We start from the raw sequence: 63,951 nt of genomic DNA on the forward strand, positions 1-63,951 counted from the left end.
GTATGGATTTTGAGGAGAAGCATGATGTATGGGTTATTGGGTTACAATTTGGGTTTTGGTTGTGATCAATATGAGATTTTGGGTTGTTGTAGTGGTTATGTGTCGCCATGGCTATGGTGAGTTGTTTGTGTTGTTGTTGGTGGGTCTCTTTCTTCATTCAAACCCCAAACCCCTAGACCCTTTGTCTAATCTACTGCTCACCCACGAGCATTGGTGGTTCAATGAGTTGTAGGTTCTAGTTATGGTTGTGGTGATGATGATGGAAGTCTTGGGAGTTGGTGGTGGTGGTGCAAGTTAGCAAATCAGATGAGAGAGGGGTGGGCCATGGTGGTACTAGGATTGGGTTTTGGGTTTGATTCAAGATCTATGATGTAGGCTACTGTTATGGGAATTTGAAAGCTGGAATGAGGGGTGGAGTCATAATGATGCTTAGAGTTTTTGTAGGTTATTAGTTTGACTTTGAAATCTGATCCTATCACCAAATGCTAAGTTTTATTATGGGTTTTTTTGTTTAATTTAGTTGCATTCTTGTAATTGTTGCTGGGAGTTTTGAACATGGGGTTCCAAATATTAATTTTTACAAATACCTTAATTTTTTTATCTTGTTTTCTCTTGTTTTTGTTTGTGTTTTTTATTTTAGGAGAGAGACATAAAAGGAAAGTGAAAATACATATTTACCCTCACTTTTAATAAAAGTGAGTTATGAGAGACATACCAAGCAAACCTTAGATGAGCAAAGTGACACTTTTCAAATCACAGGCAGACAGTGCGAATTCGAGCTTAACAATAGATGAATTTACTAAAATTATCTCTTCAATTTAATAATATGGTGAGTTACTGACTAGGACCAAACAATAGAAAAGCTGAAGCCCATTTGAAGCCATGCACTAGTTGAGCATAACACACAAACTTAAGTAATTATTGTTGTGAGTTTTTAACTCCTTATCTCATCCCATTAAAGTTTAGAGGCCATTGGAACTCCATCTAGCAATCTTACCATAAAGGCTTTTAGAGTTTTCGCATCAACCCTTGCAAAATTTTTGTTAATTTTAATATAAGAACCTACTTTTTTTTTTTTACCTAACCATTTTCAAAACACCCACATTTGATTATTTATTGTATACTCTATTTCATTAAATATCAAATTTCTTGATTTTTTTAAATTATTTTTTTCTTCTCTAAAAAAAATAAATTATTTTTTTCTCTTTACGCACAAGAGTTACCATCTACTCTTTTTCTTCGTTATCGAGAAATGTAAAGAAACAAAAGAAAAAGTTTTACTTAAACTACAATATTCACTTGTATATTTGCACAACTAAATATTTGTACTTTTAACTTCTTATTAACATCAAAATCTGTCATTTGACAGTTTCTCCCATTAGTTGCTCAATTCTAAGTAAGCATATAGTGTTTAAATAGTTAGTGACTTATGTTTTGTTTGTTTTGTAATAATGTTTTCTAGAAAATGAAAAATATTTTCTATAAAACTATCTCATTTTCCTATGTTTGGTAGCAATCTTAAATGAGTTGAAAAATAATTTTCTAACTTCCTTTATTTAGCTTGCTGTGTGATAAAGTTGTTTTAAAAAAAAATAAAAAATACAGAAAAATAATCTCTAAAAATAAGCAATACTTTTTATGTTAACCAAAAATAATTTTCTTTTAATTCATTTTTTTCTGATGTTACCAAACACTGAAAAACACGGAAAACAATTTTTACACAAGATTTTCCTTCAAACAAACAGAGTATATGAATTTTCTTGAGCAATTCAATGGCCATACATTATTGTCTTGGTCAAAGGTTTTAATACATGGACATTATAATAGCCATGCCTTTTTTACAACTCATCTAATTAAGTTTTGAAATTCATTTTTGATATCTAGAATCAAATGGAAAGGCTACTATGGAGGGTAAAAGTTCTTAAACAAACATTTGGGCCTTAGGCTTTATTGACGGGTGCTAGTTCGTTTTTGACTAAAGGCCTCTAGGCCCACAAGTCAGCCCACACTGCGAAGGTCCGAGGAGTTATCCGATGATGAATGTCTCCTCGGACAGGCCCGGCGGTGACCTCGGAACTTGCCAAGAAGATTAAAGGCAAATTTCTGGAGAAACAATTGGGTAAGAGGGGGATCCAAGTACCCTCTAGATGCAGCGGTGTAAGAGAAATATCTCAGAAAAAGGCTGCTACCTCCACATTAAAAACCCTGCACCTACCTCCCTGGCCGCATTAATGGAGAAATGACCCCTGAACAGTAGAATTCAACCTTCCTGCTATTATTTAAAGACTTCAAGAAGGTGGTGGAAGGAGGAGGTACCAAAGGATATGATTTGTATGACACATGGATGAAATAGGGAAGAAGAAGAATATTTAAGAAGAGAAGGGAGGAAAGAAAAGGGGGGATCTGTCAGTTAGCTAAAAAAGAACGAAGAACTGTAATTTTTGGCATAGAAAGAGAAGCAATATACAAATCGTCCTCGGCTTACGTCCGAGAAGGTTCCCTTGTCATATTTATTTATCATTTGCAAAGGTTGTAGCATTCTAGCCTGCTTATCAAGCTTCCGACCTCCCTAACCTAGATTTCAAATCCACACTATACAAATCTTGTTGTTTAAGGCTCATTGGGCCTGAGCCCACGTTTGTCTTTGGGTCCGGGTACAATTGTGCACTTACAGCTACCATGAGCTCTATTTACATCCATGGTGTAAACATTGTGATCACAACTATTTTTTGGAGAATGAACATTGTGATTAGAACTGATTCTTTTATCAATAGCCTTCTACACTTTTGAAAGTCAATTCTTATCTTCCATGTAAGTATTACTATATTTTCATACACTAATAACTTACTATTTGAGAGTTTCTCGTCTTACAAGTGGTGTAGACTTGTAACGATATACAGTTTAGGATTGTTGTATCATAAGGGCGGTATGCAAAATTGTTAGTCTATTACACTGAAAATCTCTTTAGGTAGTGTGTATCATCTCAAAAAAAGAGCAACCTGCTTCGCACCTCAATTTCGCCATCTCAACTCATGAAATTGAAGGTAATTTGTTTATCATGTTATGAGATGTTTTTGAAGCAACAACGAGGTAACATCTAATAAATTATTTTGTAATTTTATGGTGAAATACAAACTTAGTGAAATATGATTATACAAATAATTATGTTATAAATTATGAGATACAATTTATACATTAATTTATGTTAGTAGGAACATCATTTCGAGGCATTGATTCTTTACCAGATATAGAGCTATTATAATCAAACCAAGATAGAATAAACATTATTTATTTTTCCCCTTAATCCAGGGTAGGATTGAGATCCGGTCCTCCAATAATTTATACAAAAAATTAAAATCATCCTGTTAAAAATTGTAATAATCTCCTAACTAGTTAGAATTTAATTCTGTTACCCAAACATTATGGGAATGAAAGTACTAAATGAATTCTATCTTTGATCTCAAAAAAAAAAAAAAAAAAAAAGAGTACTAAATGAAAAAAGAAAAAGAAAAAAAGAAACTGCCATTCGCTGTGTAACATTTTATTGATTTCCATGAATTCTATAAATAATGTAATAATTAATCACCAAAGAATTGTGTTAAATTCGTTTTTTTAGATAAAATTTGTGCAGAATTCTTAATCAAGGATTCTTGCTAGAATTTGAAGGATAGGGACCTTCGAAACGAATGTAGTCATACATGAGTCCCTGGAAAGGGCTATTACTTGGGTGTGCTTGTGTTAGAAAAATTGTATTATTTCCCTTCGCTACCTGAGTTCCTGGTACCTCTACTTCAAACAGCCAGTAGAGCCCATGAATTCCATGCCTCGCGATTGTGTTGTCCTTCCCAATAACTCCACTTGAAAACAGAGGATTTGCTGCTGGATCATTAATTCGAACCTTTTTAAGAAAGAAAAATTGCACCATTAGTTAAGTCAAAAAAAAAAAAAAAAAAAACTTATCTTTAGAAAATGTTAATATCGAAACTGCAACAACACAGTCACAACAATATCTTTTTTTATTTTTCTTTTTTTTAAAGAGTTTTAACTTATGACGTCCACTTCTGATGATAGTTTTTTATTATCAGACCAAAACATCAATTGGTTTTTTGTGTAAGCGGGAATCGAACCCCAAATCTCTTATTCAACCATCAGAGATTTTACTAGTGGAGCTAATTGAATTCACCTCACAACAATATCTTTGAGTTTGGGAATTGAGTATAAAATGATTTTTTTTTTTTTTTTTTTTTTTGCTTATTTTACATACCATTTGCTAGTCTCACACTACTTTTTATCTCAACTTTATTTGAAAATTTTAATTTCAGTTTTTTGAAAATAAGTTACTGAAAATAAGAAATTCTCAAATGGAAAAAAAAAAATGAATTAACCGTTAAAAGAAAAAAAGAGTGTAAGTTGAATTATGAAGATCCATACTTGCAAATCAGAATTATGTGCAGTTGCAAGCGCTACTCGTAATTTATAGGATGCACTCTCATCAACATTGTCAAGATTGAACTTAATTTGCCATGTAGTTCCTTCATATGTGTTATTATCTGTCTTCCTGCATTGCAAAAACAGCACAGAACTGAAATCACTATTTTAAAAAAAATGCTATTCACAAAAGGCCCATAGTAACATGTTCTCTCTTTTGGTAACTTTTAAAAGATTACCATCAAAACAGATACAACAGAGGAAATCACAGCCAACTTTAGAATGGGCCTCTGGCCCTTTAATGGCCCCCCATAAAACTTTAAAAAATTATTACATATTTCAAGAGTAGAAAGACTAATTCCCTCCTCTCACATTATTGTACTCCCAAAAAACCTAATAATTACTTCGAAAATTTCTATTGATGTGCTCGTGCATATCAAATAGTCTCATCTAACAAAATAAATGTATCACCATCCAGATTCGCAACACATTAATTAGGTCTTGAAATGAGGAGGGTTAATTATAACCCTTTGGTGTTATAGAATTAAAATAGGGTTTGATCATATATATATACTCTCTTATTTATAACATTGCACTACATATATTAATTCAATTTTTCTCTCTTCTTTCATGATATCAAAGCTATATCTCTCGAACCATCATAAAAGCAAGTGTGTTTTAACTTTCCTACAATCACAAGGTCTTTATCTATCTCCACCAGTTGTGCCAATTGTCAATCCCTACCAAACCATCCATGTTGCCAACAAAGATATGTTCACACAAATAGAATAAAAATTTGTTTTCTCTCGTTAGTTGTTCACGTTCTCTCACATAAATCAACGCCACATTCATTTATTGTGATAATCAAAGTGCTATTCACATTGCTTACAATGATTTCTTCCATGAATGAACAAAGCATATTGAGATTGACTATCGTTTCATTTGTCACCATCTTCTCCAACTTAAATCTGTCTCTCCAAGGAACTATTTGCATACATTTTTATGAAGTCCCTTTCAAAAGTCAAGCATGTCCTAAATTTGCCAACTTGAGTTTGATGGAGATGTTAGATATATTAGGGCCCTTGGGCCTTGGACGTAAACATGTCATGAACCCCCAATTATAACTAATGTACTTATAGGTCAAGTAAACCTATACTTGCAAGACAAGTTTCCTAGCCCTACTATAGGGTTAGAACTTCTATAAATGTTATCTTATGTATAACATTGCACAATAAATATTAATTTAGTTTTGTTCTTTTCTTTTATTTGAGGACAACGACATGATGCTTGTTCATAAAGAATTAGTGCCTCCAACTACCTCAAAGAACTGGTGTTATCGATGAGATTGAGGTCATGTTATGACTCAATTCACTCAAGCGAATATTGTAGGCCATATTCACGTTTATATCCTCACATATTGTTTTTTTTTTTTTTTTTAATAGGAGTTACAATGATTACACTCAGGTATAGTAATCAAGGTAACCCCTTCACCATTTTTATTCAATTTAAAAATGCAAAAAAACAAAAGAATCGAATCGTAAACAAATGAACAAGGCAATATTGGAGATTTTTTTTTTTTGAAGGGCAATATTGTAGAAATTCGAACCTAGTAACTTGAGCAAAGAACCAATCTTCACTATAGTCACTACCATCAATCATGTAAACCAAGTCTCCATCAGGATATAGTTCTGCATATCTCTCCCACAATCCATATTGCCTAAATCTGCCACATAAGAAAAACAAAATCAAATTCTTATTTCCATTCATAATATTAATTTCAAAAGAACAAAAAATACATCTAAAATATTGGAATTGGATACATGGCACTAATACATTAGCTAGAGAGAAGATTTTAATTAAATGATATCAGAACCCACCCCCCCCCTCCCCCTCCCCCTCCCCCTCCCCCCAACAAAAAAAAAAGCATTTAGGTCCTAATTTTAATTGATTTCTCTTGCATGAACCATACTAATTTCATATATATGTTACAAAAAATTCACAATTAAAGGGCACTAACCTATCAGGATGGTTGAGATAAAGTTTGTTAATATACAAATGGTTAGGATCTGGAACATAGAATTCTGCAGCAGTGCGATCTGGGATGCCTATTTCCCACAATGTTGGGCCATCTCTTGGAGGCTCATAAACAAGATCGCCAACATCAATGCTAAGTCCTGCTTCAGATGATATTCAATTTCAAATCGCTATAAAATAATAACTTAATAACTCATTTGGATTGGATATATATATATATATATATATATATATATATATATATATATATATATATATATATATATATATGAATATAAAAAGCTTCATAACAAATTGAAAACAAGACCTGGAGTTATGGGAAGGACAACATTGTATTTGTAATCACCGATGACACCAGGGACCCATGCATACAAATTGTAGTCGCCAGTACGTACATTGTCAATACTGAAACGGCCATTCTCATCAGTGATGGTCCAGAATTGGTAACCCTGATAAAAATTTATAAAATAAAATAAAAAAGAACATGTAACTTTAAGTAATTGTTTTACTTTTTTTTTTTTAATGAAAAGTAATTGTTTTACTTTAACATGAAAGAAGTGCCAACGAGTCATACTAGCTTCTTGTTTGGCATTAGCTTCAGTTTTTTGTTGTTATGTACAACTTTTTAAAATTTTACTTTTTTTTTTCTTTCACATTTTCTCATTTTTTTAAAATTTTTTAAAATACAAATATACTTTAGTATACTTTCAACAAAAAGTTAGATAAGTTGTTCCCAAATGGACACATAATATGTACCTTTCATGTAGAATGGAATGAAAAACTTAATATTACCTTGCATTCTCTTTGCCAAGATCCAACTTCCCCTGGGAGTGCCAATCCAACATAAGAACCATTTCCAGGCATAGCATTCTCATTAAGATACCTAGACAAAGCTCGAAGTTTAAACTTCAGTTAAATTTAACATGAGTTTAAACTTCAATTTAAGTCCCCATTAAAAATTCAATTGGTAGTAGTTAGGTAAATTGTCCTCTAGTTAAAATCGCTGTTAAACTTAAGTAGGAAAAGTTTAACTTTCCCAACCACTGTATCTTTCGCTAAAAACAAGTGTAGCCAAAAATGTCAATTTTACCACCAAATTATTATAAATAAAAAAGTGGGAAAAAAAAAAAAAAAAAAAAACTAGCGAGTGGGGCTGTAAAAATGAGCCATATAAGCAGGGTATTAAAATTTAAAATTTAAAAATTCAAGATTCTTTATTTTACTTTATTTCAAAACAAGCTGGGTTCAAGCTCATCGTTCACCAAATGGCTAATGTTATATATTGTGTGTGTTTGGTATTGGCTAAAAAACCAGCTTTTTTTACTATACAATTTATTTTTGTTACTATTCATGGATCTTATTACATTTTTTGGTACTATTTAAGGATTTTATTATTCTATTTCAGTTACCTTTTAACTTTATTTACAATATTTTTAGCAAAAAATTTTCAATTTCAGCTAAATAAGCTATTTCCAAACAGACATGTAATTAGTGTGATCGATAGTTTCTTAATGTTGTATATGCATGCTCACTTTTTTATATAATTTTTTTTTGTAACATTACAAATTAATGAAATTATAACTTCTAACTTAATTAGACCAATTCGGCAATTCTCAATCCATTCTTTTAAGTTTCATTTTTTTTTTTACTTTTTGGTCTTTTACCGTTTCCAATATAGCAATTCTGTCCACTTTTATCTAATGTGTATCGTCAAGTCCACCAAACAAAATTGTTTTAAAAAATGAATATACTAAAACTGTCAAGGAGATTGGATTGTAAGTAGGTGGAAACACTGAATTGAGAAATGTCTGTTAAATCTTAGGAAGTATCAATTAGTTGAACTACAAGGTTTTTGGTAAAAACATATTAGGTTAAAGAATATAATTAGACATTTCTAATTGGATTTTGTTAGCCGATATCTTAAGGATGTTTGTTTAGGAAATACTTGTAGAAATGAAAAAGGAAAAAACAACTAATTTTTTTCTTTTATCCTTTTTTTTTTATATATTTCATAAAAATTTTGTTAAAATTTTCTTAAATAGTCCATTAATAAATTCTCTCTAAAAGCGTCAGTTAAACGAACTCTTTATAATTTATTTTTATTTTTAAAAAACCACTGAGGATTGAATGGTGCAGAGGGCGAAACAGACATTGTGGGTTGAACATATCTAAAAGTTTTAAGTTGATCATAAATTTGTAATTGTCAGGAACAGAGAACAAAGTACAATAATAATAAACCCGATAATCTACATTGAGAGAGAGAGAGAGAGAGATGTACCTATCAAGGACTAGTAATCGACCACTGACAGTACCCCGTTGATCTGATGATGGGAAGTCCACTGAAGCTGGAAAATCATAGGGCCAGGCTTTAACTTCTTTGATCGTCTGAAAAAAAAAATCGTTTGTTTTATTAATTGTTCGCCATCAAAGTTGTACTACAATCTAATTTTTAACAAATAAAACTGCTTTTTCAACATGTATATATTGATGTGAAACCTGATTTTTAGCATCCTCCCAGAGCAAATCTTGGCCACCCTCATTAGTCAAAGAATTAAGATAAATAAAAACGGGGCCGAAAACTTTCTTCCATTCCTCATTAGGTCCAAATTTCATTACCAATTCATCTCCTGAATAGTGTACGCTATGAAAGACCTGAGATTGTTTATGCCATTTAGAGAAAGTTAAAGCTGTTAAAGATACTATATAAATATCAAACACTTTCATTTTATAGTTCATAATAATGTACATGCATTTGATCTACAATGAAGAATTTGAAACTATTTTTCACTTACAGAAAGGGAGGTTGGGCCGACGTGGGAGGTAAGGAATTGTTTGGGAGGTCCAGCAGATCGGAACTCATTGCTGGGTGTGATTTGCCAGAACCCCATGGGTGGGTCGCTGCTTATCCACCCATGTACTCCGATATCCTTGGCATCGCAAGAGTATTGGTACTTGTCATCCACCTACACAATAACCTGATAAACTCACCTAACATGCTTATCAAACACCAATATAAGTACATTTTCAATTAAAAACTAAGGCTGAAGTACAATAACAGATGGATAAGGAGAAGTTTATTGTTAGCAACATTACTCTTAAAGAAAATTACGTAAAAAGTTTCATAATTTATATCGTATTTTAGGTTAAGTCTCAAACTTATGAAATCGTTTCAATTTGAAACTTCCTTCCATAATCATTATTCTGGAAAAATATAGAAAACTGTCACACTCCGAATTTTACCTAAGACTTAGTTTATAAATCAATTTGACAAACATTGAATTAATTAAGAAGTGAAATCTTATATGCCAAAAAATCAAAGCTAGTCACCTATGTTAGATCTATAGTTGTTTATAGTGTTAACAAACCATGAATAAAATGTAAATCTTGTGTGTTATAGAGTAGTATTTCAAGTCCAAGATAAATACCTAAGATCAATTCAAGAGAAAGGAAGTGTCTAGAATCTTGACACGCAATCGATCAATCGAGCTTTGCCTTGAAAAACCATTAATAGAGCCTCGATTGATCAAGAATTGCAAATCCTGAATTTTGATTAGGCCTATTAAGTTGGTTCATGACTTGGAATTCGAGCCTACTTGTTAAAGTATAAAATAGATCATTAGAGTTGACTAAAAAGCATGAAGAAATGCCTCCAGTCATGTATCTACGATTTCTATATCGATTCCCTCTCAATTTACCAACATATTAGAGACAAAATAGTGTATCTAAGGATCAGTGTTGCTGCTGTTTGGTGATGAAGCTAAAGTCACAATACATCAACATAATCAAGTTGCTATGAAATCTTTGAGACAGTCCTTGAAGTTGTGAGTGGAAAGTTCATGCTTGCGAAATCCATGATAGGAGAGTCCAATAAGCTAAAAGTTATTTTCCTTCGGGGTTGGTGACTAAACCCTCATAGTGTTTTTTTTCCTTTAATGTTGTTCATTGGTTGTCAACAAATCGTTATGTTATTTATATTTTGCACTTATATTATATTGTGATATGTTGCTATGCTACTAACTCTGTATTGAATTTATACTTATATTGGTTATTTAATCATTTGGCTTAATTTCGCACAATTAATCAACTAGGTTTAAATTTGAACCCTTCGAGCTAAGTGAAACGCAAAATTTTATTTAGGATTTTCTATTTGTTTATGCTCCATTATAATTAATGTCCAAGATAATGGAGATAGACAGAGGCTAAATTGAAATAGTTTCATAAGTTTAAAATTTGATATCGACTAAAAAATGTACGACTTTAATTGAAACCGATTATATATTTTGAGCATTTTTATTTAATTCTCATTTTATTGTAAGTGTTTTTTTTAGGGGACTCTTTATTATAAGCTAAGAGATAAAAGTTTATGTAACAAGTCAAGACCTTTTGTCACAGTGAAAATATCAAAATAAAAAAAGAACTTGCCCTTCAATATAAGTGTTTTTTTTTTTTAAAATCTTTTTTGTACCTTTGACCAGTTATAAAGAATTTTTATTGATATCATAGAGGAGAAGAGTCGAAAATATACCTCTCCTTTGAACTCTGGCTCCATAGGATCGACAAGTTGTACTGCTTCTGGGTAGGCCAGGACTTTGCCTCTTCCTGGTAACCGGTCATCAGGTAAGGGCATGAATCTTTGCCTGTTGTCTGCTATAGCCATAAAATGAAACCTACGAGTTTAAAAAACCTCCACGGTGAAATTGTGTAATCTTTTCCTTTGAATATCTCAATATGACCATTTTTTTGTGGGAATTAAAAGGAAATTTTAACATTCTTCAAGACAAAGAATCTAAACCTTAATAAAGAAGACATACATGGGTTTTAGATAGTTCAATTAATAAAGTCTTTTATTATTAAATAAGATATATAGAATTCGAACCCCACCTATACAAAAAATCGATTAGTGTCTTTACCTAATGATAAAAAATAATCATCATGGAGTGGATACTATATGTTGAAATTCTATGGTATCTATAAAAAATAAATAAATAAATAAAGAAGAAAGATCAAATTTATTTACTTGTCTTTTCTAAGCTTCAATACAAGCCTAGTATTTTCCACGTTGAAAGCAGGCCATTCTTTTAAGCGTTCATAAATGGCATAGGAGTAGAATCCCGAGGAACCACGAAGCATCACGAACCTGAAAATAAATGTATAGTTAAACATAACATTTGTCGTTCTAAAAATTTTTTTGTCATTGATTCAAATCTTGATATAATAAGATGTGCTCTCGTGAACAAGTACCTTTTGTCTATATTCAATGGAACAACTTTGCCCTTAAGTGAGGGATCCCACATTCTAGTGAATGATAGCTCTACTTGGTCTTCATTTTCCACAACTACCTTTAAATTTGTCCCTTCGAGCCTGTAAAGCAATTATCAGCTCACGGATTGCATACCAGCTTCAGTTTTAAAATGCAAAAGTTTTAATACTACCTTTTTTGGTTTTTTTTAACGAGTGTTTAGATACTACCTTAATGACATGTAATCATTCAACAAAAGCTAAATATAATCCTTTTGTAATCGAAGAGTAGTTGAAAAGAAGTTAAAAAGAACAAAGTTCTAGTGCTAATAATTGGAAGTTAAAAGTTGGAACTTGGAACAGCTTCAAATTAACATGAAATTGAATGTTGCAAAGCAAGGAAGATTTGATATACGTCATGAATCACAAGTAAAATATGCATTTCAAATATTCTCTTTTTTCTAAATTTTCTCTATATTTTGTGAATATATATATATATATATATATGCATCTTAATGTCACCATTTAAATATTTAGGTTGCAGGTATGTAAGGATCAAGTAAAGGTACTAACAAGTAAGTAACAAGTACTCATGTTAGAATAATCTAAGCTCAGGAAATTTAATGTTAGAATATGCATAAATAGTGAGGGCTGGGAAAACATACCTATCAATATCACCCTTTGTTCCCGTACTTCCGGAAATGTTCCATACCAAATCCCAGTAGCTACATGGTTCAAAGAAATGAGAAAGTCAATTTCAGTAAGTTCATTAGGAAATTGCATCCTTGAGTGGCAACTGATGCATCCTTTTTAAATATACAATCTACTAAAACAGGATAGAAATCCTCTCATTTCTTGTGTTCCACTTTATATTTGCCTATATTTTTTCTTCTCTGTTTTAAACTTTGGTTATCTTAAATGGAATACAAAAGTGGGAAAGTGAATTTTTATTGTTAAAATACTAAAAATTTTGTTCCTGTTTCCTACCAGTACACCCTTAATCTGGTTTGATTAATTTATCATCTTATAAGATCATTAAAAAAATTAATGCCGCCAGTGGAATTAACTAATAACTTTCACATATTCTCAATCACTGTTTTTAAATGTGTAGTCTTAGGATTTGTATAACCCAACAAGTATCACAGTCGTGTTCTTCAACAAATAAGAGAGGTCAGAGACGTTGCTGGGATTTTTTTTTTTGAACAGCTTACCCTCTACCAGTTTCCTCGTTAACAACTTCGAGCAGATTGTCAATGCCATTATATTGTATTCCAGTGACCATTCCTCCTGGATTTGATAGGTTGACTTGTACTATGCCATTATCCATAACCACCTACAAAAATTATGTTTCTCATTAATACACCCCCTGCACTTATTGAATTATTGGAATAAAATCTATGGTATAATTGTAGAAAAAGAGGTACCATATTAAAAGAAGATTAAAAAAAATTTACTTGAGGGCCTTACAAAATGATCTTTAATTTGTAGTTGGACACTTGGATATGACATATCGGAACTGCCCTTTGCTATCTCCCGCAACTGCATTGGGACCATATATGGATCTATCAATCTGGTATTGGGTGTTTGAGTAAAATGTAAAGCATAAACTGACTGTAAGCTAAATTCAAATATGATTATTCTGAGAACGAGAGACAGTTCATCCCTAACCTTTTCACAATCCAACCAGAAAATGTACATGTGAATGTTAAGACTTCAAATTTTTCTGGCCTACTTTGCTTGAACTGAACTAGAGGAAAAAAAAAAGGAGCAATATTTTTCTTTGTCGCAACCACTGTTTTGTGTCAATGGTGCATTAAATGGTGCTACTCACGGGTTGGTAATGGTTATGTTAGAAATCTAAACTAGGAATCATGAAATTATGGTAAAGTTTGTTGAAGGAAAGATGCCTATACCATTAAGATCATATAGTCAAAGTTCTACCAGATTTTTTTTATATTTTTGGGACAACCAGAATTGGGTTATAGCATACTGTTTTCACTTTCATTTCATGTAAAGAGTGTCACGGGAGGAAGGGTGGGTGGCAACGTTAGAATACCATTATGTATTATGGGTTTCTAGTTGCCATTTCTAACGAGAGTAATGCATTTTTAAGAAATTTTTTTAAAGCGTATTGGTTATGTTTAATAGTTTAAGTCGCATCTATCAGTGTTTCTAATGGAGATATCTAGAGTTCAATGTAATTAAGTTGAGATTTTTAATCTATTTAAAAATTTTAGAAGAATGAGATAAGAACAAAATAAATTATTTAATTAAAACCCAAAATAAAAAAGATATTGAAATGTATGAAATTTTGCACCTAATTAACAAAATTTTTTAAAATGTCTGAAATTTTGCTACGCAATATAATCAGATAATTATCACCACGGCAAACCCCAAAAGCATTTTAAAATTGTTCACATGGATTACAGACGTACACAAGAAGAAACCCACGTGGGTTAAACAATGTGTTTTTTTATCTATGATTTCTTTCAGACAATGCACTAAAACATGCAAATCTAAATAATTAGACATCAAAACAAAGCCTTTTTTTTTTTGTGATGATGAATAGAGATAGAGATCAAGGTGAATTTACCTGATTGGCACATCCGATACCAAAACTAAGAAGCAATTGACCAACAATAATAATCCAAATCCTTTGAGCAAAGCCATTGTTAGATGCACCAACACAAAAATGTCTTCCACCCCTAGGCATTGTAGTATGCTTACCAAAAAGTCGGATCACTATTGCTGCAAAAAATGGATGCCACCAAAGCAGCAAGAAGGAAACAGCTTCAATGTCTAGCTATCAAAAAAAAAAAAAAAAAAACAAGCAAATGTCTGGCTATCAAATTTGCGGCATTGATCATTATAAGGTTTTAATGGATGACTTTTTTTGTAAACAGCGGGAAAGAACTCTTTTGAGAAAGAACCCATGGATGTAACCTATATATAACATCAATATACCAAAAACTTATTTTAGGCAACTCAACTAATACTTAGAAAAATAAATCAAAAATTTATGTCTCCCACTTTTATTCATTTACTAGCCAAAAACCCGCAATTTGCATGGTATATATATATATATATATATATATATATATATATATATATATATATATATATATATATATATATATTTTAAATGTTGGTTAATTGTTTTAATATATTTTAGAAACCATTTAAATATTCATTATTTATTATTGCAACTATTTTTTTAAGTATAAAAATCAAAAGAAAAAAAAGCAAAAAATTTTGTGAAAAAAAAAAAAAAACACTATCTATAAAAGGGCTTTTGTTAAAATAAATAAATAAGCCATAGTGGGAGAGATTTAGTTGGGTATCAAATTATGATTACAAACTTTTTTTTGAGAAGATAATTAAATATATTTAAGAATGTCTTAATTGGAAAATAATCTTGCTTCTTTATAACAATAATGATTTATCATGAATCGTTATCATGGGTTATATACACTTTTCCTTACAATTAAATAGTTGCATAGAAATTATGGTGCTATTTGATTAATCTTAATACCCATGCTTTTTTTTTTTTGAGAACCAATACCCTTACTTAATTGAAGAAATGAATTAAATAGAATTAAAAATGACCATACATATGTAGGCTTCTACCCAGTCACTGATGAGTGATTTACGATAAAATATTTTTGAATTCAAAATGAAATTTTATATTTGATATTTATAATTTTCTTTCTAAATTAAGTTACTTTTCTTTAAATCTAATTGAAAGAGGAAAATCCTCTTTTATATATATGTGTGTGTGTGTGTGTAAAATGCCAAAACCTAAAAAAGAAAAAGAAATCATTAGGGGTTTTTTCCTGGGAAAACCCCCAAAGAAAATGAATTAATATTTCACCTAAAATAATATGGAAATTAAATCACGATGGATATAGAAATAGTGGTGGCTTAGTTGTTATTTAGTGCTCTCTGTTTGAAGTATTCTTTAACGTTATTGCTCTTATATGTCCTCTAAAATCAATGCCCACCATTTGAAATTATCAAACTTGGAAATTTTCACAATGCGAGCAGCACGAGCAAAAATGCTAGTTTTAATAAATGAAAAGTCTTACCGTACAAATGGAAATTATATGCTACATTTAGAAGGGTCATCACCAAATTGAGGTCCAACTTGCTGGCTTGCTCATAATTTTAGGGATTTGATTGGAGAAATTACACTAAAGCTCACAAAATAACATTCAAACTTAGCATAATTAGGTGGCTGACACATCATTTTAGAAGGTAGTATTTTTTTTTTTTTTTAGTAATGCTATAGACATAAACTATTTTATAACATTTTTACAAAATGTTGATGTGGCTAATGTCTTATTAGTTTTCATCTAGGCCACCAATAATTTTTTTTTCAATATAGATATGGTATTAAGTGGCAGATCCATAATTTTAGCAAATTGTTTTTCTTTTAATAGGAATCTAAGACTCCAATTATTCTGTCTTGAAATACCGTTAAACTTTACTTGGTGTTTTTTATATATATTTTAGTAATGCCTCTATATTTTTATTGTCATTACACATATATTAGTCAATTAATGCATTTTTAACCAAATACTTTTTTAAAAATCATTTTTAACCAAAAAAATAGGCAAATGACAGATTAAGAATTAATGGTCAGTGGAAGAGAAATGGTTCGGAAAATTAATACACAAATGACAAATTATAAATTAATGGTTATAAATAAAAATAAAAATAAAAATGTGAACATAAATACCTTACTAAAAAAAACATTTTCTTTATTTGAAATTTTAAAATTATATGCCAGTTGTTTCTCAAAAAAAAAATTATATGCCAGTCTACCAGATGTTGAGTATTATGGCAAAAATTCTATCCTGTATAGATAATTTTTTGACTCGTTTTTTATCCATATAGTACTAATTAAATGTAAGACGATGCCACATATTATTGTAGTATGATTTGAAAAGTACATGTCATTGTAGTATCAAGTATGCATTTGCTCATTTTGGGATCCAACTAATAAAAAGGAAACCCCAATTAAAGTTGTGTGTGTGTGTGTGAGAGAGAGAGAGAGAGAGAGAGATCTCAATATGACTTTTGGAATTTTTTTTTTTTTTTTAAGTTTTGGAGTTCAATCTCCGCCTACACCAAAAACCGATTGATGTCTTAATCTGATGATAATGAGCAAGATCATCAAAAGCGAACGTCATAAATTAAAATTCTCTTCTACCTTTTTTAGAAGAAGCAAAAAAAATTAAAACTCTATAAAAAAATAAAATACCCAATACATTAACTCGAATTCAAGGGGGAAGAAAAACAAACATTTATGGGAGATTTGACACCTTCGATATTCATTGTCAATTATTTTCTTAACCTTAGATATATGTATGGGTCTAGTTAATTATTAACAGGACATCTTCTTTGCTTTTAACAAACGACTGAAATTAAAAGTACAACCACGTCATTTTTCTTTTGGGCAAATTAACGCCTGGCAAGATTTCTCAAGTAAAAAAAACATATTGACATAAGGGTAATGCAAATTGCAGAAAGCTTGGACTACATGAGGTGAAGATTTCATTTTTTGCAAGTTAATAGGCAAATGGAAGGGTAATGGGGTCGGGAATGGTTAGGAAAATGAATGGGCAAAAGGATTCATCGAGACCCTTTTTTTTTTTTTGTTGACAATTACCCTTAAACATGTTATTGAGACTTTGCCAATATATATGTTTGCTTGGTTTTTTTTCCCCATTCGACATAGAGATAACTCTCTAGCTATTTGGGCGTACTAGCCGATATCACATGCAATGCTCGATTACATTACAAGTTTATAAGAAAATATTTGTAAAAAAATTATTTTTATTTAAGTATAATACTTACTAGGTACATTCTTTTTTTTTAGAAAGAGGACAATAGTATTTGAATATTATTTATATTGCCTGTCATTAAAAAGAAAGGAAGTGTCATTTTTTTTTAATTCAATAGTTACAACGAGGGAGGGGAAATTTAAATACTGGATGTTATGGACATGCCAATAAATGTGAATTAATATATGTATGAAATTTCCTCCTGGAGACTTGAATCCCAACTTTTACCCCCCACACCCCCACATAATATATGTATGAAATTAATATACTTGTGAAGTGACTATCGCACCAAGGGTATGCGATGGTTGATTGATATAATTCAATATACAAACTTATTGTTGGAATAAACTTATCATGACTAACATAACCGCATAATTATTTTCTATATATTTTTATTGCATTTATTATTTAATTTGCTTTTGTGTTTCGTTGGATTTTGTTCCATTTGCTACTAAAAAGAACTAAACTTGAGTAGGAACATCATATTCCAATAACCATATAAATTCCTTTGAGTCTTACTGGCATTGCTTAAAAGAACCCAAATTTACTCCTCCATTCTCATTTTACTAGGGGAAAAAACCATATAAATTCCCTTTTATATTAGTATTTACTAGGGTGTGAAAAAAAATTGCATGACCCGCCAACCTGCACCAACTCCGCGCAACCCATATAGGTCCATTAAATGAGGCAGGTTGGGTCAAGTAGATTAGATAAATAATTTAGTGGGTCAGGTTGAATAGTAGGTTGAGATATTTCTAACCCGCCCCAACCCGATCTGCCCGAACACACACATACATTTTATCATGTTGCAAAACTCTATCTCAAATCCACACCGTCTTAAATCATTTCTCTCATCTCTTTCTCTTTCTCTTTCTTTTTATTTTTATTTTTTCATTTTCAAATTTCTCTTTCCTAATGAACTCCAGCTGCTCTCTCTAAGATTTTGCTATTATTCTTACTCTATGTACACGTCTAATTTCAAATTATAAGATGTTTTTCTTTTTAATTTTCAATGTTATAAAATTTCAGTCATTCTAATAAAAAAGAAAATAGTATTTGTAATTATTTTTTATAAAAATTCCATTTTTCCTTTCCTTTTTTATTTGAGGAATCAAAAAAAAAATTCAATTTAATTGAAATAATTTCATTTAGTCAATTGGATTTGCCAACCCACCTAGCTTGCTCAACCCGCCGACTTGAAACTGTTAAAATTTTCAACTAATTCATTGGATTTATAAAATGGTGGATTGGAATTTTCTCAACTCACCATTGGCATGTTTTTTAAAAATATAGTCCTCCACTCGCCCAATTCGATCTGTGCACACCCCTAGTATTTACTGCATCACCTACAAAAAATAATACTTAGACATGATTGCATGTAATTTGTTGAACAAATGACAATAAAAATGCTATTGTATTTATTTCTCAAAATAAAATGCTATTATTTTTTTCTGAATAAAAAAGAATGAAAAATAATTATACAAATGATTAAAATTTTTGTTGAATTGGAAGGTTATGTGAAGGGTGTTCTATTTTCTTCTCATGAAATGTGACACATATAAAGACCTTCAGTTATTTTAATTTAGAATAAGACGTGTGGAACAAAATTATTAGTTGTTTTTTTTTTTTTTTTGCTGAAAACAAAATTATTAGTTGAGATTTTTTTTTTCCTTAGAGAATTGGGATTACATATATTAGACACCTTTTATTTTAAAGCTTTATCAACCAACACGTTAGTTTACATACTTGGCATTTATATGTTGATAACCATTTCCTTCTTAAAAAAAAATACATTCATACATACATACATACATACATATATATATATATATATATATATATATATATATATATATATATATATATATATATATATATAAAGGCTGCACAAAAGTTTTATTAAACTTTAATTACTAAGAAAATAAAATTATTTATTGATGAATACAACTAAATAGTAAAAATTAGATAATTTATTAAAAAAATTACTTAGGTGGAAGGTTAAATAAATAGTACATATTTGTCTTTAAAAAAAAAAAAAAGGAGTGACACATGGCACTAATTAAAACATGAGATGAAAATTTAAATGAAAGAATTATCAAAATATGTGTCACATGACAGGACCTTATTTATCAAATTCAAATATTGAACAAGCTCGCTGTTGACCTATTGGATTGGACTCTATCGGACTGCTGAATAGAACCTAAACCATTGACCAAACCATTGACTACACTAAGAAAGTCGATCACATTTAAGGCTCCTAAGTCACTTAAACTGCCTCATCTCTTATTATGGGTTCATCATATACTCAAAATTCACCAATTCTCTCACACATAATGCAACATGACATGATTATTTGCCCCTGCTCGCATTAGTATTGTCAATCCAAAAAAAAAGAAAGCACTAGTATTGGTGGAGGCAAGTAGGTTAAATCTTAAATTTAGGAACTAAATATAATAAAATGTGTTGCATCAATGGAGCAAAAGCCATATTTTTTTACTGTTGAGCTCAACAATGCATAGCCAAAGATGGTTGTGCATTGTAACTAAGATGGTAAAAAAAACAATATTTTTATTATAAAATATATTATTTTATTGCGTTGACAGTGGTTGTTGTTGTTGTTAATTGTAGTAGATATATTATTTTATTGTGTTGTTTATATTATTTATTGTGTTGATTGTTGAATGCTAAAATAAAACTACTAATGTTAGTGTTTTGTAAAATGATGTGATAAAATAGCTTTTGTAGTGCCAACTTGCTAAAATTTTGGCACCACCAATGTTGATACCATTTTTTGGCCATAACAGCCTCTTGTCAGTCACTGATGCTGCCATTTCTCGAGTCTTTACAACCATCTTACAGCATTTTTCTAGCATTGTCATCCCAATCTACATAATTTCCTTGGCCAAACCACACAATTCTCTTGTGTTGCTTTTCTTTTTTTTCTTTTTTGAGAAATCCTTCTCTCTTTTTATAGCTTTCTCTCTCCCTACATAATTCTCTACAACATTTTCTTGTTAATTACAACAAAATGCACATTATCCTAACTACTTAACCATATTCTAACATTAAGCAACTTAGAGCTTTCACATTGGGTTCTTTGAAATAAAGTTTTTTCTAAAGTGGTCATTACCATAGCCAAAATTCAAAAAAAAAAAAAATTGCATCTAAAAAGGTCATAGCTTCTTTTCTTTTTTTTTTTTTAAATTCACCATTCTAAAGAAACCATTTAAAAAAAATAGAGATTATCCTCTGAAAACGGAGGAGCATTGTAGCTCTTCTGTATCATTGAAAGCATTTTTTACTCTCTCTCTCTCTCTCTCTCTCTGTGGGAGAGAGAGAGAGAGTGTGAAACATATTTACACAAAGTCAAAAAGTAAAAACAAAAACCCGCCGTTTCAGCAAGTTGAATATGAGTTAACTCTTTTTTTATGAGTTCCAAAATCTCTACAAGTTCAATTTTATTAAGTTTACGCATCAAGGGCCCTAAATTCAACAATGTTCCCTAATTCTCTAAATTTTTTTTTTTGTATAATTACAAATTACAATCAGTTTATTTGTTTATTGTACACTAATAAATTGCCAAAAAACTTGGTTGCATATCTTATCATTAGTATACAAAATTATTATTATCAGTAGTTCCCTTCTACCTTATCTTGATTGAATTTTTCTTCCCACTTGTTTTACTTGATGTTTTCGAAAGGAGACACAAAAACAAGGTTAATTTGAAGCTTTGTTCAAGTGTAGTTTCACAACAACCTCATCATACTTAAAGGTGACTGAATTGATTCATCAACAAATTCAACATTACAAACCAAAAACATTCCATCAATCTAATAGAAATATAGATAAACATTAATTAATTTTGTATACTCTTTAAGGAACTCAATTTTATTTCCTGGAAGTAGAAGATGGGGGACCTTCTAAACGGATATAATCATACATAATCCCTTGGAAAGGGCTGGCACTTCTTGGTTGTGTCAAAAAAATAGTATTATCCCCTTCAACAAGCCGACCACCTGGTACGTCCACATTGTAAAGCCAATAGAGCCCGTGGATTCCATGTCTAGCAATTGAATTGTCCTTCCCTATTAGTCCACTTGAAAACAGAGGATTTGCTTTTGGATCGTTAACCCGAACCTTCAATTACAATTCATTTAGAATTAATGGTGTCAATATGCATTCAAAATCGATGCTACTAACAAGTAATGATCTTTCTCTCCATGTCATTGGCATTAAGCTAATAATCAGAAACGAAGTTTTATACCTGCAATTCAGAAAGAGTGGCAGATGCCAGTGCCACTCGCAACTTATAAGTAGCATTACGATTCACATTGTCAAGATTAAATTTGATTTGCCATGTAGTTCCTTGATACGTATTATTGTCTTTTTTCCTGTGATGCAAGAAATCTAGCTTGTTAATTGAACTAGTGGATAGCTACACTCTAATAATCCGAACTTTAGCATTAAAGATGATATATAATTGTACATAGAAATTCACATACATTTGAAGTTTTTTTTTTTTTGTGTGGGGGGGGGGGGGGGTAAAAAATTACTTAAAAATTATCTAAAATGAACTCAAACAGTATTGTAGCTAAAGTGAAGATTTGAAGAAAAGTTTGATCAAGCCAAAAAAATAAAAATATAAAGAATTGCACCTGGTACACTGAACATAGAACCAATCTTTAGTGTAATCACTCACACCAACTGTGTAAACTAAGTCGTTATCAGGATAGAGTTCTGCATATCTTTCCCACAAGCCATACTGTCTAAACCTGCCAATTAAAATGTGTGATCATAATCTGATTGAAATTCTGTAATTATGTAATTAACCACGATATATAACTTATATACCTAGATTATGTAAGAATAATATATATATATATATATATATATATTGGAAATAAAATCGAATCATTTCAAAGGGTTGATTATTCATTCATGGAGAGTTAAGTAGTACTAAATTGTTAACTGTGACTGAATATGTATTAAATTTTTTAACTAATTCCTAGGGGAAAAAGGAAAAAAGAAAGTTGTTCAACCTGTCAGGATGATTGATATAGAGTTTGTTGATATACTTTGGATTAGGATCAGGAACATAAAATTCAGCTGCAGAACGATCAGGGATGCCAATTTCCCATAGCGTAGGGCCATCTCTTGGAGGCTCATAAACAAGATCACCCATGTCAATATCACTATCTGCATTACATGTCACTCAAACTATCAAAGTTCACATTTTAACAGTGTAACTTAATAGGAGATTAGGAGAAAGAGGAACAATAAAATTTATTTAAAAAAAATACCTGCAGTTATGTTAATGACAACATCATATCTGTAATCTCCAATAAAACCTGGGACCCAAGCATAGAGATTATAGTCCCCAATACGTATATCGTTAATTGAAAAATAGCCATCCTCGTCTGCTTTGCTCCAGAATTGGTAGTTCTAATAATTGGGAATTGACAAGGTAGCTTAAATTGTGAACACCATATGACTAATGATCAAATCAATTACATTGGTAATGGGTGGTTTTTAAACATAGAAGGTAGCTTAAATTGTGAACAAAAAAGAAAGGACAAAAATTATAAAGCCCCAAAATAGATGTAGCTAGAACATAAAAAATTAATCTGTCACCTTGCATTCTCTTTGCCATGATCCAATGTCACCTTGAGGAGCCAAGCCAACATAAGCGCCATTAGCAGATACATAGTCATTGCTAAGATACCTAGAAATTGCATAGTTACAAAAACAGTAATTACATAAAATGACCAACAAAAGGTGATGATTATTATTGAAAATTAAAAGGACTTTCAGCTTGAATTCTCAGACAAGAAAATTAAGAAAGAAATAAGTGTGTTTATTCTTGAAAATTTTTAGATCAAACTTAGGTGTATAGTATGTATGCCCACCTGTCTTGGACTAGAAATCTACCACTAACGTTACCACGTTGGTCTGACTTGGGGAAATCCTCAGAAGCAGGAAAGCTATAGGGCCAGCTTTGGAGTTCAATCATCATCTAAAAGATTGAAGATAAAGTTTGTGTTAATGCTTTGTTTATAGGCTAATTAATTGTCACTATTTATTTTACAACAAAAATGCAACATTTTGGTGGTAAACCTGTGTTTTAGCATCCTCCCATAGCTGAAGTGGGTCGTCTCCATCATATACAGAATTAACGTACATAAAAACTGGGCCGAAAACTTTCTTCCATTGCTCACCTGCATCAAATTTTGGCACTAGATCCTCTCCGGAGTAATGTGCACTAAGAAACATCTGATAAGATTGTTTTAATTATAATTTACACATAGTTAGCAATCATAGTAGACATATAGACTTTGTCTTTTGGGCTAGGCTAAATCATAGTCATAGGCATTAATGGGAATACATTGTGGTGATTTTTTTTTTTTTTTTTTTTTTTGGTTTTTGAAAATGTCTAAACTATTATCAATTTTGTACAAAACTTTTCCTCAAAAAAAAAAAAATATATATATATATATATATATATATATATATATTTAGACAGAACTCTTACAAACAAATTTGACAATAAATGTGGTTAATATCATATAAATAATGTAATAAATATTTTTTTTTCTTAGATACTAACACATCAATTTGTAAGTTATGCTTAATAAAATTTTTTGTATTCTTAAAATCACTTGACATTGCAAAATGAAAACTTTTCTCAATACTATTGTACTGCATGCAAAAGAAAACAAAAAGCCTACAACACAACTTTTTTCATAAATATTTTCGTAATTGATGAGAATGAGTTAACAAGTTATTAATAATAAAGTGGTATTAATGATGGACATATGTGAATACCAATAACAACTTGTCTTCTTAACAAGTGATGAAAAGGGTTAACCAAAAAGAAAAAACTTACAGCGAGGGTCGTGGGGCCCACATGTGAGGTTAGGTTTTGTTTGAGAGGACCACCTGATCGAAATTCATTGCTAGGTGTGATTTGCCAGAATCCCACACCTGGATTAATGGAGATCCACCCATGTACTTGATTATTTTCATTGTTACATGAATACTGGTACTTATCATCCACCTATACAGCCACCACCCAATCAGAATTGCATATTTTTAATAGAGATAGCTTGCATCCAATGTAGAGATGGCAAAAATTCTCCATCCTAGCTTCACTACCTGTGAGAGTTTTTCCTGCACTGAAGTGGTGATAAACCCTAAATGTGTATACTTTATTTCATTTACATATTCTATTTTTATTCCCTAAAAACTTACTTTTTTCTCTCTTTTAGAACACTCACGACTGCCCCACCTTTTTCTGTTTCATCTCTATCTCATTAGAGATGGTAAAATACCTCCAATTTACCAACCTACTCTGCGCTAGTGTTTCTTACCTCAAAGAGGGGACAAGGCACCCTTAATCTAACTTCACTCAACCCTGTTGTCATCCCTCCAATGCCTCAATATACTGAATACAACATAGAAACACAAACATAACACGTCCAAAAGAGATCATACGTGAATTTTGTATTTAGACTAGTGCACTAAAGCACTAGACCAAAGCTTCACCCTATCTGATAGTATCTCTTGTAAAACTAGACCATAATATATGCACGTATTCATGTGCATCAATCACATGGGTAATGCTAGTCTTTTATGTACTTTACCAATTCAATTTATGTATCAAATATGATTAATGAGATTATTATTGTAGATGAAACAATTGCAAGGCAATACCTCTCCTTTTAACTCTGGCTCCACAGGGTTGACTAGAAGGACTGCCTCTGGATAGGCTAGGGCTTGGCCTCTTGAAGGTAATCGATCATCCGGAAGGGGCATGTATCTTTGCCTATTGTCCGCTAGCGCCATATAATGGAACCTACATTTTTTTTAAACATATTTTGTATAGTACTTTGTTGGGTTATAGTAGGGGAAGGAAAGAGAAAGGAAAATTGCAAGGGAAGAAGAAGGAAAATGAAAGAGAAAATAAAATTATTTGTCTCATTTGTGTTTAGATGTAGGAATAAAAAATGAACAATTAATATTTGAAGTACTTCCAGAATCTCACTAATTTGGCATTATTCTTGATCAGACTCAAACCCAGGAAAGCTCCAATGTGATAATAAAAAATGGACAATTAATTTCATGATAGAAGAAAATGGAAGAAATAATAAAAGGAATTGTGTACTTGTCTTTTCTGAGCTTGAAAGCAATCCTAGTTTCGTCGAGGTTGAAAGCAGGCCAATCATTGAGGTGCTCGTAAATGGCATAAGAGTAGAAGCCCGACGACCCTCGAAGCATTATAAACCTACTTGATACATTATCAGTACAGCCAATATCAATGTTGTTCTCAATATCGTTATTATTGAAATAAATAGTTTTTAAGGCATGAACATGGACCTTTTGTCGATATTTAATGGGACAAGCTTGCTCCCCAGAGAGGGATCCCACGTTCTTGTGAATGAGAGTTCAACTTGTTCCTCAGTTTGAACTATAACCTTGAAACTCGTTCCTTTGATTCTGCATGGTAATATGCATTAGTTTGTACGTATTTAAGCAGATATTCATAGTTATTAAAGGTGGTCCAATGGGGATAAATTTGAGGTTTTTTTTTAGCCATCACACTTGTCAAATAGACGTGGCAATAAATATAATTGTGTCACATCATCAATATAATAAAAGGCGGATGTAATTAAATTTGTAGTATTCCACTGTTGAACAAATTAATCATGTTCTCCCTAGCCTCGCTTAAAAGAAAAAGACTTTAACAGCTCTTTAATCTCAAATCAAGTTGAAGTTTGTAAAGGGGAGCAAATGCATAAATATATATATATATATATATATATATATATATATATATATATATATATATATATATATATATATATCATTAGAACCTTTAAAATGAAATTACAGAGAGAGGCAGGACTAAGATATCAAGAATTATAAGAACTTACACATCAAATGCACCAGCTGTTCCTGTACTTCCTGGTGAGCTCCAAACAAGGTCCCAATACCTAAACATTCCATTTGGAAAAATAGGGTCAGTTCTATAAACACGCCAAATGTAAGCAATTGAATGCTTAATTTAAGTTCATAGTTCAAATAGTTCTCAGTAAGAAAAAAAAAATTATAGTTCAAATGAATCAAATAAAAGAAAAACATCTTCCCAAGTCAACAATTTGCAAGCTGATCTCATATATACTATATAGTACTGTACCCTCTATTTGATTCGTCGTTAAGGACTTCAAGCAAGTTGTCAACGCCGTTATATTGAACTCCAGTAACAATTCCGTCAGGATTCGATAATGTGACTTGGAGTAGGCCATTGTCCATTACCACCTGCACATGAAATTGAACAAGGCTCTGTTACGTGATAGTTTCTGCAAGTTTCAAATAACCATGAAGCTAAGTTCAGACCAATCCGTAGCTCAAGAAGAGTATAACAATAATAAATCAAAGCTATATCTTATCTATGACAATTTGTGGCCTCGATAAAACACTTAGCGCACAGAAATATTAATTAAAAGGTACACATGATTTACATGACGATCTCCAATACGTAATTGCACCCCCAGAAGTGGCATGGTGATCCTCTCACTAGTCTTGGAACTTCTTGAGGACAATGAAAATATGTCAAATGGTATCAACAAAGAATATTTTACTCAAAACCCATAATGATTTTGTGAAGAAAATCCTGTCTACTTCTTACCAAGATCTCTGCAGAGAAATGTCAAGAAATTTGAAGGTTTATATAGAAGATTATGTTTGGGCCTTTCGCACAGTTTTTCTTTGAACTAGAGATAAAGCAATATAGATTCTTTCTCCACTTTTCTCATGTCGTAATCTCTTTCCTTAGTCGCCACCACTGTCTGGTGCATTAGAAAATATAGCGTACAAGAGTCGCTATGTGAATTAAGCAGCGAATATTCTACAATATCATCATTATAACATAATGGAATGTATGACTGGAAAAGATTTTCTGTTAATTTATTTGATAGAGGTGATCAACAAGGACCTACGGCATGTCCAATGAGATGAAACCCCTCCAAGCATTGTTTGCCACGCCATGCAGTCGTTATAATCTTGTGCAGGAGGCTTTAAATTTGAAAGCAACTTTAAGGTTTTGGACAGATTGCAATTTCAATTCAGAGCACACAGATAGGTAACTTAGATTGCCATCTAAGTTTTAAGAATTGCTTCATAATTTTTGGTTACTGCTTTTTTGGAAATAAGCATGCAATTTTGCTGACATGGCATTGTTTATATATCTGGTTTCAAGTTTTTTTTTTTTTTTTTTTTGTGGATAAATCATATCCGGTTTCAACTTTCAAGTTACACCTACTATAATTTTATATTAAATAAATATTTTGTCAATGGTACATCATGTATTCTCTAGATAAGTATCATGCAGTCAAAGACTTTGTAGCTAAATTGGCACCTCTCCATGTACAAAGTGCTTGGGGGTTTCTAGGAGAAAAATAGTTCGAACTGCAGGGTTAGCAGCATGTTGTAATTATCTCTAAAAAAAATAGATAAGTATCATGCATGAACAATTTTATATCAATCTACTGTCATTTATTATCCAATTCATAAAGTTATACATTAAATGTATTTCTAAACAGTAAAAAAAATCTAACATCTTAAAATTTTCTAAAACAATTATTTTTAATCTTCAATTGTCTTGATATTTGACAAGCGACAGAGTGATACTAAGGATTTACTACATTAAACTTACTAATTAATCTATCATTAATTACAAACAAGTAATTCAAACATTCAATTATTAAATTGTTGAAGTCCAATCACATTCATTGTTACATTAATTTTTAATTTTTATGTAATAAAATTTGTAGTACCTTTAATATTTTTGTTATTTGTATAATAGAGAATCTATAAGCTGCTGTGCTGCATCCTTACCTTTCATTAAACTATGATGGAGAATGTCAAATAGCACCGGCACAACAACACAACAAACCCGCTATTTCCCTTCTCCGACCAAGTTGCAACTCAGACAAAGGGCTATCAGAGGCTAGGTCTACTTGGTTGTCCTTTGTGAACCAAGTTGGAACTCAAGAATAATATTGCCTGAGGCTAGGTTACTTGTTTTCTACGACGAATTCAGCTTATCCCATTACTTGTAAAAGTCTCCAGTCTCCACACACACACAGTTGAGCCTAAAACCTCCTCTTAAGAAAGTGGGACAGACACTACCGTGCTAAGAAAATTGCTGGTGATGCTTGTTTCAAATAAAAATTCTGCATACTTCCAAAGTTTATACCAATGGCTCTTAGGATTACAGGGAAAGATGACAGACTGCCCGTTAAAGAGAAAATGCATCAACTTACATATCAGTCTTTGTCAAGTTCTTTATTTAGATACAAATTGATAAGAGTGGAAGACATGCTTTATATATACATGCATAGGGTATAAATAAACACTCTAAGATGTGATAAATACTACTGCAACTCCACTAAAATGAACTCAGAGTTCATCTTTGACATTAAAAGAAGGGGGGCCTTCTAAACGAATGTAATCATACATAAGACCCTGGAAAGGGCTGGTGTTTCTTGGTTGCGTCAAAAAGATAGTATTTTCTCCTTCAACAAGCTGAGCACCTGGTACATTCACGTTGTACAGCCAGTAGAGCCCATGAATTCCATGTCTAGCAATTGAGTTGTCCCTCCCTATTAATCCACTTGTAAATAGAGGCCGCTTTGCATTTGGATCGTTAATCCGTACCTTGAAAATAAAATTTAAAAAAAAAAAAAACTTCATTAGATCCAGTTTGCTGTGTAAATGGAATCACTCTAGCAGCATGATCAGTAATTAGTCAATCTGGACATTGTCTTTGGCCAGGAAAAAGGAAGCTATCTGGATATATCATACCTGTAATTCAGCCAGAGTTGCAGATGCCAGTGCAACCCTCAGTTTGTAGGTACTTCTGCGATCCACACCGTTAAGTATGAACTTAATTTGCCAGGTTGTTCCCTGATGTGTGTTATCATCTTTCTTCCTGCAATGCAAGAAAGATAGAATGCAATGTATAGCTCCTGACATGGAACAACCATGAATTAAAAAAATAAATAAATAAATAAACCATACCTGGGAACCTGAGCAAAGAACCAATCTTTAGTATAATCACTAACACCGACTGTATAGACTAAGTCTGTATCAGGATATAATTCTGCATACCTACCCCATAACCCATACTGCCTGAACCTGGCAAAGGACATCATCATGGCACATATAAGAATAAGTACATAGCCACTTTGAAAACTAAGCTTATTTGTATGAAGATTAGCTTATCTTCTTTGGAACCTTCTTCATTAAAATATTATTTGGAAGGATTTCATCATACAATTTGTAAAGAGAGTAATTGGGGGATGTTTATTATCAAGACGTTTAGGACAGAAAACAGTAATCTCCTTCAGGGAAAACAAATGCAATGAAGTGAGCTAACCTGTCAGGATGATTGACAAACAGTTTGTTAATGTACTCTGGATTGGGATCAGGAACATAGAATTCTGCAGCAGAACGATCAGGGATACCTATTTCCCACAATGTAGGTCCATCTCTAGGAGGTTCATACACAAGATCACCCATTTCAACATAAGAACCTGCAATACAAGTTGTTGAAGCCATATATAATTTATGGTACATTTGAAGAATCTAAAATATTCATAGAAGCAATACCTGAGGCTATGGTAATGGAAACATCATATCGGTAATCTCCTATAAAACCAGGGACCCACGCATAGAGGTTATAGTCACCAGTACGGATATTGTTGATGGAAAAATAGCCTCCCTCATCTGCTCTCGTCCAAAACTGATAGTCCTAATAAAAGGAGAAGAAAAGGTACTCTGTAAGGACATCTCTTATTGTGTCTTCATTGAAACCTGACTTTGTTGAAACATATATTTAGAAATGTGATTTCTGACCCATTTAGTTATATCATACAAATTTCACTCAATAATATTACTTAATGATGTATCTTGAGCGCATGCTAACAAGCAGTAGTAGATCTCTAGGAAATGTTGTTAATAATTCAACTTTGCAATTGTTATATTCAAGCATTCGGGAGATCATGCATCTTAATTGTCTTCAATTCATCTCAAGGAACTCTTGATGTAACAAATTTGAAACAAAGCTCTAAATCACTTTTGAAGTAAATTAAGTGACAGTATCCTTTTAGGCCTACATCATTTGTGCTTAACCTTATACATAATACGTGTATTAGAATTAATTGATTTTAACCCTAAACACTCTTCAATTTAGTCTGCTTAAACTACCAAAATTTTTTGCTCAATAAATTACATAATTTATTTGAATCTTAATTTAAATCTTAATCTTTTCAGGCCAAAAACATTTAAAAAACAGCCTTGAATTAAAATTCCCAATTTTCCCCTCTGCACCTGTGTCAGTCATTGGTTTTCCAATTAAACTCAAAGAAGTAAAACAGTATTTTAATTTTTAAAGTGTAACATAAATTAACTAAAATGTATACAATAGTACCAATACAATGTCAAGCCTTCCCTTTTCATTCTTTTAAAAAATAGAAAATTATATAGATGGTCATGATGATAACAAAGTAAAGGTTACAAGGCTACCTATTTCATAAACAATAAGGAGACATATATTCTAAAAAATGAATAAGGAAAAAAGGAAGGACAACTTTTGCGGTCATTGGGACAAAAAATAGAGTCAGCTTGAGTCTCACCACTATACCCATAATGATTGGCCATACTATTGCTATACATAATGGAAAGGACATTTTAAGAGGTTAGATAATGGGGACAGCAACTATGTTTCCTTGGAAGAGTATTTGGAAAGCAAAAGTACCTTCTAAGGTGGCATTTTTTGCTTGGTCTGCAGCCTTGAGAAAGATTCTTACAATTGATAATTTATAAAAATGGAGGGTGTTAATTGTGAACTAGTGCTGTATGTGCAAGAAAGATGGAGGGTCAATCCATCATTTATTATTACACTGCCAAATGGCTAGTGAATAATGGTCGTTTGTACTGTGTTTGTTTGGAGCGGAGTGGGTTTTGCCTAGAAGGGGTGTTAGATATGCTGGCTTGTAGGAAGAGGTGATGTAGTAAGCTTGGTGTTGAGGCTGCTTGAAATGCTACCCCTCTTTGTGTTATGTGGACTTCATGGAAGGAGAGGAATGCAAGGACCTTTGAAGGCTCAGAACGATCTGCAGCAGATTTGAAGCTCTTGTTTTTATGTACCTTATTTGGTTGGATGATGGCTATAACTGACTAGTCATCCAGCTGTGTCTGTTGGATTTCATGGATAGTTGTAATTTTCATGTTCACTGATGCACCAACAGTATATACCCCATATACTGTATGGTGTTATTTTTACTTTTGAATAAAACTTACTTATTTATCAACAAAAAAATAGGTTAGAAAAATCACCTTGCATTCTCTTTGCCATGATCCAACGTCTCCTGGGGCAGCCAAGCCAACATAAGCACCATTTGCTGGCATATAATCTTTGCTAGTATACCTAGACATTAAAACAGCAAAAACTTCAATGAGACTCATCTATGCTCACAAAAAGACCAAAAAAAATAGTACATCCACATGTGCCAATTAATGATAATAGTACATCCACTAAAGTTAAAAGATTATCAAGACCTGAAAATTTTACACTTGATCCTTCAAAATGCTACAAATCAAGAGCAGAGTAACCAGATAATACTTTATTTCCTAATCTTTCAAAATGCGACAATACAAAACAAAATAACCGGATAACCTTTTATTATATAAAAATTGAAATACAAGCATCTGATCTATAAGAACACTTGTAGATAAACCATGACAATAACAATAGAATAATGATATGACCACTGATACAAATAAAAACCTGAAGAACTTTCCTAAAAGTGCACTAAGCTTATCTCATGCGCATACCTATCTAGGACAAGTAGTCTACCACCAACATTGCCACGTTGATCAGACTTTTGGAAATCCTCAGATGCTGGAAAACTATATGGCCACTTCTGGACTTCATTCATCATCTGAATATTAATTTTTATCAGTTATTCCCCATCAAAAGATCAGAATCCAATTGTACTAATTGTTTAAAACAATAAAAGGATGCAGATTTTCTAAGTTAGACCTGTATTTTAGCATCCTCCCATAGCAAAAGCGGATCATCTCCATCAGATGCAGAATTAAGATAAATAAATATTGGGCCAAAGACCTTCTTCCATGGCTCACCAGCTCTGAATTTCGGAACCAGGTCTTGTCCCGCATAATGAGCACTAAGAAACATCTGATGATACCATTTTAATAATCTAATCTAATTAGAATTATCAAGAAAACCAATGATACAAATTTATGTTTACAGTCAAGGGTAATCACATAATAAACTCCATGTTTGAACTTAGTTTCAAATTAAACCATGAAGGAAGAATTGCATTAAGGTCAAACATATAGTTTCCAAATCTAGGGATGTGAATCACTTGTTATGAGATTGAAGCTTTTCATAGAAATTGAATTAGGGTTGCACCCCTTATTGCACCTTTTTCTACTGGTAAGTTATACACACACCTGTAGGGTCTTGGACCCCAAAACTCACCAACTACCTTACTCTTACAAGGGCAGTGCCTTTGAGTTAGAGCTCATTGGCTCCTTATTGCATATTTTTAATGAAATTTATTACCTATTATGAATTGCAAGTAGTATTTTGGTACCCAAAAAAGAATACAAAATGGCTTACTTATGTGTAAAGTCAGTAATTAATAAACACAGTTTAATGAAGATTTAATCATCTTGCAGGTTTTTTTGGTGTGTGTGGCACTAAAATACTAGTGAAAGATATATATATTTATAGAGCAGTGTTTGTTATACACACTTTGTTTCACAATTTCCAATGACTCAGTGCATTTTGAGGTTTTATATTGCAATGGTGTTCAAACTATGGGGTGGTTATTGATACCAATTGAAACTTCGTGGTTTAATTTGACACCAAAATCAAATTCTAAAGTTTATATGTAATTACCTTAAGATTTTATAATAAGCAAGCCACCCTTATTGCAAAATGTTCACAATGACTATCCATCATTACCGCAAGGGTGGTGGGGCCCACATGGGAGGTTAGACTTTGTTTGAGAGGTCCACCAGATCGAAACTCATCACTAGGTGTGATTTGCCAGAATCCAACAGGTGGGCTATTAGATATCCACCCATGTACTTTAATATCTTTATTCTCAGAGGAGTACTGGTACTTGTCATCCACCTGCACATCAAGAAAACATATCAAAACAAAAAATAAATAAATGAAAATGCAGGTATATGCACCTATTTATATCTGAAGAGAAGAATCTCTAATTCTCCAGCAAGCTCCATCCTGAAACTTTGTTTTACAAGCCACAAGGCACTCAAAACATTGCCAAGTCAACTTGAGAAAGTGTCGGGACAAAAATGAATGCTATCTTCCAATAAACAAAATAAAAGTTTATTTACAGCTATGGATATCCTACCCTTAAATTTTTTTTAAATGATAAATAATCATTTAAGAAACTAAAAGACAAGTATGGAAGAAGCACCTCTCCCTTGTGCTCTGGATTAGTTGGGTTGACAAGTAGAACAGCTTCAGCATAGCCCAGGACTTGGCATCTTCCTTGGCATCGGTCATCAGGAAGAGGCATGCATCTTTGCCTATTGTCTGCTACGGCCATGTAGCGAAACCTAAATACCGCATTGTTAAACAGTTATTTATTTATTGAACTAGTGAAGAAAATTTGACTATTGGGAAAAGAATGGGAACAGTACGTCTCATTAGTTTACGTGTAATTTCTTTTATTTTATATTTTGCAGAACTTCTATAGTTCTATTTACATCCTCACCAGTTTTCTACTGATCACAATTTTCTTCAATAGAACGTTTCTTGACTTTTCATAGAAAAATATAAATATAACCAAACTAGAGCACTGAGGATGAAAAACGCATAATTTCCAGAATAGAACATTACCACTTGCCATTGGGATGTTCACAATATAGTCCAGTCAATTAACAGAATAAAAAAATTAAAGATAAAGAACACCCAACTTCTTCTTCAAACCATTATAGTTATAACAAAAATGCTTATAAAATTTCTTCTTAGAGGCCAAGGCATAACGTCTTCAAATTTTCAGATGATATCAGTCTTTGAAATAATTTAAACAGTATATATAATTGTCAATCTACTTATCAAATATATATACAGGAAATCTTATATGATATATATATATATATAATGAATAAAATATGTATACTTGTCTTTTCTGAGTTTGAAAGTGATCCTCGTTTCACCAATGTCAAAATCGGGCCAATCCTTCAAGTGTTCATAAATAGCATAAGAGTAGAAGCCTGAAGAACCACGAAGCAATATAAACCTGGAAGAGAATCGCCAAAAGCAATCATGTAATGAACATTCTCCTGGAAATAAACATTATATATATATTGATAAGTAGAAATAAAAACTATATGTGATTTGAGAATGACCTTTTGTCTATATTCAAGGGAACAGACTTTCCCTCGAGGGATGGATCCCACATTCTCGTAAATGAGAGCTCGACCTGGTCCTCATTTTCCACTACAACCCTAAAACTTGTTCCATAAATCCTGCATAATAACCAGTTCATGATTTGCATATTGGCCTAAGCATAATAACCAAACTTCTAGATAACAAAAATTTCGGGATGGAAGAGAGAGGAAGGAGGGAGGGGGATGGGGGGTTTGAGATTCACTGCAGGATTGACACTGATTAAGTTAATATACTCCTAAATCAGTTTGGACACAGTTTAATCACTAGTTACAAGACAGAGGATTCTTAAGTGAGATATTTGTTTCAATTAGATTATTTTAAGAGTTACATAGTAGTTGCTGAGAGAGAAAGAGAGAGAGAAAGAGAGAGAGAAGTTGAGATGGGCATACACATCAAATATTCCCTTGCTCCCTGGTGCACTCCAGACAAGGTCCCAATACCTACATATTCAATTGAAAAACAGAGACAATTTCAAATCCTAAGTCAGAAAACACCTTCAATGTCCACTTAAATTAGTTTAAAGAAGCAAAAGACTAGAGAGCAAAATTTTAAGTTTGCTGTCTGAACAGGTTTTCTATATAAAGCCTATTACATAAATAACTATATATTGTTAGTTCGAGAGATACCTATCTAAATCAGTTTTTCTTTTTCTTTTTTTATAATTCGATTGTTACAACAATAGGGGAGGGGGGATTTGAACCCTGGTTCTCCTCATAAAGAAGAACAAGTAATGCCAGCGAGTTACAAAGCTATTAATCCAACGTTGTATTCCAACACAAAACCATTTCGAAACAAAATAATGGAAAGAGAAACTGAAGCAACAAAAGCAATTGTATAACAGTATACCCTCTATTAGTTTCCTTATTAAGAACTTCAAGCAAATTGTCAATACGATTATATCGTATCCCAGTAACTATTCCACCTGGATTTGATAGTGTCACTTGGACTATGCCATTATCCATCGTCACCTGCATAGAGCACCAAGTTAAACCGAAACATTCAAACGCAATCTAGAACTCACTTTTTAACAGAGTCTAGCCAATTGAACCAAAGAAAATACACAAGAAAAAAGGGAATAGAACACGGGCTTACATAACGATCTTGAATATGCAACCTCACTCCTACATTCGACATGTTGAAACCTTTGTCACCACCTTCAGGAACTTTTTTAGGAGAAAACAAAGATCTCAATGCAGTTCTTGGATGTTTGATGATGTCCATAGATAGACAATAGTTTTATAACAAAAGCTAAAAGTCCTTAGTCCTTACACATGCGAGTGCAAGAGTTGCTTGCTGGAGAAGCCAAAGCACACATCATGAAATAATGAAAAAAAATGTCAGAAATTAATAATGATAAGCTTCTTCTAAATAAATTCGATATTGAACTTGAAAATAACATGTTGTCTGTTTTTTTGAGAACCGTAATTAATTAATGTTGATTGATCATCAGAAAATTAATTTGTGATGGATATGTGATATTTATTTCTGAATAGGAAATAGCACATGTAACCGAATTATGCCAAATATGTAACGGTCTCTAATTAATACTAATAATAAAATCTCCTATAAAAATAACCTGGAAAATGATATTGAATTCTAGACTAACCTGGGAAATTGGTTGCTTTCACGTTCACCGACCGGAGAGATATAGATAGATAGATAGATAGAAAGGCGTGATAATCGTTGAGGCCGTTGGGTGCGATTGCTGAGGCAGAGTGGATGGGTACATTTTCCAGCGCTTTAAAACGCTAGCGATCGTTGGTGGAAGGAAGGTTGTGGAGTTGGAGAAAGATATTCTTTTTTTGATAAGTGAAGAAAGATATTCTGATTGACTATTTGGATCGTGTTATACAGTTACAGTTACAGACCTGCTAAATAGGATCTTGTGCCATGTAGTAGATACAAATAATATCTGGAGGAGAGAGAAACAAACCCAGAATTTAATACAACCTATATTTAAATATTCTCAACTAGCTGATGATTATTATTTGGGAAAATAATATATTCATAATATTTTTATAATAAATTTTAAGTGATAGGTGTTACTAATTATTATTGTTGGGTAAAAAAATAATCTTAGGCTGAGTTTGGATACAGTTTCTTCCGCGTCTACGTCTGCGTCTGCGTCTGAGTTTTTTGTTTTTTTTTCTTCTTCTTCTGTTGCAGCAGCACGGGTCGGGGGGACAAGGCTACTGTTCATGTTACTGTGCATGAACAATAGCCGCATTTTGCTGACTTTCAGCACATTTGTGGATCCCGTGTACTGTTCATGGGACCCACAAACTTCACTTTACAGAATTTTTTTTATTAAAAATAGGTCCCACGGTACTATTCACACATTTAAAAATTATTTTGCTACAGTGTTTTCAGTTTTCAGTTTTCAGCAATAAGCTCTATCCAAACGGACCCTTAGTATTAAGTTTAAATTTGAACTAATAACAACTAACCACCTATAATTTGTTGTGAAAATGTTGTGAATGTATCATCTTGTTATTATATGATTTGTTTTTAACTTTGTTTCAGGGGGGAATTACAATAAACCCATATGTAGTTTGCACTTTGCCTACCCGTGGTTTAAAACTTAACACTTTACTCACTTGAGATTACTTCTGTTAGGACTTTGTTACTTACCTCTATTAAAAATAAGGGTAAGTACGTAATTTTGTTCTCTTTCTATGTCTCTTCCCTTCCAAAACAAGAAATTATACTAAAAAACAAAATAAATAAGATCTAAAAGTTAGGGTTTTGTTGTAAAAATTATTGACACAAATCAACTCCCTCACCATCTTCGCAGGCAACCTCTCTGGCCAAATCCCACTTGAAATTGGTGATCTCCCATACCTCACAAACCTCGAATTCCACAAACTTTCCAACGTCACTGGTCATATCCAACCTGCCATTGTCAAGTTCACACACCTCAACTTTCTCAGACTCAGCTGGCTTAATCTCACTGGCCCAGGGGTGGAGGGAGGGGGGTCGAGGGGGGGCAGCTGCCCCCCTGATCTTCTCAAAAATTCTATGTATTAGTAGTAAATTATTAATAAACGTAGTAAAAGGATATTTGCCCCTTCTAACTGAAACAACTTTTTAGTTTTTACTATATATTTATGGGTTGTGTTAATGGGCACCATGCGGTGCCCATTAACCACAAAATTCTTTTACTTTTTCTAACACAAGTTTTGTCCTTTTTTGCTATTCATATCATTTTTTCAGTTTTGTAGTACTATTCAAAAAAAAATTTAACTTTTTCTAACATATTTTTTTTGTCTTTTCTGCCCTTAACCAGCACCAGGTGGTGCTGGTTAACATTCCCCTATATTTATAGCTAACTTGTCAACAAGAAGACAATTTTACATTCACAAAGCACTGAAGCAGCACTTTTATTAAATTATGGGTCCCACCTACTAGTACATTGGTTTTGCACACAACTTCGCTGAATAGGATTGGGAAAAAAAATATAGTGATACTAAACTGTAGCACCTCACCAGTCCGCCTCTTATTTACAATTTTTTTCTTTTGTAATCAACCATTTCCAATCTGAACTTGAGTTTTTTCTGATCTAAAAGAAAGAAAGAAAAAAAAAAACCTGAGTTTTTGATATAAACTCAAATGTGTACATAACATTTTAAAAGCATTCATGGCATTGAGGAACATATACAACTTCTTGGTAATATGTCCAGGTCAAATTCTAAACAAGCTCGTATTGAAGTAGATTTTTCAATTGAGTAAATTTAATTAGAAATGAAAAAAAAATTAATTGAAGTAAAATTTTATATTAGATTATGTATGACAATGACTTTGGCATATAGTCATTTATTTATTTTGTTATTAGTATCGATTAATATTTCTTAGATTAATTTTACCTTCAATCTTATCTTTTAATTTTGCCTCTTTTGACTAGAAATCCAGGCTCGATCCGCTACTGCAATGGCCCAATTCCTGATTTCCTCAGCAAACTCAAAAACCTCACTTTCATTGACTTCTCATTCAATCAACTCTTTGGCTCTATCCCACCCTCACTATCACAACTTCCAAACCTCAATGGACTTCACTTGGACCGTAACAAACTCAGTGGACCAATCCCCTCCTCTCTTGGTAATTTTCCCTAGGAACTATACATGTTCCTCTCTCACAACCAACTAACCGGTTCAACCCCATCCTCGTTCGCCCACATGGACTTCGGCTATATTGATTTGTCGCGTAACAAACTCGAAGGCGATGCATCTGTGGTTTTCAGATCGAACAAGACCATACAGTTCGTGGACTTGTCAAGGAACTTGTTGAAATTTAATCTGTCAAAGGTGGTGTTACCCAAGAGCTTGACTTCTTTGGATCTTAACCACAACAAGATCTATGGAGGTCTTCTTATGGAGTTGATCGGACTAAATTTGCAGTACATGAGTTATAAGGATTTTTTTTCAAAAGAACATCAATTTTCAAACAATTTTTTTAGTCAGCATTATTTCCAAACTATTTAGGAAACTAACATTTCTAAGTATGTAGGAGTCAAGTTTACTGTAATAACTCGAGTATCACAGACTCGATTTTCATCAAAATTCAGGTGGAAATTAAGTCTTACCGACTCAAGTTCCACAAAACCCATAAATCAGAACTTAACACAGCAAGACCAAAAGAGAAAATCAACAACAAGAACACAGCAAGACCCAGAGAGAAAATCAACAAGAAGAATGAAAAAACCCACCCAAAGACTCTAAGAGCTTGATTTCAGTCGCCACCGTAGCCACCTCGTTTTGATCTCCGTGGTTTGGGTTTCAGTAGAAAGATCCTTTTGGTTTGATTTCTCTATTTTTTGAATTCTTGTTTTGGGTTTCCGTTTGATCTTTCTCTGTTTTTTGTCTTCCTGGGTTTTGTGGTTTGTCTTTGTACGTTTGTGTGTTTTAAGTTTGATTTCTAGGTCTTCTTATGGAACTCAAGTCTCACAGAGTTGATTTCCACATGAATTCTCGTAGAAATCGAGTCTGTGATACGCGATTTGCTACAATAAACTTAAGTCTCATATACTCGATGTTAGTTTTCTAAATAGTTTGGAAACAATGCTAACTAACAAAAGTGTTTGCAAATTAATGTTATTTTGAAAAAAAAAAATCTTGAGTTATGATAGGCTTTGTGGTCAAAGTCCAGTGGGTTTTGTGTCCTGACCAAAATTTTTACAACAAACCCTAACTTTTAGATCTTCTTTCTCTTGTTTTTTAATATAATTTTTGTTTTAAGATGAGAGATACATAAAAAGATAGCAAAATTACATACTTACCCTTATTTTAAACAGATGTGAGTAACGAAGCCCTAACAGAGGTAATCTCAAGTGGGTAAAGTGTTAAGTTTTAAACCATAGGTAAGCAAAGTGCAAATGAGTCAAACCACATGTGGGTTTACTGTAATTTCCCCTTGTTTCATTTATTTCATTCCTCAATTATCAAGTTTATTTAGTTAAGGCTCTCCATCAACATTTATTAAATGTTGTAGTTAATAATTCAAATTTTTAATTTTTTTTACTTTAATAATTGAAAATTCTAATTAATGATTGAAAAAATATTTTCTAGAATTTATTTTCTAAAAAAATTTTAACTAAAGTTAACATAGAGGTATTAATTGAAAAAAATGGAACTTAAATGACTGAAATGAACAAAAGAAAAATTAAAAAACTGAAATGAATTCCAGTGAAACTTAGAGAATGAGTTTTGTATTATAGGCTCTTTTTTAAAAAAAGTATTAAGTGATATTAACACTTCTACCAAAAAAATTATCATCATTAATCACTAATATAATTTTTTTTTTTTAGAAACTAATCACTAATATAATATTATAATCTATACACAAATAAGATCGAAAATTATTAGATTGGCTCAATGGACTTCTTATCTCATAGCAATAATCATTTTATGTATCTGATATATGATCATCTCACTCACATGTAAGATACATTTATTGAATGCTTAAGATGTGTTTTCCTCTTGCAAGGTGTTAGGAGCTTTAGTTGGTGATGATGATGACACGAGGAATGATGGTACTTGGGCAGGATTGGGCCAATTATATGGCTTTATGTCTCCTCAACAGATCAATGTTTCCTCATGCCATATTCGAGATGCTCTTCAATGCTCTTTAAGGGAGACATACTTAGTCCCCCAACTCAAGTTGGATCATTGAGTAGTGGATGGGGGCAAAATGTGGAGGCACCTTACTCCACATGATGCCCCAAGACCATGGCATAGGAGGGCTATGGTGGGCAAAGATGGTTTCATGATAGGTAGTAATAGGTGGTGTCCACCCTGGTTTGGTAGTGCATGATATTGGTGGCTGGTTGCTTGTGTGTGGGCTATGTGGCTTGTGTGTAAGGCAGGGCTAGGTTGCCATGATGATGTACAACCATATGCTATGTGCAAGGTATGGGCTAGTCGATGCTGGCCTAGTGCATGGACTGATACTAGTGGGCTAATGGGCAATTACAATGTGTGTATTGCATGTGGGTTAGCTATATGGGCTATGTGTGGCTTGATGGGGGATATCTTAGGCATGGGCCAAGCCTCCCCAAATGTGGATGTTGTGTGGGCTACTGGGTGATGGGCAGAAGCCTCATGATTGACATGTGCTGATGTGCAATGGCAATTAAAAACAATTACCAAGCAATTCCTGATGTTTCTGATGATGCTAGCCTACAATGTAGGGGATAAAAATGTGAGGAATGAGCCAAGATAGTAGTAGTTGATGATATCTTAAGTCAAACCCAAGTGGCAGGTTGTCCAAGGTACAGGCAATTACTTGGCAATAACTGCCATTGATAGTTATTTTTGTATATTTGACCTTTATGCTATTGGGGGGGTGTCAACAGCAGATTGTGTAATTGGCTTTGAGAGAATTCTGTGTATTTCTCCAAGCTTTGTAAGGGTTTCCTTTGTACTTGAGAGTGAGTAATAAAGGTTGGGGTTTTCCTTGTAAATAGTGTGTGCTTGTGTTCCTAATAATTTGTTCTAAGTGTTCTTACAGTATGTGTAGTGTTGGCTAACACAAAGTCAGGGACTTGGGGCAATCATAAGCAGAAAATTTAAGAAAAAAATTAACCGTATGACACAAGAATAGGCCTCTAAACAGGACAATTGAAAGATGAACTACTCGGAGAACAAATGAAGAACTGCCCATCAACCAACAGAAACAACTGGTGTAATTGCAAAGTGACCTACACCCACTAGTGATATAGTGCTTCGAGCACAAGGTATTGAGTATGGGCATTATATGTAATATGACATGCTCTGTACTTAAAAGGGGACTCTGATCAACACACCACTGTAAATAGACCTAGGTAGATACAGTTAAAGCTAATCCCAATGATGCCCGGTATGGTGGCGAATTGAGAAGATTATTGCAAAGGTACAATGTACACTGGGAAAAACTATGATACACCAGAAGATTTGTATACAGTGAAAATTGGATGCAAGTTAATGAAGGAAAGAAAATAAATAAATAAAGAGCAACAACCGCTACCATTTTGATAGTATCATGTATCTAATCTCATTTTTAGTTGGGGGGAAAAACAATAAGAAGAAGAAGAAGAAGTGAGTGACAAATAGACTAGTTCATAATCCTAATGCAGACTGACAATCAAACAGATCAGTTGGTTCTAGATGATTCTCAGTATTTCCATTAGGCAAAATTTTAATACTACTACTGAAGACTTACAAGCTCACATGGTAATGAATGTAACTATATCACTTCAACAACATAATAAATAAATAAATAAATATTTAAATTATTTGTGATTAGTGACACATCAGTTTATAAAAATTTTATAATTATAAACTTTTTATAATAAAAATTTGTTGTATCCCTACCCTTACCAGTCTAGTTTATAAAACTTTTACAATTATAAACTTTTTATAATAAAATTTGTTCTATCCCTACCCTTACCAATCTAGGCATACAACTCCTGACGTAGCTTGTTCTAATTGGTACCAAAAAAAAAAGTGAAGTGGTATCATTGATGGACTCGTGTCAAAGTTATGTTGCTCCAATTATAACTCGTCACCTTAGCAAGTTGTAAAAGAGGTGTGCCCCTAGCATTGCTTCAAGTAAATATCACCCTCATCTCCTCTATACAATTTTTCATGCAATTGCCATTTATGAATCTCATGCTCAACAGATATTACAGAATTAAGAGTAGAATTTGACAAAGTACAACTGTTCTAAGTTTTATTTATGTGGCCTATATATGTCACGATTGAATCACGAAGCATCCCTAAAACAAGTAAACCAGGATTGCATAACCTGTCAGTATATTGTCACAAACCCAATGAAGTTCAATTATAACAGTATGTTCTCAGATGGTTTCAGATACAGATAAATGGAACAGGAAGCTCTCAAGCAGATTTACAAAAAAGTATCCTCTCTGCTGCTAATGCACTGAATTGCTCTCCGTCTTTCTCTGGAAAAAGAGAGATCCTAATAGAACAGCAATGCCTGTTATTGCTATGGTGAATATAAGACGTTTCCGTGAAAAGTCCGGTGGCTGCCTTCTTTGCGCACCGCGGTCCCTTTCAGCTGCCCTCACATCCCTTCAGACAAAATCCATAAGAATTACTCTCCATGAAAATTTAAAAATTCAGGACAACAAAAAATTTCCATTAAAATTCTAAAGAGCATTGAAGAAAATGCAAAAGTCCTGCAGTTTTACTGAACCACAACACCCTAGAACCTACAAAGATACATGGAAACTTGCACTTATCCAATATATATTTATATATCACACGTGTGAGTTGAAAAAAAAAAAAAAAAAAGTAAATGAAATTCATATCGTGATTACAATGAATGCTGGAGCCACATTCCAAGATTGTGATCATAATAATAAACGGGGAAAAAAGGGCAGACAATGGAGACATTAATAATACAAGGGTACAAAGAAGCAATCCCCATTGCCTCGTAGCTTAATGGAATTGCCTGATGGGGAGAACTTGGATGCAAATAGCCCACTAAAGAAAAATCATCAAAACATGTAAACTTGTGCAATTGCATGTGGAACTACAATTTGCAACCCATGCATGCTCTCACCAATTGATCAGGTATGTGCTACAGCTAGCATGCATATGCAACAAAGGAAAGGCTCATGGTCAGCACATGAGAATACCTTTTATGCAGCAGCACTGATCCCCAGTCATGGTGTACATGAGAGAGTTTACTAAAAGGTGGTCATTCTAAAACATTTTCTTTTTAAAATAAAATTTTAAATTTAAATTAAAAAAAAAAAAAAGACATGACCATTATTTCCTGACTTATTCACACATGGTAAATATAGCATGTTTAAAAAAACGCATACATGACAAGGTTCAATGATGAATGACCATGTCATATAGTACAAACATTAGATGCTAATTAATTGCTGCCATTTTTGCTAAACCATTACTGTCATAAACTTAAATTGATAGCTAACTGTGATCTAGAAGCTTAGGAAAAACAGTTCTTTACTCAATGGAAAATGCAAACTCTATACACTTACAAACTAATGTTTTTGTACTTTTTCTATTGGTCTATTCCATAAAAATGTGGATAGATATAAGAACATGGTTCTCATTAAGATATAAGAAAGTCAAAAAGGCTCAAGGTTCTTTTACTTCTTCATTTTTTCCTAACAAAAAATAATACCAAAACAGTCCTCCCTCATTCTCTCATATCAAATAGCTCTCATTTAAAGATGTGAAATCTTTTTCATTGTCCTCAAAACCATTTCAAAATATAAAACTATTTTAGGCAGATTTAATATCAAAAATCCCACTCCTGAAAGTTACATTCTCAAAGCTTAAGCTATCTACGAATTCTAAAATAGAAGATGAGAGAATATTTTTTAAAAATAACCATTCAATCATACAAACATCTTAGCAATGTTTGACGATGTTGTTTGGATATTTGATGCCATCAAAAGTTTTACTATTTCACTTATGCTAATTGTCCACAATGCAACCCCCCATTCCAAGTTTTAGAGCTTTTGTGACAATCCCATTCAAACAGCTTAGCATCCGATCCGCCATATTTGGTAACCCATGATACTCCAAATAAAGTAAACGCAAATGATCAAATCTCTTGCACCCTACAGTGAAGTAAATGAGCTCAATTGAGGCACATACAACCCTAATCAATAATAACGTTAGACTTCTGAAGATTATCCATTGTCATAATTCTATCCAACACTGCTGTTCATCTAAGGAATCACCTTAACCCCTCAAAACTTAATAGTAGAGTGAACTTTCAACTTTCCTTCTTTTGATGGTTTCTAAGATATTTGATCCTCTATCTAAAAGGGAAATTAGAATACAATATATTTATGAAATTATCTATAAACCGCAATTCTCTATCCTGAGGTAATTGTTTAAATTCAGGATTCCAGCTGTGTTCACCACACAAATAGGAAGCAATTGAAGCATTCTTATCAACCGCAATCCGAAATAATTCAGGAAATGAATCGTTCAGACAAGTGTCCTCACACTAAATGACATGTCCAAAATGAATCAATGTGCCATTCCCCACAGAACACATTATATATCTCACAAAAGTATCCCAACCTTCTCTAATGCAGCATTTCAAATACCGCATATGACCCTCTAAAATCCATTCATTGCCCCACCCCCCCAGGATTCACGATATTTTTTTTTTTTTTTACAGATAATACCCTCCATAGATGATGCCTCTATACTCCAAATTTCCATAGCCAATTACCTATTAGTGCTTGATAAAATGTGCTCAAACTTCCAAATCTCTAGTCCTTCCTTCTTCAAAGGAGACCAAACTATCCCCCAATCTACAAACTTAATTATCAAACTCTTAAAAATCTATGGACGCACAATATAGTGTACCACACAAATAATGCAGAAGTACTCATAAAAAATTTGATCAAAAGCAAAGACATATTGTCCGTTCTTACAATCACTGCGCACCTTCTCTAATCATAGTTCTATATGACCCAAGAGAAAAACAGAAGAAGATGATCAAGAACCAAATATGTTTTCTCTGAACCTTAACAATACTAACGAATCTTAGCAGCAATAAAAAACAGTTACACAAAGTTTTCAAATCCAATGAGAATTTAAACCATGGTTTAAATTCAAATTATCTGATTTATAAAAGTACAGAGATGCTAAGGTTTATCCATCATGTTAGAGAAATTGAACTCTTAAAGGTTCAGTATAACTTGTGATTTTAATTACCTAACAATGCTTTAAGGTTTATTCATTCACTAAGATTATTGAAATTTTAAAGCATAGATTTCAATATATTTTATAATGAACATTTTTTTGGCAAGGAACCAAAACCATGCCTCATGAAACAGAGGTCACTGGTTCGAATATCTCCTTCCCCCTCCCCTTGGGGCCAAAACTTACTTATCAAAAAAAAAATCTTATAATGAACATTTTCCATTCAAGTTATATTAAGGTTTCCTGGTGAATGTAACATCTCCATGAAATAGAAATCCTAAAGCAAGTTCATAAAACATGAATATACTCAAAATTTTGCAAAAAGTGACTATAATGCATTTATTCATATGAAGGTAAATGATAGTATATTTACCTGGAAGACCCCACAGTATTATCTAATATGCCATTGCCATTGCCATTGCAGCTACTGTCATGGTTATATCTTTCTCGCAGTCTAATATATTTGTTACACAGCTGACACAGCTCTGTCCGATTTCCACATACTTCCTAGAAGTAAAAAGACACAGAGACGTTTTATGAAAATTGGTGCTAAAGTATAACACCTGTTTTTACGTTTAAATTTTTAAAAATAACTGACAATGAGTACCTGATGCTCGGCTAGATCAACTGCGGGCAATGGAAACTCGCAGAACTCACAGGTGACAATCCTCTGTGGGCAATTTTCACCTTTGTGGATTGCTAAAATCTCACGTTCCATTGTCTCACTGCAAAGTGAACAGGATACCTGATCCAACACAGATATGTCAATGACATGGAAATCATATAACATCAATACTCAATTTAAAATTTAAAAAAAAAAAAAAACCCCTAACCAAACAAATCAGGCTCACTTCACTAGTCTGTTCACCCTAATCAATAATCATTAAGAAGTTGACTGTGTCTTTCTAAATCCAAAGAACCTCCACTGAGACCATTATCACAATAAACTTCACACGCCTAGTGTTCTTTTAATCTTCATTTTGCATTTGAAAATAAAAATACACATCTAGCATTCCTTTATTCTTTGTTATGCATAGCAAATACAAATAATTCATAGCATCTATAGAAAGCACCTTGAGCTTATGCATCTTACATCCAACGGACAGATGAAAATGTACTTTCAGATGGAAATAGGCTTAGTAAATTGATGAACAAATTCATTCTAACTAGAAACTTTTGTTTAAATTGTCCATCAATATAAGTCCGAATCTGCTACCAGATATTCAGGAATTAAAACAGCATACCATTTTTGGCTTCTTGATGATGGATCATTATATGTTTTAATTGGTTCATTAATCTAAGAGATTAAATTAATGACCTAAAGCAGCTCGTTTAGATATAAGCAAATAGTCAACCAGGTCCTAGCCTCCTAGGCTCCTAGATGCATTGGCACTCCACTGTTCTCCTCCTAATCTCATCAGCTAGCATACTAGAAAACTAACCTCGACAAAGCCTACATTCCAAACATTTGGAATCTATTATATGAATCTTCTTTCACCATTTATCCATGGACATCACAAAGAAGAGTGACACCTGGACATCACTTTTAATAAGAGCACAAATATAAGAATCTTATTACTTTCCCATTCTCTCTCATTACCTCTACTCCACCATATGTCCAAGGCATCATTATAATAATTTATTGTTTACTTGTTTTGTACAAGCCCCCACAAAAGCAAAAATCTCAAATAACTAGTAAGATACTAGGGCAAGACACACTTATCAAGAAGATAATAGGAATATACACATAGAGTACATTCATAGGATTGTGTGACCAACCACATATATACATTTCATAGTTGGAAATAATTCAGTATTATTATTATTATCATCTATTTTCAGAGAAATATTGTGCTCAAGTAATTAAGAAAATCCTTCACTCCAGAATTAGAAAAGGAAAATAATCCTTCCAGCAGAGCGAAACAGGAAAGGAAACTTTCCAGCAAATTACATGGACACGTTAAAGAGGCCTCTAGAAAAAAATGGCTCATACCGGAGCATGGGTGTTTAAGAAGTGTTCCTCTGCATGTTTTCTTGGAACCATCTCACCACAAACTTTACATTTTTCTAGATTCCGGGAGCAATGAGCGTAATGCAAATCAATATTTGAAGATGGGATGGCTCTGTCACTGGAAACATAAAATGAAATCACTCAACAGAATTGTAACAAAAATAGTATTAGCATAAAGTTTCAACTTAGGATATTTTATGTTAAGCATTTAGAAACATCTAAACTAATCTAGTCAAAGTGGACAAACAGAAAGTTCACATTCAATTGAAATAATTCCTTACCCAAGCATGCCACTGGGCGATACTTAACAATCTAGTTCAAATCAACGGCAAAAGCAATAGTGATTTGAAAGATCAAGACGTAATAACATTCAGGATCACCACGAGATTGACATCGTGACATGAGAATTTTACATTAGGGAGAAATTTCGCCAACCAACAAAAAAAAAAAAAAAAAAACCAAAGTAGTTTGATAAACTAGTATAGCTTGATGGATCAATCTATCCCACAAATGTCAGCCCAACTGCCCATCAGATAATTATTATGAAGGAATAGAACCCACTACCCTGAATTGACATTCCTTGGAATACAAACATTTGTAACTCAATGCACAAAGTGGGTGCCCCAAGGGCACCACTCAGCACAGCCTAATTCATTGGAAACTTCCAGCTATCAAAGAAAGGGAAAATATTTACAAAAATAAATAAATAAATAAATAATCTGAAGCTAATGTGAATAAGAAAATGTAAATGTGAAAGAAGGAAACAATTTTAAAATCATATTAAATCCATACCAAACCCATCTCTTTTTTTTTTTCTTTTTTTCTTTTTGCATTATCTTGTGTAAAGTTTGTCAAAATGAGTAAGCATGCATTAAAAAAACTCATCAATGCAAAAGGATTAAAACCTTTCATATCATAGCAGCATTTAGATACCCGATTTCCCATAATTTTGACACATAATCTTCATTTTGAAAATTGTGTTCATACCCACACACCCTCTTCTGAATATTACACACACACACACACACACACAAAAAAATCCTAAACAAATTTAATCAGACCCATACATAGATTTCATATATAAATTAAAAAATGAAAAAATAATAATAATTTACCAGTGATTGCAAATTTTGGTGGATTCATCAAACACAATTGCCATGGTGATGATGCAGAGAGTGTAAGGAAAAAAAATACACGCAACCACGACGTCGTTTCCGCGATCAAAATTCTGGGAAAAATATTTTAAAAAAAAAGTAATTAAAGGGGGGTTTAGCAATTAACAAAGATAAGACCAACAATAATTAATAATTAAGATATACTCTATAATAACAAACAACAAAAGACTTATTAGGATTTGAGCGAACTCGTACCAGAATTAAGAAAAGCAGCCTCGGATTTAGGACTCTCTCTCTCTATCTCTATCTCTGTGTCTCTCTATCTCTGTGTTTCTTGATTTCTCCGAGCGATTTCGAGCTATGATTGATTAGTTTTTTGTTGAGCGACTTTATTAGGTGAAACACTTTTGGGACCCGCGACTCTAGAGAGAAAGAGAGTCGCTCTATATTGATTGTTTTGCCCTTATGGTTGCTTTTATCCCCACGCTCGTGTTCAGGAGAATGAGCTGCACGCACTCTCTAGACTTTCGCTACAGCTAGGCCCATTTGTTTTTTCAGTTTAAAACCCACGCGTTTGGACTTTGGAGTCAACAAACTAATCTAATTTAGACTTCTAGAGAAGGTTAAGGTTTGAGGTTTGAATGACTATATATCAAATGAAATCCGCTGGATTTTGGGCTGATCCATATATTCAGCTGGGCTTGTAGTAGTGTATTCATGAGCCCAAATTTTTTTTTTCATCATCTTCTTTTTTCTCTTATAAACTCTTGCTCTAGAAATAATAGTCGGTTTGGAATCTAAACTTTCCTGAAAATGTATTTTTTTTTTTTAATTCGATAATTACAATGGGGTACAAGAGATTTGATCTCTAGATGTCTCAGTTGGAAACACTGCAAAATGCCGATCAAAATATAACCGTTTCTTAAAAAGTCTAGAAATGTCAAAATTATCACTCTTTTTGCACTTTATATTGCGGTAGGTTTAAATGAAGTGAATGTGACAATAATTAGTATGAAATTATCAAAGTAGTTTTCAGTACCCTTTAGCAAGGCTTAAAATTTAATTTCCTTAAGAATGAATTTTGCTATGCTATGAAATCACCTGCAGTGACCTCCTCTCCCTTTTTCTTTTTCTTTTCCCTTTTTTTGCTCATAGATGCAGACCCCTGAAAAAGAGAAAATAGAAGATAGTTTGATTTTTTTTTCCCCTTATTTACTATAGTAGAAAATTATAAATGAAAGGGAAAAAAATGAGATGGTTATTTTTTATGCCCACTTTTAGAATGAGTTTTGTTAATGATCAGAACAAAATTCCAGTCAACCAAGAGATCTGGAAAGAGATTCTCCTTTTGATTTATTCGTCCTCTTCAATTCCCCATTGATTTAAGTTACACATAAGCTTGCCACTATAGTGGATGCTTAAACGTCAAGCCAGGCCTTTTTTTCTTTAGTCTTTACTATACCTACCAATTTCTATTTGCTTAATTGGTTGGATTCAATATTCTATGTTGTTAGATTTCCTTTTCAAGTGTCATCATCTAATTAATAATAGAGATCCACTATAAAGTTTAATTGTCATGTTTTGGTTGTTTTCGCAATTGTTATTATCATCTATTGTTTAATTTGGACTATAGGAAGAAGACTAGGTTCTTTTTATTTTAAATGAATCTAATTTCATAGATCGAATTAAATATTGCAATTTTAAGGAGGGTACTATATTATATAGATTTAAAAATGAGATGACAGTATATATATTAATAAATACAAAAAATAAATTTTGAATTATGAAATGTACAATCTCCGAGGATTATCGCAAAGCTAACTTTATTCTAGGTTCTAATAATAGTTCCAAATGTGCGCCAAGTTGACAATTTTTTTTTTTTTTATGGGAGCCAAATTGACAATTATATTACACTACTCAAATGTATTTTTCCTTTTAATCAATGCACGTCTTTGACCATGAAATATTATGCTTTTATAAATGGTTTTTATATAGGTACTGTTATAAAAGTATTTACGGTAACAAAACAAAACTAAAGTTTTTTTTTTTTAAGTTTTAAAAAGTCCACTCTGTTGTAGTCCATAATTTTTAAGACAGCTAGCTCCCTTTTATTTTCTATTTTTAAATAAAATGCAGAATCATTAGGGAGAAAAAGATATATTAGAATCTTGGAAATATAAGAGGGTGTTACGTCATACATACTAACCAAAGAGAGACCTTCAAGATTGAATATTCAACATTTGACAAGGGGCATGAGATGTACAAGATTCAATTCGTCCATCATTTTCATAACAAACACTTGCATGCCTTAACCTTATGCCTCTTAAGGAATTCTATCTTGCGTGAGCTGTATTTTCAAACTTCAAGATCTAAGTAATAATACTTTCGAAAAAAAAAAAAAAAAAGATTTAAAAAAGTCCACTTTGTTGTGGTCCATATTTGCTTTAAGCCATGTGATGAATTTAACTCGCTTTCATGTTCTAATTTTAAAATTAAAGCAGCGATTTTTTACTTATTTTATAAGTATATCAGAATCTTAGAAATATGAGGGGGTGTTACATATGTTCGTTGCACCCCATATATATATATATATATATATATATATATAGAGAGAGAGAGAGAGAGAGAGAGAGAGAGAGAGAGAGAGAGATTGGATGTACAACATTTGACAAGGAGCACAAGGTTCAAGTTGTGCATACTTCTTTTAATAAACACTTGCATGCTTTAACCTTAAGTCTCTTAAGGAACTCTACTTGTGCTAACTGTGTTTTCAAACTTTTAAGAATGAAGATTGAAGTAAAATATGTGTGTATATATATATATATATAAAGTACTCCTTGCTAGGTAAACAATGCACGCATTTTTTTTTAAGATAAATTATTAGTTCAATCAAAGTTTCAAATTTGATGAGGTCAAAACCGGAATGCAATTTATAGAAGGATACAAGTTTTACTTTTTTCCTATCCACAGAATGATCGCAAGCCACAATTGACTAAACTTTGTATTATACTTTAACTCAACTTTTTAATTAAGTAATAGTTTGTTGGAAATCATCGTCATAATAAATCAAAATGGTGGTTTAACTGCAGCTTGACAATGGTTTATTGGTGGTAAATTAACATACTATACATCACTTCAAGAAATGTGCTAGTGGGGTTCTCAGAAAGAATATCTAATTAGAGGGGTTTTAAAGATGATTTTTTTTTTTTAAAGGAATATCAAGATGATAAGCCGAATATCAAATTCCCATAAATTTGGAACACATAATTAATTCAAAGGGTCTCATTACATTTTTTTTTTTTTTTTTTTTTTTGTTATTTGCACTATAAAACACTTAGAAATAACTAAACAATTTTCAAATAATAGCACAAATGCCTTATATCTTCTTTTTAAATTGACAAGCCTTTAAACATGAGATATATGATTTGCACTACTTATCATGGGTCTAAAAAATAAAGGAAAAACCCAAAGTTCTTTTGCTTTCCAAGTTCCTTGTAAAAATTATCAATGCACAAGGGATAAGGACTATGTTTTATTATCTCATAAAAGTAACAACTTCGTTTACAAAATGTTAATGTGGTTGAACCTAGCCACCAGAAAGGTCATTCGCTTCTAGATTATTCTAAACCACAAATGGCATTAACACAAGAACCCACAAAGAAGTAAACTTTCGAATATAAAAAGACTCATGAATAGACCGTTCCACTATTTGCATATTAAAGTAATGGAAGTTATACTGTTATAGTAATGGGAAACCAACTTTTTTTCTCTTTCTTGGTCCAAGTACTCATATCATTTGGCTGATGATTGACACTTGTCCATGCTTTTCAAGTTGGAGACGTGGGACACCCTTTTATATTAGTCTGTGCCTTGATTTTCGCCTTGCTAATCTTGAACGCTTCCCATTGGATGATTCTCCAACAAGATCGATAAATATTGGTCGAGCCAATGCATTTCACGTGGGTTTATGGCTTTATGCTAATCGAGAAGCCAGAGGTAAAATAACAGTCCCACCAAACCCTAGATGATGTGATGCGTGGGTCTGGCCATCAAGCCTTACAAAGCATGCCATTTTTTATAAATAATTTTAGTACGGTACATTTTAAACACATTTTATCACGGGTGTAGCTTGTGTTCAGTGGAAGTTTTTACTGGACATGTTGAATGGTGGACACGTGTCCACTCTTGGACATGTGTCCAAATTCGAACGTGTCCAATAAAAATTTTCACTAAACAGAAGCCTTACCCTTTTATCACAACTATATTACATAATAGACGACAAATAATTAAAAAAGAAAGAGTAAATTTATGTCACAACGATAATAGATTTTGTTAACGTGTGTTCTAAGGACACAATAAATAATTATTTTTGAAAATATTTTTTCGAAAATTGAAAAAGTATTGACAGCTTTTTTAATTTTCGAAAAAATATTTTCAAAAATAGATTATTTAATGTGTGCCTTAAGGACACACATCAACTAGACCCATATTCAATTACAGCATATTATATAAGACAGTTGTAGTATTAAAAACTATGTAACTAAAATGATTCTTTTTCTAATCGAAAAACTAAAAGGTCTAAAATTAAAGCATACGAGCAGTAACAAGATGTTTTTAATGTAAAGCAAAAGTTTCCTTAAACCGTAAGGCTATTATTCCTAAAATAGTAGTGAATCCCCTTTTAACTTAGTCCCTAGTTTTGTGGTGAGGTTCTTCTCACAGGTGTGTGGGTCTTGTCTAAAGTTGTTCGCCAGCTAGAGGGCACCCTCGAGCGGCTATTGACGTCTCTTCACGTGCTTGTCAGTCGATCGTATCTTAACATGTACCGTAGTGTTCCCATGTGTTGTGAACCCGTAAGAAAAAATTTGAAATCACAACTTGTGCTACAATTGTTTAGATTGTTTCAGGATTTGTTTATTTTTCTGAAATAAAATAAAAAATTTATTAAAAATATTATAGATAAAGGTAAAAGTTAGTTGAAATAATATAATAGGACTGATGAATAATATCAAAAGGTGTAGTGAGACTCATAATTAATAGCAAAAATAAGCTAAATAATAAAATGAATTGGCAAAAATAATCTTTGTCAAATGGACACGTAAACTGATTGTGAGTGATTGGAAAAAAATTAATAATTTATGTGAAAGTAATAAACAGTCAATTACAATCTACCACATAAAATAAGTGTGACAAAAGTTATGGCAGTCTGTATTACTAAAACTAATCCTTAAATAAAAACCACATATTTGCAAATTACAGCCGTTGAAATATATGAACATCAATATCGAGTAATTGGTAGTTACTAACCTTCACATATAATAACAATTAACATAAAATTTGTCTGAGGAAGTAAGGTTTCCTTGTTTTGAGGAATCCTAGAATTGTGTTTTGTGCGCTTCTTACACATGTACTTGGCTGCTTTTATAAGTTGATGCATCTTTCACTTGCATTATATTATCACATTAATTAACTATATATATATATATATATATCACGTAATTCGACAAATACTTTCAAATATTTTCAATAAATTTCTCAAAAAATAAAAGAAATTTTAATAAAGATACTCAAGATTTAAATTTTTATACATTCAATTATCGAACTATTGAAAAAAAAAAAAAAACCTATATATTGCACAATCATTATAGATACCGTGAGTCAATACAAATGTCATTTATTTCTTCTAAGAAAAAGAGTAGAGTGCGTCATTGATTTCAAAATTCATTACATACCTGTATGGTTCCCTCAATGATATTCTTTTGTGGTGTTTAATACTTGTGGTTTGAATCATACATTTTCTTCCATTGCTATCTACCTATCAAAAAAATAAAAAATAAACTTAAATATTGAATATCTTATTTTAAGCTAGTGTAATTACAAAAATAAACCCCATAACTCAACATTAACTTAAAATTAAACCTTGAAGTTCCATTACTAATATGCGCAAACCAATTAAGCTACAAAATCTTGACTTAAAAACTTATAAAAACAAAAATAAATATAAAAACAAAACCAAACCAAACCTCTAATAATCAAACATAGCGAAAATGTAATTTTTGTGGGAGGCTTTTTTACTTTTGTTTCTGTTTTGTGATTAAAATGCCAATTTGAAATAATGCGAATAAATTTTTACTTTTTAGACAAACATCATTTGTAGTTAATTTAAGTAGTTTTTGTTACTTTAGTTAATTGAAACTCAATGAAAGTCCATATATATTACAATATCTTCAAAACTATGGTATATATAGTAATGAACCTTCAAGATTTTAGTTATTCCTAGATTAAATTATATGGTTATTACATTAATTACCCCTTTTTATTAAGGTTTATGTGAACCAACGCAACCTAGGTTGCCTTTTTCATGCCATAGGGCGTTGGGCTAATTGACTAACTGTGGGGGTGGAACATCCCTTTCTGTCTTAACTAGATAATGATCCGTAAAGAGTAGCTTTCTTTTTTATTTTTGAGACTACCAAAAAAAGGTTCTAAGATAATTTCCTAATTGGTAATTATTTTGATTATATAAATTATAAAATAGTGGAAGAGCTTATAAACTATTAAAAAAACCAGTGGACCTCTCAGCAAATTGTGACTGTATAATCGCAAATTGTGACTGTATAATCACCGATCGATAAGGTTTCATTAGAATGTAATCTTGTTAGGTCAATGAGCGGAATATATCATATACCTTATATATCTTTTAGTAAATATCTAGTGCAAGTTCATCTGCAAAGGATGCCGGTGAAGGCTTATTTGCCAATCAAAAGAATAGATTAATTTGCATATATCAAAAGAATAGTTAAAGTTGTTTAAAAAATATTGAATGCCTGAAAGAAGCAAGTATGATTATGAGTTCTCTGTTACTGGTATATTTTTTTATTGATTTAATTTGAATTTAATAATTGGCTTCAACATACCATTGGCCCTCCTTCCAATATTCAGCCTTTTAGTGAATTATAAGTCCGCCAAAGTATGCTTTAAAAGTATCATTTAGGGTCAATTATCATAATGGTGGAGCGAAATTATAAAGAAAAGAATTATATGGCCATAAAGAATTATTGGCTTTTTAACAAGTTGGTAAGCAGATTGTGATGGATCACTTGCCATTTTGTCATAATGTGAGATTCAAGTTGCAATATTCCTTACAGGAAACTTGGATCAATAAACCTTGTCACATCGCACCACTCAAAGTAGAAATCTATTTAATATGTATGTTTAAAAAAAAATGAATGCTCGAGCTTCGAAAATATTTTAAAATAATAATAATAATAATTAAATAAAGAATATATGGCGAAGATATTGCATATAATTAAGCATCATTAGGATGTGATGGTGGTTTGCTATACTTTTGAGTTCTAGGAATTTTATCGTCCATACCAAGTCTATATGTATTTTCATCTTAATTTTTTTAAATAATGCAAAAATGCTGGCCTAACACTTTAGCTAGGCGAAAAGTCCACCCTATGTGAAAATGTCTCTCTGTTGCTAAGAAAGTAGGGTTCTCCTCTTCTCTTAGGCAGTATAAGTTTTTTGTCCCTTCTTCGAAGGAGAGTCTTGTCCTCTTGAGATACCAAGTATCTCTTGAGCTTGTGGTTTTTTTGTTCGGGATCAGGGAAACACTTCAAACTTTTTACCATCACTGCAATGGAGGAGTTAGCAAATAGATGGAATAATCTCTCACTATCTAATAGAGATAAATCTGGCAACGTTCTTCCAAAGGGCCATAGATCAGGCGAATTAATCTTAGCAACAAAATTTCTCATTAGCAGATTCCTCAAGATGGAGGCAGTTGCACAAACCTCCAAACAAATCTAGTGCTTTACAAATGGTTTCAAAATCAAGCATTGTGGCAACCATAGGGTACATGATGTCCCCTACAGATTCATGAATAGGGTTGTGGCAGAAAGTATCTGTGAAACAATAGGAAGGAGAATTTTCAGGCGCCCTATGAGACCTCAGCCAGTTCAACGACAGAAAGGAGAATTTTCAGGCACAGTGGCTGATTGGACTAGAGAGAGAGAAGCAATTGTGGAAATCGAAAAATCAGGGGATGACATTAATTCCAAGTTCGTTACAAATTCAAAATCTATAACTGATAAGGAAAGGGAGTCTGAGGCAAGAAACATGCTAAACCAAGAGAAGCCAAACCTGTTATTCTCTCAACCAATTTTCGAAAGTAATTACCACGATCATTTATTCCCTTAATCACGTTCCGAAAATAAATGCCAAGGGCATACGAGCACAGCTAGCAGTGAAGGGGAACGTGAGAAACCTCATAAATTCCCTCCATCTCCTTTGACAAGCCATTCCTTGGTACAGAAGTGGAAACCACCAGATCACGGGTTGGTAAAAATTAATTGTGACAGTGCCAAATTGGCAAAGGAGAACAGAGCAGGGATTGGGGTGGTCATACATAATAGTGAGGGAATGGTGCTAGGATCACTGTCTAAGCAACTTTCCCAGGCATTTAGCCCTCTGCAAATCGAGGCGATAGCCGTCGAAACAGCTTTGCAGTTCGCGACTGACCTGGGAGTTCAACACGCCATCCTTGAGACCGACTCACTAGTGTTTGTGAAGGCCTTGTGTGAAGGTACAGAGTTCCTTTCAATAGTGGGCTTAGTGTTGGGCAAGATTAGAAATATGGTTAATTTTTTTACTAAATTACATTACTCTCATGTAAGGAGAGAGGATAATATTGTTGCTCACAAGTTAGCTCGTCATGCTATTTGTGTTTTAGTTTTTGCAATATGGATAGAAGATGTTTCACCACCTTTATTTCCTATTGTATTGGCTGACATAGCTGATTTTACTTAATAAAATAAGATATGTTCTTCCTCAAAAAATTCTATACGTAAATCGATAATAATAGCATTCAATATTTGCTTTCGACCGTTTCCTTCATTTTAATTTTTAAGAGTACTGCAAAAATGACAGCATAAGACAATAGCCTTTTTGCAGAGATGCATCGCTGTGTAGGCTTTTCCTTTGTTTTTCTGCTTTTAGTATTTGTAAAATCAAGAAGTGTCTAGAGTCTAGACTCATTCTAATTAGATACAAACCCTTAAATCTATAACGAATGAGTTCCTTGAATCCATGATAAATGATTTTAAATAAACTAGATGAAAAAACTTATTGAAATTTTATTGTTGACATATAGATCAATTTATAGGCTCTATAAAACTTAATTCCAAAGAAGAAGAAAACCCTAGATACCCTTATTAAGTTGGTCTTGTTTTCTGGTCAAAACAAAGTTGGTCTTGTCTAAGAAATTAAAATTTTAAAGTGAACATTATTTAATATATATTATCTTTCAAATAAATAAAAATAAAATTTTGAAAATTGGCAATCTTAATTAGAACTCTAATGAAAAATGAGTATAGAATTTGTAAATAAAATAAAAAATAATTTTTAAAAATATAGTATATAAAATATTGTGTTCATTAATTTTTTTAAAAATGATCTTTTCTAAAATGGAACATAGAGGACTCCTACATGAGGATGCTATATATTTTAACTAACGTAAAATTAAATCAACTAAGATCTGAGATTTAATTTTCGCCTACACTAAAAACTAATTAGTATTTTGATCTGATGATAAAGAATAACAGTAACAGCGGAAGTCATAAATTAAAACTCTCTAAAAAAAACCAATTAAAAATAAATAAATAAGTCCCTAAGATTTCAATTTTCTAAAAATTATATTAATTTAAAAAAAAAAAAAAAAGATAAACATTGATCATATGCTGTCTTGTATCATCTGTTTTTTTGGAACACAAAGTCATGCCAGCCACCACCTAAAGGTTCTTTGGGTAGGTAATCCTTTTCACTGAATTTAGAACAGAAAAATTATGCAAATAATATAGTACTACCAGTAGATTGTCATGGTGGGTTTAAAGAATTGAGATATATAGAGCTACTGTGTCACTGTGCCAACATAACTTGTTTTCGTCAGAAGAAGCGCACACACACACACACAAAGGAGTCAGAGAGAATCAGGTACTTCATCTGTGGTTCTTATTGCTAAAAGAAAAAAAGAAAAAGTTCAGGTACTATTTTTGGTCTGTGGATATTTATTTTTGCCGGCACGGTGATCAGATTTCCTAATTTGGAAACCTTATTAGGAAACGGAAAAGGAACCAATCTCTCACTTTCCATCTTCTCCTCGTTTGTATTGACACGTGGCACTGTCCCTAAGCTTAGTCGGTAGGCAATACAAGAACTTGGCTCGAGTGACGCACGTGCCGTTCTTATTGGTCAGACAATCAAAGTACCAAATATGCCCTTTTTTAGTTGTTGTTTTTTTTTAGTCATAGTTGGATGTGACAGAGACCATGAAGGTTAAGTATAGTCGTAGATACCAGATGAGCCTAATTTGACTGAACGAGATTAAAGATAAAATGCGAAGCCTAGTGTATGTCGGCACTTGTATTGATTTTTCATTTTTGTACTTGCTCGCCGTTGCTTTCTTCACCACTAGACTCTAGTCTTCACGGTTAATCTCTCTTCTTTCCTTAATTTATGTTATCAACATTAAACAAAGGATAAGATTGATTAATACAGTTTTATATTGAATTATTCTAAAAAAATAATAAAAGTCCTGGAATCATGTTATTATCTTCGGTAAAACATTCTATAAATATATTTTATGCATAGAGATTATAAATTTGTCGTATACTACTATTACTGTATATGATGGTCAAAGTTTAACTATAAAATTGATTGTAACCTTAGACTATAACCTTACTCAATATATTTTTATTAGAGATGAATTTTGACAAATCCACCATTAGAATATATCTTCTTTTTATATCTTTCATACTTGCAAAATTTCTAGAAAATTAAAGATCAATAATCATGTTATCAATAAATTATTTAAATTGCAAGTTTTTGTACTTTAAAATTATGTATAAAATATAAGCTTATAGATTATATAGTAAATAATATTCGATTGACAAAAAATTTGATATGTATATTAAGAGTATAAAAAACATGCAATTCAATGGTTATATTTTCAAAATATGTAGCAATATTTATTTTATTGAGTAAAATTGTAACCTTATGCTATAACCAATTTTGTAGCTAATCTTTGTCCTTTTATATGTTACATATTAATCTTAAGTATTTATTTTTTGAACAAAGTTTAGCTATAAAATTGGTTGTAGCCTTATGCTACAAGCTTACTTAATAAAATAAACATTACTATATATTTTGAAAATCTAACCATTGAATTACATGTTCTTTACCTTTTTAATACAAATGTCAAATTTTGTGTCAAGTTTTAAATTACAAAAATTTGCAATTTAAAAAATTTATTGATAACATAGCTATTGATCTTTAATTTTCTAGAACTTTTACAAGTATGGAGAATATAAGAAGAAGATGTAATCCAATGGTGGATTTGTCAAAATTTACCTCCAATAAAAAGATATTGAGTAAGGTTATAACTAGGGACGAAACCAAGATTCAAATTTAGGGGGCCAAAATTCTTTGTTCAAGAATTTTAAAAAGTTAGAATATTAATACTAAAGGATGACAACGATGCATTATTAGCATTAATTTTTTATTTATTTTTTGTATTTTTTTTAAATCAATAATAGATATTATAATCAAGAATAAATTAATGCTAATAATGCATCGTTAAAGTAAATTTTTAAAAGATGCCAACTAATCCAAGTGAGCAGTAGATCTTTAAAAAAAAAATCAAGAATTGAGTTAAAGACACCAACTAATCCAAGTTGTTGGTGACACTAATTGGTGCGTGGATGGAGTGATTAGCCGCATAGGAGTTGTCTCTGTGACTATAGGGTGGAGTTACTTGAGAGGGACAAAAAGCTTTCAAATGAGAGGTAGAAATTGGGTAGAGGTTGTTGGATTTTTGTGATTTATTTTACTAGGATTTATAATTGATTTGTTATATTTTTTTTTTAACTTAGCCTGTGTCCAAATAATTTTTTTTATTATTATTTGAATATGTGAATTGTTTTGTAGATTTTTCTTATTGTCTGGATTTGTAAATTGTCCAAATGTTTAGCTAAATGTTTTTCTTGGGACAACTAGACAAGGGATAATTTGATAATTTTTTTTCATTTTTGTTTCATGGGTCAGTATGTAAATTTTTTGGTAGAGGGGGGCCAAGTATATTAATTTTAGACTCAAAAGTATATTTTTTATGCTAATATATGTACTAGGGAATTTTTTTCAAAGGTTTGGGGGGGGGGGGCATGGTCCCCCTCAGCCCCAAGGTAGTTCCATCCCTGGTTATAACATAAGATTACAACCAATTTTGTAGCTAAACTTTATCTTTTTTTTTTTAGAGATATAATTTTAAGTAAGATGTTGAGAAAATTAATCATTATTCTTTTTTTGCACTTGATTTAAAGTTTGTAACAATATATTAAGAATCATTTTGAGAAATTACATCAAGAGTTTTTTTTAAATCTTTTTACTCAAGTATTTTACATTTTAAAATAAGGGAAATAATCTTGATAAATTAAAATTTTAATATTGTTATTAAACAAGAAAATTCACCATTATAATATATAAGAAACACAATAAAATATGCAAACTCTTGACATTACCATTAACTGAAAGTGTGCCAAATGTATTAAAGGCAAGGGTGTACTAGCCATCAAATAGTCAGTCCCTTAAAAATTCCACATTATTTAAAATAGTAAAGTTGACAAGCGGATGAATCCACATCAAGGCCATTATTTCTTATAATGGACTAAAGCCTTTACTTAAACCAGATCAAAATGATAGTAACTTTGATATAATAATAGGTCTGGTTAACGAGACGCTTACGGCACATGTTAAATCATAATAAATAGTCAATTATGAGTTAACATGCACACATTTTTGAAAAGGTGAAGAACATATTTATTCCACTAACCTGGAAGTTCCAGGTTTGATTTACCACACTATTGGCCAATGAGATTTCCAAGGTATCTCATGAGTAAAGAATGGAATAGTCTAACCATAGACTAAGACACCACATCTTTATTCCTTAACATGTGCACTAAATTAGCTAATTAACAAAAGCTGAATTGGCATCTCCCCATGTACAAAGTGCTTAGGGGTCTAGGGGAGAAAGAATTCGAGTTGCAGGGTTAGCAGCATGTTGTAATTATTTTTCAAAAAAAAAAAAAAGCTGTAATAATTAAAGAAACAAATGATCTTAGGGTAATTATTGAATACTCTCAGATTACCATATATGCGTACTCCCTCTCTCACATAACTGTGGATTCCACGAATTAAATTTATGATGAGACCCACTAATGCGTACTCCATCTCTCACATAACTGTGGATCCCACTAATTAAATTTATGATGGGACCCATATTTCATGTGAGAGAAAAGAATACGCATTTATAGTACTCCCAGAGTATTCAATAATTTCTCCTAATCTTACACTTTTTTTGTTAATATTAAAATAAAATCATGTGATTATCATTAAAGCTTGTTTGCCATAGTTTTTTTTTTTTTTTTTTTAACTTTATTCAACTTTTTTGACCTATATACAACTTTAAAAATATATACTTTTTTAAAATGTACAATTTTATTTTGGACAAAATCTAGGTATTATTCCTTAAGTTCATTTGTTAAAATTCAGCTATGTGGCTACTTAACTAAAAAATACACTTCTATCCCATGAGAAAAAAATCCACATGGCAGAATTTTAAAATGAGAATTTAAGGAATAATATCTAAGTATTGTACCTAATTTTTCTTTTTTATTTTTGTTGGGCGTATTTATTAAGCCCAATAAATCAATGAAAATAAAATTTTTCCAAATGAGGAAAATTAAAGAAGACTCTAGGAGTAATGAGGTACTCACTCCACTTCTCTTTTTATATTATTTATAAAACACAAAAAATTTTACAACTTGTTGAGGTGATTGATTGCGACTAGTGAAACATTCTTTTCATTAAAACCATCACCATTACTTCTAATGTAAATTAATCAGTCACAATCTATCACCTCAACAATTATGAAAAATATTATAATTAGACTTTATATATATTAGAAAATGGCATTCTACCTTTTGGTTAGACTTTTCTATTCATTATTCATAAGGCATCCCAAAAATCCTATAAATCAAGATATCAATTTTAAATTTTTTAGTATAAGTAAGTATTGAATTTAAAATTTTTTATTTAACTACTAAAAATTATATCAGTGAAACTAACTGCGTGAGATGAAACTTAAAAGTTAAGACCTCCGTATTGATAATAAGTACAACAAGTGTATTGAATCCTACACCCAAAAATGGAATTAATCCGTAAATTGGTTATATTGACCAGTCCAGTCCACGAGGTAAGTACTCAAAGGTAGAAACTAACCCAAGTTGGACTAGGCATTGCCATTACTTCTACCTAAAGACAAACCCATCTTTGGCCTTTTTTTTATTCAGATGGTAATTTTATGGGAAAACCAAAAATGGTATGGACCACAAATCCATGGTCGCCAGGATATCAGACGTGAAAAGCACCCACAAGAATCAAGAATTTGATTTGCTCGTCGTTTCCTGAAAATGACAGCCTCCTGTCACTTTAGGCCCACTCCCCAAAACTTCAC

General features: G+C 32.2%; 4 protein-coding genes and 1 pseudogene across 4 annotated transcripts; 1 reads left to right on the top strand and 4 right to left on the bottom strand.

Moving 5' to 3' along the window:
- Window positions 1–3,640: 3,640 nt before the first annotated feature.
- LOC142612461 (uncharacterized) lies at window positions 3,641–13,235 on the bottom strand. Its single transcript, XM_075784554.1, has 15 exons — window positions 13,168–13,235; window positions 12,912–13,033; window positions 12,366–12,425; window positions 11,704–11,823; window positions 11,480–11,599; window positions 10,988–11,129; window positions 9,255–9,425; window positions 8,959–9,114; window positions 8,741–8,847; window positions 7,255–7,345; window positions 6,770–6,911; window positions 6,446–6,602; window positions 6,035–6,151; window positions 4,432–4,558; window positions 3,641–3,898 (listed from the first exon to the last, which is right to left on the bottom strand). The coding sequence occupies exons 1-15, from the start codon at window positions 13,207–13,209 to the stop codon at window positions 3,641–3,643; spliced, it is 1,932 nt and encodes a 643-aa protein (XP_075640669.1). The 5' UTR covers window positions 13,210–13,235.
- Window positions 13,236–21,307: 8,072 nt separating this feature from the next.
- Window positions 21,308–27,224, bottom strand: LOC142613392 (uncharacterized). Its single transcript, XM_075785734.1, has 15 exons — window positions 27,065–27,224; window positions 26,740–26,861; window positions 26,477–26,536; window positions 25,920–26,039; window positions 25,708–25,827; window positions 25,257–25,398; window positions 24,430–24,600; window positions 23,661–23,816; window positions 23,453–23,559; window positions 23,178–23,268; window positions 22,847–22,988; window positions 22,586–22,742; window positions 22,202–22,318; window positions 21,811–21,937; window positions 21,308–21,683 (listed from the first exon to the last, which is right to left on the bottom strand). The coding sequence occupies exons 1-15, from the start codon at window positions 27,104–27,106 to the stop codon at window positions 21,435–21,437; spliced, it is 1,923 nt and encodes a 640-aa protein (XP_075641849.1). The 5' UTR covers window positions 27,107–27,224; the 3' UTR covers window positions 21,308–21,434.
- A 1,532-nt stretch (window positions 27,225–28,756) lies between these two features.
- Window positions 28,757–36,927, bottom strand: LOC142613391 (uncharacterized). The gene is made up of 16 exons (XM_075785733.1): window positions 36,668–36,927; window positions 36,154–36,354; window positions 35,908–36,029; window positions 35,451–35,501; window positions 35,019–35,138; window positions 34,790–34,909; window positions 34,082–34,223; window positions 33,601–33,771; window positions 32,650–32,805; window positions 32,442–32,548; window positions 31,944–32,034; window positions 30,216–30,357; window positions 29,983–30,139; window positions 29,625–29,741; window positions 29,409–29,535; window positions 28,757–29,261 (listed from the first exon to the last, which is right to left on the bottom strand). The coding sequence occupies exons 2-16, from the start codon at window positions 36,280–36,282 to the stop codon at window positions 29,004–29,006; spliced, it is 2,010 nt and encodes a 669-aa protein (XP_075641848.1). The 5' UTR covers window positions 36,283–36,354; window positions 36,668–36,927; the 3' UTR covers window positions 28,757–29,003.
- Window positions 36,928–37,830: 903 nt separating this feature from the next.
- LOC142612462 (polygalacturonase inhibitor-like) lies at window positions 37,831–40,220 on the top strand (annotated as a pseudogene).
- Window positions 40,221–43,236: 3,016 nt separating this feature from the next.
- On the bottom strand, window positions 43,237–49,828 carry LOC142614138 (uncharacterized). Its single transcript, XM_075786680.1, has 6 exons — window positions 49,635–49,828; window positions 49,380–49,492; window positions 48,247–48,382; window positions 46,861–46,998; window positions 46,627–46,760; window positions 43,237–43,625 (listed from the first exon to the last, which is right to left on the bottom strand). The coding sequence occupies exons 2-6, from the start codon at window positions 49,421–49,423 to the stop codon at window positions 43,466–43,468; spliced, it is 612 nt and encodes a 203-aa protein (XP_075642795.1). The 5' UTR covers window positions 49,424–49,492; window positions 49,635–49,828; the 3' UTR covers window positions 43,237–43,465.
- Between the last annotated feature and the right edge of the window lie 14,123 nt (window positions 49,829–63,951).

This window comes from Castanea sativa, chromosome 10 (assembly GCF_040712315.1).
Source record: "Castanea sativa cultivar Marrone di Chiusa Pesio chromosome 10, ASM4071231v1".
In the NCBI taxonomy this organism is placed as follows: Eukaryota; Viridiplantae; Streptophyta; class Magnoliopsida; order Fagales; family Fagaceae; genus Castanea; species Castanea sativa.

Coding starts and splice junctions, on each gene's coding strand:
- LOC142612461 (XM_075784554.1), bottom strand. CDS start 13,209: ATGTCATATCCAAGTGTCCAACTACAAATTAAAGATCATTTT. Junction 9,115..9,254: donor TCGGCCCAACCTCCCTTTCT/GTAAGTGAAAAA, acceptor AAACAATCTCAG/GTCTTTCATAGCGTACACTA. Junction 4,559..6,034: donor TTCTTTGCTCAAGTTACTAG/GTTCGAATTTCT, acceptor TTTGCAATGCAG/GAAGACAGATAATAACACAT.
- LOC142613392 (XM_075785734.1), bottom strand. CDS start 27,106: ATGCCACTTCTGGGGGTGCAATTACGTATTGGAGATCGTCAT. Junction 24,601..25,256: donor AGCCAGAGTTAAAAGGAGAG/GTATTGCCTTGC, acceptor GTGGCTGTATAG/GTGGATGATAAGTACCAGTA. Junction 23,560..23,660: donor GGGAGGATGCTAAAACACAG/GTTTACCACCAA, acceptor TCAATCTTTTAG/ATGATGATTGAACTCCAAAG.
- LOC142613391 (XM_075785733.1), bottom strand. CDS start 36,282: ATGGACATCATCAAACATCCAAGAACTGCATTGAGATCTTTGTTTTCT. Junction 36,030..36,153: donor TGCATATTCAAGATCGTTAT/GTAAGCCCGTGT, acceptor TGCTCTATGCAG/GTGACGATGGATAATGGCAT. Junction 32,549..32,649: donor GGGAGGATGCTAAAATACAG/GTCTAACTTAGA, acceptor ATTAATATTCAG/ATGATGAATGAAGTCCAGAA.
- LOC142614138 (XM_075786680.1), bottom strand. CDS start 49,423: ATGGCAATTGTGTTTGATGAATCCACCAAAATTTGCAATCACTG. Junction 46,999..48,246: donor TCTTAAACACCCATGCTCCG/GTATGAGCCATT, acceptor GTGTTGGATCAG/GTATCCTGTTCACTTTGCAG. Junction 46,761..46,860: donor TTGATCTAGCCGAGCATCAG/GTACTCATTGTC, acceptor TTTTACTTCTAG/GAAGTATGTGGAAATCGGAC.